The sequence below is a fragment of the Zootoca vivipara genome, chromosome Z (genome assembly GCF_963506605.1).
Source record: "Zootoca vivipara chromosome Z, rZooViv1.1, whole genome shotgun sequence".
In the NCBI taxonomy this organism is placed as follows: domain Eukaryota; kingdom Metazoa; phylum Chordata; class Lepidosauria; order Squamata; family Lacertidae; genus Zootoca; species Zootoca vivipara.
In genome coordinates this window covers 5,863,561-5,935,649 of record NC_083294.1, presented here as the reverse complement: position 1 = coordinate 5,935,649, position 72,089 = coordinate 5,863,561, and the positions used below count along the sequence as shown (strand labels likewise).

At 44.6% G+C, this 72,089-nt stretch overlaps 1 protein-coding gene across 1 annotated transcript; it reads left to right on the top strand.

Annotated features, from left to right (window-relative positions):
• Window positions 1-19,183: 19,183 nt before the first annotated feature.
• Window positions 19,184-28,493, top strand: TLR4 (toll like receptor 4). Its single transcript, XM_035112378.2, has 3 exons — window positions 19,184-19,409; window positions 21,629-21,795; window positions 24,475-28,493. The coding sequence occupies exons 1-3, from the start codon at window positions 19,305-19,307 to the stop codon at window positions 26,687-26,689; spliced, it is 2,487 nt and encodes an 828-aa protein (XP_034968269.1). The 5' UTR covers window positions 19,184-19,304; the 3' UTR covers window positions 26,690-28,493.
• The last annotated feature ends 43,596 nt before the right edge of the window (window positions 28,494-72,089 follow it).

Below are 72,089 nucleotides of genomic sequence, written 5' to 3'. Positions count from 1 at the left end.
TTTTAAAAAGGGTAGTGGTGAGAGAAAGAGAGACAAGAGGAGGGGCGATATACCTAACACATAAAATGGGGTGGGGCATGGAGAAAAAGCCTTTCTAAAAATAAAACTGGATCCCAGAATGAAGAACTGGAGTAAAAAAAAATGTTTAAAAAAATGAAAAAAGAAATATTTTACTATGCAGGAAGGAGCTGGCATTTTATGGTTGTTGTTGTTGTTGTTTAGTCATTTAGTCGTGTCCGACTCTTCGTGACCCCATGGACCAGAGCACGCCAGGCACTCCTGTCTTCCACTGCCTCCCGCAGTTTGGTCAGACTCATGTTCGTAGCTTCGAGAACACTGTCCCACCATCTCGTCCTCTGTCATCCCCTTCTCCTTGTGCCCTCCATCTTTCACCAACATCAGGGTCTTTTCCAAGGATTCTTCTCTTCTCATGAGGTGGCCAAAGTATTGGAGCCTCAGCTTCAGGATCTGTCCTTCCAGTGAGCATTTTATGGTAGGCATTTTATGGTAGGAATTCCTAAATAGTCTTGTCAGCATCTTGATTTTTAAAAGCAAAAATTACCTTTGGTTTTCACCTCCCCCACCCCCCATTTTGGGAAGAGTATCTTCTTGGAAAATAATGAGGTTTTTGCTACTGCCTTCACCTGGACTTCCCAAACTTTTTGGGGCTACTGTCCTTTGGTTCCCTAAACTCATCCTCAAAGCCCCCTACCCTACCCTACCCTACCCTACCCTACCCTACCCTACCCTACCCAGACTGGTGCCTCGAAGTGACTGTGGCCCTCAGGCTGAAATGGTTCTTCACCACTGATATAACTGGAGATGCAAGGGATTATAGATTCATAGAACAGAATTATAGGGCTGGAGTGAGTGCCCCCAAGGGTCATCTAGTCCAACCCCCTGCAATGCAGGAATCTCAGCTAAAGCACCCATGACAGATGGCTACCCAACCTCTGCTTAAAAACCTCCAAGGAAGGAGAGTCCACCACCTCTTGTAGGGAGTCTGTTCCACTGCCAAACAGCTCTTACTGTCAGAAAGTTCTTCCTGATATTTAGTCAGAATCTCTTTTCTTTTGGGTCCTAGCCTCTGGAGCAGGAGAAAACAAGCTTGTTCCATCTTCCATGTGACAGCCCTTTAGATGTTGGAACACGACTATTATATCTCCTCAGCCTCCTCTTTACCAGGCTAAACACCTCTAACTCCCTTGATCATATTGGTTGTGTTTTACTCTGCATATATTACAGATTATCAATAGCCTTCCTAAATTGTGGTGCCAGTTGCCGACTTTGGGCTCTTAAATTTCAGCAGCACCCTGTGCGATGCTAGAATTCTGTGTCCTCCCTTTTCTCATGTTCTGTCCTACAGCATTGTGGTACCCAGTGTCTGCTACCCATAACCTCTTCTGGTGATGCCCAGAACTGGACACAGTACTCCAGGATGTGTGTGACCTATGCAGAATAGAGCAGGACTATAACTTCCCTTGATTGGGACATTGCACTTCTGCAGATGCAGCCTAGAATAGTATTCACTTTTTTTTTTTTGCTACTGCATCACACTGTTAAGCTTGTGGTATACTAACACCCTAGATCATTTTAACATGTACTACTAGCAATACAAGTGTCCCATGAAGGGTGGTGGTCTGGGTATCTACCTGCCAAGCAGGTGCTCTAGCACTGAGCCATGGGCCTCTCCATAGTGACAGAACTTAGAAAAGAAGGGAGCATTCCAGTGAAATTGGGATAGTTGGAACTCATGAATGATCACCATGCCCCACCAAACCCATTCATCCTGTGCATGACCAAACCAGCTATTGGCTCAGAACATTCCTTGAGCCAAACTGCCTGGTGTGAGCTTAGGGACTGTAAAGATGCTTGTTAACGCCACTAAGTTTTCTGTTGCCTAGAATCCCTAGGCCTTGCCTGAAACATGTCCCAGCCTCTGACGGTGAGTTTCCACCTGCCAAGCTTGATGAAATCCTCTTTCTTGCTCTCGGGGAATAATTAAACGATCACCTTCAGATGGGTAAGATGAGACCCTGCTTTCCAACCTTTTACCTTCAAGAGAGGAACGGATTATCCTAATGTTCTGAGCCTTGCTAGCTTGAGCCTTGGCACTATCCCCATATAATTAAGACTGTCAGTCAAGCCACACTACCTAAGCACTATATATTTCGAAGCTCAATAGGATGGCAGCACAAAGGATTGCACTGCATTGCAAAGAGAGATGCCATAGAATCAGAGAATTGTAGAGTTGGAAGGGACCCTGAGAGTGATCTAGTCCAACCCCCTGCAATGCAAAAATGCATTACTTTCCCCCATTGTTTCATCTTCATCTCTTATCTCTTATTCAGCTCAGGATCAGCCAGTGGGAGAAAACATCCTGTTCCACTGAGGGTTATGGATAGAGATGTAGGAGAAAACTGATTCGATGTAAAGGCAAATCTACCTAATTCACAAATTCCAAAACAACTAAAATGAATTAAAATGCAGCCATCTTTTAAACTGATTTGACGTCCCCCCCTTCTTCTTCTTCTTTGCCGATCACTCGTAGCCGAGTAAGATTGTCTTCCATAAACACGGTTTTAACAATGGGTCCGTAAGTGACTGTGGAGGCCAATTCTGGATCCCCATGCCCTTCCACAGTGGGGACATTGGTTTCCAGGTGGGAGTTGATTATGGTGTGGATTTGCCAAGTCTGCCTTCCTCTTAGCGCATTTTTCCCTTGTGTTCTGAGATCGAGTTTCTTCATAGCCCATGACACCTTTGGTAAAGGCTGTTCTCCAACTGGCGCACTCGCAGACCAGGGTTTCCCAGTTGTCAGTGTTTATACTACTTTTTTTTTATTTGCCTTGAGACAGTCTTTAAACCTCTTTTGTTGACCACTAGCATTACACTTTCCATTTTTAAGTTCAGAATAGAGTAGTTGCTTTGGAAGATCATCAGGCATCTGCACAACATGACCAGTCCAACGAAGTTGACGTTGAAGAATCATTGCTTCAACACTGGTGATCTTTGCATTTTCCAGTACACTGATATTAGTTCGCCTGTCTTCCCAAGTGATGTGTAAAAATTTTCGGAGACACCGTTGACGGAATCTTTCGAGGAGTTGGAGATGGTGTTTATAAGTGGTCCATGTTTCACAGGCATATAGTAAGGTTAGTAGTACAATAGCTTTGTAAACAAGCATTTTGGTTTCCCTGTGAATGTCTCAGTCCTCAAACACTCTGCATTTCAATCGGGAGAAAGCCGACGTCCCCCCACCCCAAATCAAATACATAGCTTTCTGTGTACTGTCAACATTGAACATAAGCACACATGGTCCTCCAGGCAAAATCATTCCTCTACAACCAAGCCATTTGCCGATTGAACATTCTGTGGCCTTTTGCAGGGTGGGTGATTATTGGTTTGTCTTTGTTTTTGTTTTATAATGTATTTTGTGTTCTCAATTTGAAAGGCTATTTACAAATTCAAGAATAAATAAATATTTTTTTGAAATAAACGAATTATAAGTCCTTTGAAATTTGAGCTACAGTTCTCGAGACAGGTAACGTACAAAAATGCAGATACTGGGGTGTTTATATAAATGCTTATTTGTGTGTGAATATATTAATAAAAGTTCATTATACGGGGGAAAAATGCTTTGCAAAAAATGTGTATGTTACCCAGAATTGCAAACAGAAATGTGTCTATTGGGGTAAATTTGCAGTAAAATGTGGACAAACATTCACGAGGACTCTTTTATTTTTAATGGAAACTGATGTGGCAATGCTGAGAACTGAATTAAAGATTGGAAAAATGAGAAACAGGGAGAAGCTGAAACGGGCAGATTTTCCCATCTTGATGGGAACTCATTATGGGATTTCTTATGGGAAATGGTATCTGGGCCAGCTGTGGAGGAGCGTCTTAGTTTCTTAAACTTTTGTGCATGGTTTCTAAGCGCAGTACAATGTCATCTCACGAGCATTTAACTCATGCAATTTTAATCAAGCTCCTTGGTCGTAGAACATTCCTGAATCAGAGGCTTAGTTTAGGAAACCTGAAGGGCAGAAGGACAAAATTTGCTCCCTTTTGGAAAACCAAACTATAGTTTTGGCACCACTGGATACTTTTTGTAGCCAAAAGCAAGCAAGCAAACAAACATACATATTATGAGCTAACCAAGATGTGCATGTAAATGCCCCACAAGCAAATCAGGATGAATGCTCATTGCTCCATAAGCACCCTATAAACAAATAGGAATGACCACTCAATAGATGCTGCATATACGCCATACATTGAAAACACCCCTCCAAAGAATCATGAAAAATCCACAACACTCAGCACCCTTAACAAACTATAGTTCCCAGTATTTTGGAGGGGGGAGTTGTTTTTTAATTATGCTTTAAAAATATGGAGTGCACAAAGCCTTAAGTCTAAACAATGTTTAATTTTTGTGCAAGTAAATAAGGATGAATGCTAAATAAGCAGGTTGTCCAGAGGAGCCCAAAGTTATTATCCTTTAAATTGGCCACCAGGGGGCTCTCCTGATCTGAGACAAAAAAATATTCTCTTATGCTTGTAACAGATTATAGAATTTCCAGGGTGAACGGCAGTGGGTTTCCTTTAACAAACAGACAAAATCCGTATCATTGCGGGTATTTGCAGAAAATTTAACTCTGTGTAATTCACTTAGTTCCCTTTAACAAAAACATCCCCAAAGCATGCAGAAATGTGGTTTCAGGAAGGCCCAACAGATTTGTGCATTTCATACCTAGTTTGCACCTTTAATTAAATTCAGGAGGGAGTAGTCATGTTAGTCTGTCACAGCAAAAGCAGCAAACAGTTTTGTGGAACCTTAAAAGACATTCAGATTTATTGTGGCAGAAATGTTTGAAGGCTAGACCCTATTGATCAGACGCATCAGTTGGAGACCCACTCATGGCCAAATGCTGTCTTTGAATTGATGTGCAAGTTTGAGTCTTTTCATTTAGGACTCCATCAAAAGTAAGGCTTCTCTTACACTACATCTATTAAATTAGCCTACCAAAACTAGGAATATTGCATTTCAAGCAGTTATTGTTATTGCAAGTAGTCAGAGGAAGGGGTTGTGGCCCATTTTGTATGCAGAAGGTCCCATCATTAGTCTTTGGCACCTCCAGGTGGAACTGGAAGATTGCTCAACCAGAAAGCCTGGTTTTAAAATGTTTTATTTTTCAATTTTTTTGAATTTTTTTTACTATCACACAAATTACAATTACATTTTCCAATAAAAAATACACAATTTGATCCCCCCCCCTTCTGTGGTTTCTTGTGTTTTAATTTTCATTACTGCATCTCCCACTTAATTCAATTTATTAATTGTTCCCTATGTTTTCCATGGGATGCGGGTGGTGCTGTGGGTTAAACCACAGGGCTTAGGGCTTCCGATCAGAAGGTTGGCGGTTTGAATTCCTGCTACGGGATGAGCTCCCATTGCTCGGTCCCTGCTCCTGCCAACCTAGCAGTTCGAAAACATGTCAAAGTGCAAATGGATAAATAGCTTTGGAGGGAAGGTAAACGGCGTTTCCACGTGCTACTCTGGTTCGCCAGAAGCAGCTTAGTCATGCTGGCCACATGACCTGGAAGCTGTACGCCGGCTCCCAACCGAGTAAAGCGAGACAAGTGCCGCAACCCCAGAGTTGTCCACGACTGGACCTAATGGTCAGGGGTCCCTTTTCCTTTATCTTTACCTTAATAAATATATTTAACTGCTTGTTTTACATTAATCCTACTAATGAACTTAGTTGTTTACAATAATTTTTTGAATAATCCACGAATCTTTCCCATTCTTTGTTAAAAGTTTTTTCTTCTTGGTTTCTTATTCTTACAGTAAGCTTTGCTATTTCAGCATAGTCCATCAGTTATGAGGTCCAGCGCCAAGTTATCAGTACTGAGGTCCAGCGCCAAGGGCCTTCTGGTGGTTCCCTCACTGCGAGAAGCCAAGTTACAGGGAACCAGGCAGAGGGCCTTCTTGGTAGTGGTGCCCACCCTTACCTTCCAAGTTCCGGACTGCAGAATCCGGGACAGGTAGCCATTTTACACCGGAAGTTGCGTCGATGTAACTTCCGGTGTTGCTTTGCCCTTCTATGGGCACCCAAAATGGCCGCCGCCAGCTTCAAAAGTCGCTTGTACGCATGTCAGGAAGTGTGCCGACACAACTTCCGGTGCCGCTCCGCCCATCTATGGGCACCAAAATGGCCGCCGCCAACACCGGAAGTCACGTCTATTCACTTCCGGACATGCGTAGATACGACTTTTGAAGCTGGCGGCGGCCATTTTTGGTGCCCATAGAAGGGCAAATCGGAAAGAAAAAAAATGGCCGCCGGCAGGAGAAAATAATGGAGAAAAACGGGAGACGAAGTGATACGGGGGACCACCGGGAAAAGGTAAGTAAAAAAGGGGTTTTCCCGGGGAAAACGGGAGACTTGGCAGCTATGTGCCCACCCTGTGGAATGCCCTCCCATCAGAGGTCAAAGAGATAAACAACTACCTGAAATTTAGAAAACATCTGAAGGCAGCCCTGTTCTGGGAAGTTTTTAATCTGTGACATTTTATTGTATTTTAATCTTTGCTGGAAGCCACCCAGAGTGGCTGGGGAGACCCAGTCGGATGGGTGGGGTACAAATAACAAATTATGATTATGATTATATCTGCCAGTCCTCCTTGGTAGGAACTGTATCTTCTTTCCATCTCTGGGCATAAATCACTTGAGCGGCTGATATGGTGTCCATGAACAGTTTTTTAAAAGAAAAATCTTTGGGTATCTGTGAATTGAATATCCCTAAAAGGAAAGCTTCTGGTTTTTTATTAAGAGCTATCTTCAACATTTTCCTCAACTCATTATATATCATTTCCCAGAAAGCTTTTGCTCCCTTACAAGACTACCAAATGTGATAAGAACCAAGTTCCCTGTAACTTGGCTTCTCGCAGTGAGGGAACTGCCAGAAGGCCCTCTTTCTCTTTACATTTCCAACATACCTCCGATTTAGACTTATACATTTTTGCTAATTTACTAACAGTCAAATACCATTTGCACATCATTTTCATATAATTTTCTTTCCATGTATAGCATACTGTACATTTCAAATCTACATTTCAAATCTATACATTTCAAATCTATACATTTCAATGTATAGCATACTGTACATTTCAAATCTCTCCCATGCAGCCAGTTCAATGTTATGGCTTATATCCCTTGCCCAGTGCTACTCTATGAATATGGAGGTAGGTGAACCAGTGGTCTGACCTAGTACAGGCAGATCCCTGTGTCTTGTAAATATTTGACACAGGTGGGACCTCTTTCTTTTCATGGGCTCCTGGTCCTGCTGTTTAGCTCTTTTCCCCAATAAAATATCCATAGTGTTGGGCTGAACTTTTGGAATCTCAGATACATGAGATCATGTTCTTTTGCATTCTGGGGGTGTGAATTAGGGGTTGCAAAGCTCACTGGTACCCTCGCAGCTCCATCCTCCTGAGAAGCGCCTTATGTTTCCATAATGTCCTGGAACAATGTTACATCACATTGTTCCAAGGGGCAGTCTGGAATTAAAATATAAACATCCATATTTAAAACACACAATGAAACATTCCCACCTAGACATTAAAATATAAACATCCATCAATAAAATACGCAATAAAAGACTCATTGCAGGCAGAGTGCAACCACTCCTGCCCTGTGACCAAGCAGTTTTCCTGCCAACATCTTCCTGGATGTGTCAGGTACGAAAAAGGAAGCAGCGATTGCATGCAGAGACTGAGGGCTGTGGTTTCCTGATTCCAGTGACTAGAAAATGACATAGCATTTCTGAGATGTTTCGTTCAGAAGAGCCCTAAGAATGATAAGAAATGTGGCTCTCCAAGCCTCTCTAAAAGGCCCTTGGAATTTACGATGGAGGCACCCCTTACTAGCCCTGTTTTGCACTCACTTCTCTGTGTGTGTTTTTGCTTGGCTGGCCTGTGTTCCAATCTTTGCTTAATTGTTTCGTGTCCAGAATGGAATTCAATCCAGCGAATATAATTGGCATTTGCTGTTTCTCTTGGTTTGCAAATGATGTATGATTAAGCCATGCCATCTTTGCATTCAAATGAATGGGGTAGAACAATGTAACAAAAAGATAATTTGCATTAATTAATTCCATGAATTGCCTGGTGTTTTTTTTAACACAGCGGAAGGCGAAACAAATAATGTCATTTTTGTCAAAATACAAACTGCAGTGGAATGGAAACTGCTGTGGCTACGGTGGTGGCCGTTCTTTACGGGGCCGGGTAGGAATTTGCCCACTGGGCTAATTGGCACTGACCCGGTGGTTTTGCCTATCTCATAGCAATTCGTCACAACTGGTTGAGCCTTGTTTTGGACGGTGGGGGGGGGGGGAGGCAGGGCCGAAGGCACTTCCCCAGACAGCGGTTCCTGCAGGGATCACCCTATTTGATGGAAGTCTTAGCTAACCCTGCCTGGATTGACCACATGTCACTTCCGGCAGGCCGACCGGAAGTATTTGGATTGCCCCATGCACAAGCCAAACATCTTTCATCTGTATTCAATAAACTTGTGGCCTGTTTTTACCCAAAACCCAGTCTCTTATTTGGTCTCTTATTTATATGGGTTGGGTATGTGAAGTCCCCATAGCTGCCAAGTTATCCCTTTTTTTAAGGGATTTTCCCTTATGCTGAATAGGCTTCCTCACGAGAAAAGGGAAAACTTGGCAGCTATGGAAGTCCCATGCCTGGTCCTGCAAAGAGGAGACTGAGAGGAGATATGATAGGCATCTTCCAATATCTCAAGGACTGTCACGTGGGTGACAGAACAAGCTTGTTTTCTCCTGCTTTGGAGAGTAGGACCTGAACCAATGGCTTCAAGTTACAAGAAAGGAGATTCCGACTAAACATCAGGAAGGACTTTCTGACGGTAAGAGGTATTTGACAGTGGAATAGACTCCCACAAGTGGTGGCGGAGCCTCCCTCATTGGAGGTTGTTCAGCAGAAGTGTCATGTATGATCTAGTTGAGATTCTTGCATTGCAAAGGTTTGGACTAGATGACCCTCGGGGTCCATTCCAATTCTGCAATTCTATGATTCCATAATATTTGGTGCTAGCCTATGAATGCTTACAATACAATGGATCTGTTCATCTCAAATGTAGGGATGCTTGAGGAGTTTGAGTTCTGTGTGAATTCTGAAGCAAACTGTCCTGAGCTGCACTTCTTGGATTAATGTGCAGATCCAAATGCAATTATTCTGTGATTTCCCATTTCTTCTAGTGTTGCAATACCATTCTAGATCCATTTCAGTCCAACTTTCACCCTGGTCATAGGACTGAGACGGCTCTGGTCGCCTTAACAGATGATCTCCGTAGACAGCTGGATCGAGGTGGGTCGGGACTGCTGATTCTTTTAGATCTGTCAGCAGCCTTCAATACGGTCAATCACGAACTTTTAGACCACCGCCTTGCAGAGGTGGGGATTGAGGGCACAGTCCAACAATGGCTGTGCTCCTTTATCTCAGGTCGGGGACAGAGGGTGGCGCTAGGGAGGGAGTTGTCACTGCGGCACTCCTTGGTGTGTGGAGTCCCGCAAAGCGCAATTCTTTCCCCGATGTTTTTTAATATCTTTATGCGCCCCCTTGCCCAGAGTTTTGGGCTGGGTTGTCATCAATATGCTGATGACACCCAGATCTATCTGTTGATGGATGTCTGCCCTGCCTCGGCCCCGGACACACTGACCAAGTGTTTGGAAGCTGTGGATGGATGGCTACGTGGGCGCCGGTTGAAGCTAAATCCTTCGAAGACAGAGGTCCTCTGGCTGGGTCGGGACGACATGGGGTTGGGGGCCAACTCCCATCTCTTGCAGGGGCTCAATTAGGGCCAGCGCCTTCTGTCAAGAGTTTGGATGTAACCTTCGACACCTCCCTTTCCATAGAGGCGCAGGTTGCAACCACAGCTAAAGTGGCATTTTCCCATCTTGCCGTATCAAGTTGGTCCCTTACCTCTCTCGCCCTAATCTGGCCACATTGATCCATGCGACGGTCACCTCCAGGCTTGATTATTGTAACTCGCTCTACGTTCAAGCTGCCCTTGAAGCTGACCCAGAAACTCCAGCGGGTGCAGAATGCCACGGCGAGGCTCCTTATGGGGTCCCGGCCGTGGGATCACATCCATCCAGTGCTTTACCAGCTGCACTGGCTCCCGGTGGAGTACAGGATCAGGTTTAAGGCGCTGGTTTTGACCTTTAAAGCCCTATGCGGCTTGGGACCCTCGTACCTATGGGACCGCCTCTCCTGGTATGCCCCGCAGAGGACCTTAAGGTCCACAAACAACAATATTTTGGAGACCCCGAGCCATAAGGTGGCTAGATTGGCCTCAACTAGGGCCAGGGCCTTTTCAGTATTGGCCCCAACTTGGTGGAACGCTCTTTCACAGGAGACCAGGGCCCTGTGGGATTTGTCATCTTTCCACAGGGCCTGCAAGACAGAGCTGTTCTGCCTGGCCTTTGTGTTGGATTCAGTCTGACCCCTGTGTTTTCCTCCCTCATGGTTTGGATTTATGGACTAGACTACTTAAAATGAGGCTGCATTTTAAATTTTAATATTGTATTTTAATCTGTATTTTAATTAATTCTTTTCTTTTCTTTTATGTCTAATTGTAATTTTATTGGTGTTAGCTGCCCTGAGCCTGGTTTTGACTGGGGAGGGCGGGGTATAAATAATATAATAATAATAATAATAATAATAATAATAATAATAATAATTATTATTATTATTATTATTATTATTATTCTCCGGTCAAAATATGTTTCAGAAATGATGGCAAAGGGGCATTTTCGGATAAAATATATTTTGAGATGCAAACATTGCCTTGTAGCCATCTTAGTTATACCCAGAGTAGACCCAGTGAAATGAATGGACAAAGTACACCCGTTTTAAGATGGGGGAAGTCTACTGCAAGCAGGACTAATATTGGATATGACCCATTTGAAATACATACATAAATGCACATTGTGTGGTTAAGGAAACAATCCACACACCCCGTTTGTACTAGTCTGGATTTTTTTTGGGGGGGGGATTGGGAGGAAGTGTCCTTCTGCCCATCCCTGACAGACTCTCCTGTTCTATTCCTGTAGACTGATACCAGTATCACTCCTCCAGCAAGGATACCCATCAACATGTGATGGAATAGAAATGCTGCCTGGACAAAGGCATTCGCGGGTCAGAAAGGGAGTAGAGCTAAGTGGGGCTTGGAACTTTTGGATTCTGAGCTAGCCCCACTGCTTTAACATAATGGCACCAGGTCTGATTGGGCGCCTACCCCCCACCTTCTGCCCTTGTCTCTGTGTGTAGCAGGACTGTGAATGTGTTGGTGGTCTCTCTGCATTTGTAAGCCCCACTGGACAGTGGCAAAAAGTTTGGGTTGTGCCTGTATTATGCATTGTTAAATTTTGTAAGGAGGAACACGCACGCACGCAGGCACGTGCACACACACACACACACACACACACAGAGAGAGAGAGAATTTCAGCTGGAAATGGGACTGGACAGACTTATGACTCAACATGCGTGAAACTAAAATGCACGTGAAATAGACATATCCACCCATTCCAAATTGAAGGTGCCATAAGACTAGTGCTGCATATGCCCATGGATTTAAAGTACATGACTTTCCCACAAAGAACCCTGGGAACTGTAGTTTACCCATCACAGAGTTACAGTTCCCAGCACCCCCCCCAACAAACTACACTTCCCAGGATTCTTTGGGGGAAGTCATATGCTATAGATCTATGGTGCGTATGCAGCCTAGGTTGTGCTTATGAATTTATTGTGTGCAGACATGGTTAGGCTGGAGACAATGCTGCGTAAAAATGTTGACCATTCATCAATAAATGTACATAGTGCTTTGATGGTCAATAATGCTTTGATGGTGTTTCCTGCTTGGCAGGGGGTTGGACTAGATGGCCCTTGTGGTCTCTTCCAACTCTATGATTCTATGATTCTATAAATAATTCAGCAGTCCAGTGAGAACAGTTATCATCATTAGTTATCCTAGGTTTATCCGTTTATCCATCCATCCATCCATCCATCCATCCATCCATCCATCCATCCATCCATCCATCTATAAAACATGCAAAGCATTCACAGCTCTCTTCTCTCATCCCCACATGAACTCTAGTTAGTAGGTCATTATTATTCCCAAAAGGCATCTAACCACACTTCCTCCTCTCATTCATCCTCTCAATGGGATTGTGAAACCAGCCCTTATTAATCCCAAGTAGCAGATCCGTGACTGAGGTCAACAACTTTGAATTCGTGGTTCATCAGCTCTCTATAAATACACTGCCCACAAGCTGCCCGAAAACACATCCTGTTGCTGCTGTTATTTTTGAGTCAAGTGTGAATTTATTTACGGGGGAGGTCTCTGGGTCTGAACACACAAATAAGCTGAATTCCAGCAAAATGTCATAGGAAGAATTCACCATTGATCTCTTCGGGGACTTCTGATAGGGTGAACAAGGCAGACAAATACTCAGAACAAGGGTAGAGAAGCTGTGGGTCCTCAGATGCTGCTGAGCTAAAGCCCCCATCACACCTGAGCATTGGTTATAGGGCTGATAGGAATTGTAGTTCAGCAACATCTGAAGGGCCACAAGCACCAAAGCCCTGATTTAGACCTATGTCTCACTGAGATGGTTAAAGGTTAAGACAGAGGTTAAGGCTGCCAGTTAGGATGGGGTGGGGGAAAAATGCCAATGAAACAATTCAGTGTAAGGACCTTATAGCTTTATTAGCAGCAAGCTCTTTTCCTGCTGCTCCAGAGGGTAGGACCCAGACCACTGGATTCAAATTACAAGAAAGGAGTTTCAGACTGAACATTAGGAAGAACTTTCTGATGGTAAGAGTTATTCGACAGTGGAACAAACTATGTTAGAAAGTGATGGTCTCTCCTTCTTTGGAGATTTTAAAACAGAGGTTGGTTAGCTATCCATCGGGGATTCCTTAGCTGTGATTCCTGCATTGCATCATCATGACCATGATGCTATGCTCTGCCTCCACATGCTGCCCTCCATGGTTCCTTTTGTTCTACCGTCTGCCTACACAATTGTAGGCAGGAATGCTTCTGAACATCAGTTACTGGAAACCACAGGAGGGGAGAGGGCTTTGTGCTTGAAGAATCCTGTTTGCTGGTTTCTACTGTGAGAATGGAATGCTGGGCTAGATGGGTGATTGGCTCTATCCAGCTGGCTCTTCCAACACTACAACTATATGATTCTATGAATTTTTAGAAATCCATCCTGCCAATGGGTAATTAATTACCAATAATCATAGTTCACACTTTAATTAGAACAAATGCATGTGCGTTTAATTAAATACTTCCAAGGATAGTCATGCAAACCTGCATTACTACAAAATAAAGTCCACAAAATCTGATGATGTTGATTCCAGTCCCAAGAGCTTATGTCATCGGAGAGTCAGCCCCTTAGAATCCAAAGGAAAATAACAGACATTCACACCTGCCTTATGGCAGCCCTGCAGGTTATGGTGAATGTGCATTGCAAGTTTGCAAGGTCCCTCCAGGGTCATGAGACTGGCTGCCTCCTATTCAAATATTTCCAATATGTTCTAACACTTTCTAAAGTGGCGCAAAGTCACCACGAGCCACTCTGTAAGTGCTAAGTGTATGCTGAGACCCTGGAGAGTTAGCAGAAACTTCCCTGTTAACCGAACCTTTCCAGTTGTTTTGATGTGCTGTCATCTTTTTAATGGAGGTGTTGTTGCTGTTGTTGATAAATGTCCATGTGGCTTTTAAATGTGTTTTCATTGTGTTGCTAAAGCCTCTTTTTTTGGGGGGGGGGGCTTTTAGGTTGAAACTAGGTATGACAACAATAATGCAATTTAAAAAAGGTAAATAGCTGGCACAACCTTCCCAAAATCCAGATCAAGACCCCTTCAAGAGATAGGAGCAATGCAACCAGTCTATGCCCCTTGGCTGTCTGGATCTACAAGAAGTAATAACTGTGATATTTGATTGAATATTAGATACAGATTTTTATTATGTCCTGTCCCAATATTAATTGCATTTCACCTCTTGGATAGAATGCATCAACAAATGATTCCTGTGAGCCTGCATTTTGTAACCCTCACGATTTCGTCCTATGTCTTGTAGACACTGCAAAGCCTTCTAGCCTTATCTGACCCTAGAAGGATAATTGATGTTTTGCTAAAGAGGTAAATGTTGAGTTAGCACAGGCATATGCAGACTCCGGCTCTCCAGATGTTTGGGACTACAGTTTCCATCATCCCTAGCTAACAGGGCCAGTGGTCAGGGATGATGGGAATTGTAGTCCCAAATATCTGGAGGGCTGGAGTTTGCCTATGCCTGAGTAAGCATCTGGGTGAGAACTAGCAATTCTCATTGAAGCTATCCAAGGCGCAGAAAGAGGACATTGGAGAGGAATTTATGACCCTCTTCCCTTCTCACTGAAGGTCTGGTTGCCAAGACAACTATCAGATAAGTTGCAAGTTGAGACCAAATAAATAAGGTAAATTATCAGTATGGAGCCATGCATGTTTACATCACATAACCTGTAGCCCATGGGTGTCAAACACAAGGCCCGGGGGCCTAATCCGGCCCGCCAGACCTCGTCATGTGGCCCACGTAGCCGCCGCCGACAATAGCAACTCACAGTAGTTCTGGAGCCTGCGATTGGCCGAGGGTCAAAACCAGGGGCGGGGCTGCAGGCGGAGGCCGGGGCGCTGGAGCCGCACTGACGGCCTTGGCCAGGGAATTTCAATTTCGAATGAGGCTGAGGGAGGCGGTGGCACAGCGGCCAGACGGGGAAGTGAGATGCAGGAGGAGGAGGAAGCCCGCCGAGGAGGTAGGAAAGCCCTACAGGCACCGCCGGCAAAATTGGTGCCGGGACGGAGCAGCGCTGGATTTTTTTTTGGCGGGCTTTGCTGTTGTCTCCGAGAGTGAGTGAGGCGGCACTGGGGAGCCGCCGCCCGCCGCTTCCCTTCCTCTCCTCGGCTGCATCCGGGAGGTGGGCGAGCGAGCGGGCGAAAGGGACGCGGAGTGAGCCTGAGGGGGAAGTAGGCGAAGCGCAACAGTCGCTCTCTTGATGGAGCCGGGTTTCTCTTCCCTCTTCCCCCATTTTCTCCTCATAGACACTCGGGAGGGTGCCTGGCTCTTGCTCTGCCCCCCACCCCCGTGCCGCCCTTTGGCTTCTCAGTTCCGGCAAAGCTGCTCCCCGGGGGACGGCCGGGAGGGAGGCGGCGACGACAGCACGGGTTCCTGCTCTTCCCGCTCTGCCGCCGCCGCCTCCTCTCAGCCCCTCGTGATGTAGGGCTCCAGATGGAGTCGCCTTGCGGTTTGAATAGGTGGGAGGGGAATTTTTTTTTTGGGGGGGGAGGTTTTCAAGCCTCCTCTGCCTGCAGTCCTGGTAGGGAGAGGCGGTGGCGAAGACGACAAAAGCGCCGGTGGGGGGAAGAGCAGCTCTGAGGCGAAGATGCACGTCCGCTAGGGCTGCCGCCGCCTTCCTCCTCGGGAAATCCGCTGCCCTCCCTCAGCGCGAGGGGAAGGGACTCTGGCGCTGAGGAGGGAGGATGCAAAAGCAAAGCAGGGAGTTGGCGCTGCACCGCATGTTCCTGCCCCTCTCCAAAGCATGGGGTGGGTTGCAGCGTGTGGCATCCTGCCTAGCAGGGTTTGGGTGTGCGCAGGGCGGGAGAGGGAAGCCCTCTTTCCATCTGCAGGTTTTTAATCCCAGCAGTGGCTTTCTCCTTCCTGCCGAAGGTTTAGTTGAGCCCCCCCCCCGGAAGCCGTCGATCCCCACCTTTTGTTCAAATTTCCCTCGTTTACATCCCCTCCCACACATGCGCCACGACGCAGGAATGTGATCCGCGTGGGGGCGGGAATGAGCTTACATTATTACAAAAAACAGTAATAATTGAATGCAGTGACAATAATTTATGATAATAAAGAGTGGACACATAGTCCTACAGACACAACCGGCCCTTTGAGGGTGACCAAACTGCTGATGCGGCCCCCGATGAATTTGAGTTTGACACCCCTGCTGTAGCCTTTCTTGATGTATGTAGAAAGATAAAAAAAATGCTTTATGACTCTTTGTGTGCTGTGTTTGAAACTGCTACTGGTATATAAGCTTTGTTCTGATGTGCCTCATGGCAGTCCTTTCTAACTGAGGGTTCACTGAATAACTGGTTGGCTGTCCTATTGCAATAGCTTTAATAAACTGAGTTCCTACAGGGGACGCTAGCTTGCTATTCTTTGGTCTCTTGTTTACTTAAAGGTTTTCCTTCTCCTGGGCAAAGACCAGTAAATTCTTACCTAACACTTTTCCCTAGTGCCCATTACTTGCACTGGTGTAGTGGAAGTGGGATGTGGGGTTGTCTGCTGGAAGGCTAGTGTAATCTTTCTCTTGCAAATGTATGAGGCAACAGCACGGCAAGAAAGATCTGGGACTGACATGTTAAGGAGGTCTGCAAAGATCTTACACCAGCAGTACTCATAGGTATGGGGATGCCATGAAGGTAGCTTGGAAGTTTCAGCTGCAGCCCAGGTTTGAGCAAAGATGGGCCACAGAGAACAGGTCCAAATCAAATTATTAGTTAAGAATAAATAGTAGTAGACATTCCATCAGGCTGCAGAACTGAGGAACATAAGGGAAACAGGGCTGTTCCATCAGCTCTTCTGACAAACCAGCTGCCTTTGGCTCTCTCTCAACTGTCACCTATCTGCAGTTAATTCATCAAGCTGGAGTGTAGATGGAGGGAAAGGAAGCAGGGTTATTCCATTGGTTCTCCAAAGAGAGCAGCTGCCTTTGGTTTGCTCTCACCAGTCACCAAGCAGCAGCCTTTCAATCAAGCTTTCTGAACTGCTTCCATCGCTACTGGATGTTATAAGAACTTAGTAACTTTGCCTGCCCTCTTTGAGCATGCAAGCAATGTCAAAATTGAGGAGACGGAGCAACAGCCACCACTTGCCTTGCACCCTCCCTCTGGGAATGTTTGAACACAATGTTTTTATATGCTCTTTCTGTTTTTAACAGTTCTAGGTTTGCATTTGTACCTATATTTAGGATTGTTTTCATTTGAGCATTCTGCTGTCAGCTGCCCAGAGTGTTCTTTTTTAAAAAGAAAGAAAGAAAGAAAGAAAGAAAGAAAGAAAGGTGCCTTTATTTCTGCTCATATGGAGTAGAGAAAGTTGGCCTATTAAGGGGTAGCCCCTTATTTGTGGAATTCAGTTCCATGTGAGAATGGGCAAGCTCCATTCCTGCACATTTTAAAGTGGGTTTTTAATGCCCCACTTTCTCCTTTGCTGCTTTTGTGGTTTGATCGCAACTAGACTGCAAAAATTATATTACTGTTTTGTTTTACATAGATAGATAGATAGATAGATAGATGATAGATAGATAGATGGGATGGAGATTGATACTGTAGATAGATAGGGCTGGCCCACCCATGAGACAAAGTGAGGTGATCACCTCAAGTGTCGGCATCCACTGGGACACCAGATCCGGCCTGCAATGAATGCATTGCCCACCTCTTGGTGAATAGAAGGTGCTGTTGGTCTCCGTCAACCATTATGGAGGAAATGGTGGGGGCTGCCCTCTGGGGTCTGCACCCACTTGGTGTCATTCAGAGCAGCTTCCCCATCCCTGGTGACTGCCTTTGATTCCCACTTCAACTGTTGGGTGAAGTTAATTTGATATTCACTCTTGTTTCCAATGAAGATCTTAATTTTTCCTATGTTCCTGATGTTCATCTCTTCTTACCTGGTGGGGGCGGGAATCACCATTTTGTGGTTCACCTCAGGTGTCTTGGGCTGGCCTTGCTGTTGTTGCTTCTGCTCCTGCAGCAGCTGTTGCTGCTGTTGTTACTCTAAATTGTGTTTTTGTTTATCTCGGTGCTTGAAATTTTAATTTTAATAAGGAGTTAGTTCCAGTTTCAGTTTGCCCCCTCCAAAAAGGATTTAGTTCTTGATCAAACTTTTGCTCTCCAAAAAAGGACCAAACTCAACTAGATCTATGAATAAATGATGTTATACAAATTTAATAAACAACAACATCAAATTTTGTTCCAGTTAAATTCACAATTCATTCCCGTGGTTCTTATCATCTTCTCCCCAGCCTTCAAAATTTTACGAGCTGCTCTTCTAAAGTTTAAAATACACTTAAGAAGACTAACAAAAATGTCAAAACACAGAGACAGTCTAATGTGAAAAGTGGTTTCATTTTTCTAACAATTATGATCTTTAAGCTTAAACAGCAACATCACTTTTCAGATTGGTAAAATTGCTGACTGTTATGGCCACAGTCAAACACAGAGCTAAGTATGATGAATGCCCTATACATACATTATTGAACTAAAAGTGAAATTAATACCCCCCCCAAAAAAAGTTTCATTACAAAATTCATGTTTATTTCACCCACTTCAGGTGTAATTCAAATATTTTTTTAATCAATTCAGTGAGTTAGTTAATTGAATTAGCTCCTTTCGAGCACTATTTATATCTATATAATTGATCTCATATATACGTGTGTGTGTGTGTGTGTGTTACACACACACACACACACTGTTCTGTAGAGGTTTTATTGTCTTGTAAATCTCTTGAGAAGCAATCTACAAATCACATAATATATTTGAATAATATGATGAGTGTATTGTATGTTGCATTCTTGTTCGTGTATGTTTGTAATTATGTGGAATTAAAAATGTAATTTGTTAAATAATACATCACATAAATTTATTAAAGAATACATCAAAAGAAAGGGAAGGAAGAAATACAGTACATAATGAAAGAACATAAGAACTGCTGGATCAGGACCACGAGTGAGCTAGTCCAGCATCCTGTTCTGACAGTGGCCAAGCTTGTGGGCAAACAGCATTCGAACACAAGAGCTCACTCCTTTCCTGTAATTTCCGGCAACTGGTATTCAGAAGCACTGCCCACAGCTATGGACAGAACTCCATAGAATGTGTAGCTTAACCCACTGCCTAATCGGCTGAGGGGAAATCACATGCTGAAACGCAACTTCCTCTTAGCATTCTGTGGTCATCATGCCTTTCTAACTTCATTTACCAGCAAGAAACACGAACCCTGCCTAAACACGAACCCAAGCTGTTCTGTTTTCAATTTCACTTCCTTCTTCCAGTGCGTCTCTCTAGACACAGCTCTCTGCCCTTCATGGCTCTTACTAGGCCTCGTGTGGCGATGCAACTCTCCTTTTGTTAATGTTGTTTTTTTCTCTTCAAACTTTGTGTTTCGTTCCTGCCACTGGAAGATGCCCAGGAATGGTTGCCTCTGTCCTTCACTGATCATCACATTCTCTTTGTCTCTGTTTTTCCAGTCCCAGATGATAATCAGAAGCCTCAACCCCTGCTTGGAGGTAGGTGTGCTTTTGGAATATGAGCTGATGTTTCCTCTGGACAGTGCCAGCCATTAGGCAGAGTAATGTCCATTGTCCTAGTGTTCTTACTGCGATTAGAGGAGAGATAAGCACTTGTAGGATTTTCAGCCTCAGCTGTCGGAACAACACAGCTGCGCTTAGATGCTCTAGGCCAGTGTTTCTCAACCACTGTTCCGTGGCACACTAGTGTGCCGCGAGATGTTGCCTGGTGTGCCGTGGGAGAATTACTTTATATATAGTCAATATAGGCACAGAGTTAATTTTTTTAACATTTTCTAATGGTGGTGTGCCTCGTGATTTTTTTCATGAAACAAGTGTGCCTTTGCCCAAAAAAGGTTGAGAAACACTGCTCTAGGCACCATGACTTTGGGTGTGCACATACAAAGGTGTAATTTACTAGTTTGCCTTTGTGAAATAGGGGTGTAGGAAGCTGGCTTGTACTGACTCAGACCACTCTGATCAATCTAACTCAGTAATTTCCACATTGACTGGCAGGAAGTCTCCAGGATTTCAGAGGAGGAATCTTGCCCAGTCCTACCTGGAGATGCGAAGGATTGAATTTAGGACTTTCTGCATTGCTTGGGGCTTGGACTAGATGACCCTTTGAGTTCTTTCTAACTCTGTATTTCTATGATTCCATGAATGCAAAGCAGCTATTTTGCCACTGAGCCTTCCTCTGGAGCTTTTTCTCTCCCCCTGCCGATATCTCTGAATCTATTGACTCAGAGTGCTGGGTTTTTTCCTTTTGTAAACCAAAGTTGTTGGAAACAGGAGTGTGTGTGTTAATGCAAATATCAAAGCCTTCTTGTACCCAGTTTCTCCTAGTGCCCATCAGTGAGTATTCTAAGGGGCCAAAGAAAGCACAGATTCATTCTGGTTGTAGTGAAATAGCAAGGCTGTGCATACACACCAAACATTTAAAGTACATGCCAAGCAGGGGTGCTGGGTATGGGGCTTCAGCCCCCTCAATATTTTGAGGCAGGGGGCAGAACACCCCCCCAATACTGAGGGGGATGCCATCCCCTGTCACCCTTGGGTGAGCACAAGGTGGAGGTGGAGGGTGATTTATGCCCTCCACACACACCTGCCTCAATCACCAGAGCGTCCTGACAGGCACCCACACGTCCCAGCAGGTATGGCCTGATGGGAGGCTTTGCCTTGTGCGTGTGACATCATGCATACACAACAGCTCCCCCATGTGGGGCCCAGCTCAGCATGCCTGATGTAAAGCACATGCCTTCCCCCGCAGAACACTAGTTTGTTAAGGGTGGTAGGAATTGTAGCTCTGTGAAGTCTAAACTATATTTCCCACACTTTCCCAGGGGAAGTCATGTGCTTTAAATGTGTTTAAATCTATGGTGTGTTTGTAGCCTTTAACAAGGCTCCTGTCCCAGTGCTTTACTGCCTTGCCCTTCCCACTCTCCCTTCTGGTTAAGTCAGTCAGTCAGTCAATCAATCAATCAATCAATCAATCAATCAATCAAAACCTTTATTGGCATCATTTTCAAACATTTAAAATACATAGTCCAGTACAATCATGTCACCAACTTATCAGTACAGTCACTTGCCAAAAGGGGGAGAAGGCCAGCAATCTATTTCACCTCTGTGGGTCTCTAATGGGGGCAGGATCCTGTAGTGTACTTCGGCGGCAAAAGATCAAATAGAGGAACTTAGCTACAGTCTTTGTACGCTCCTGGTCTCTCCCCTGTAATAGGAAGAGTATAACCTCTATCTCCGGTTTCCATTTTGGAATATATAGTTGGTCCAGATACTGCTGGCGGATATCGTCATACATTTTTGCATTTAAGGACCATACGGGCTGAAGTTTCAACCAGATGGGCGTCGCATGGGCAGATCCTGTCTCCTTCTGCCGTCCCTGCGAACCTACCCCAGCGGAGGTTAGAGGGCTTAGCGTTGAACCTAGCTAGCGAGAAAGCCCTTCTTTCCTGTGGGTTAAACAGAAATTGTAAATAGCTGGAATTACATTCCTGCACCCAAGAGAGTTGGACATAAAGAGGGGAACATGTTTTTCTCGCAGCTAAGTCACTATGGTTAAGTCACTATGATGGCTGTGACAGAAGGTAAATTAAGTCTTGTCCCACTGAGCTCTGTTGTGCAAATTGTTGCTTGGTCACCCCTAACAATGTGTAGCATCTTTGTAAACACAGTTTTATAGAAATGACCTGTTCTTGTTTCAGGTGATCCCAGGTATCACTTACAATTGCATGGAGCTCAACCTCAGTGTTATCCCACCTGATATTCCAAATTCCGCCCAGAGCCTGGATCTAAGCTTCAACCCACTGGAAATCCTGACCTCAAATTATTTCTCACCACTCTTCGCACTGAAGTTTCTGGACCTCACTAGGTAAAGTAGTGTATTTTTATAGCTGAGACCACTGGCCCAATTGGCTTCATGTCATGTTGATTTGCTTCATTGAGATGCAAAGGTGGTGCAAATGTTAATAGTTGGTGCAAACACTACAGCATCTGCTACGTAATGCTACTGGGGTGGGGGTCTCCAGGCATGTCTGTATGGTTCTTGGGACCCTCCCCATGACCCTGCTTTCCACCCTCTACAAGTTTTTTTTTTTTTGTATAGCTGCAATGTGTGCTTAAGTTTTGATAATGCTTCTTGCTTGCTTGCTTGGATGGAGGCAAGAGGCATGTGCCACTTGTGCAGAAGGTAAAATTTACATTCTTTTGCTCTCCCCACTTCTGCATCCACCACTTAATCCACCAGTTGAAGGTTGCCGAGAAAAGAATATGGCCCTCAGTCGGAAAAACACACACCCTGTTCTAATGAAAGGATGTGAAACTTCAAGAGTGCCAGATACTGTTGGGCTATGTCTTCCATCATCTTTGATTATTGGCCATGATGGGAGTTGGAGTCCAGCTACATGTAGAAGCCATGGCTCCCCCAATCCCAATGGTTTGAATTGGTATATGTTCTGAGTTATACTGGGTCCATGCCATTTAGGATTTTAAAGTTCAAGATCAGTTAGTGGGACCAAATAATAATAATAATAATAATAATAATAATAATAATAATAATATAATAAACCACAGAGCCAAGGGCTTGCCGATCAGAAGGTTGGCGGTTCGAATCCCCGCGACGGAGTGAGCTCCCGTTGTTTGGTCCCAGCTCCTGCCAACCTAGCAGTTTGAAAGCACATCAAAGTGCAAGTAGATCAATAGGTACCGCTACAGCGGGAAGGTTAATGGCGTTTCCGTGCGCTGCTCTGGTTCGCCAGAAGCGGCTTAGTCATGCTGGCCACATGACCTGGAAGCTGTCTGTGGACAAATGCCAGCTCCCTTGGCCTATAAAGCGAGATGAGCACCGCAACCCCAGAGTCATCTGCGACTGGACTTAACTGTCAGGGGTACCTTTACCTTTACCTTTACCTACCCTGCCCATCTGACTGGGCTCCTCCCTACAGTTAGTTGGGGTGTATGTGAGCAGGATAATCAAGGGCTTGCCTTATCTTTGGGGTGAGGATAAATTCCACTAATTTCTGGTGCATGTGGAAGTATATTATCCTGGTAGTGGCACAGGAATTTAACCTCCTCCAAAATCCAGTATTTGCTGCTCCTACAAGCTGTGGCTAATTTTCAATCATCAGCTCAAAGAAAAATGTATATGTGAATGATTTTGGTGATTTCAATATTATACAGTATGTAGTTATTTGGGCCAATACTTACGTTTGATATTTTCATATTGTTATGTGTACTGTCATTACAGTGCATTGTGATGTCATCTTGATGGATTTTGATTTCTCTATGATTTGCTGTCTTATTTATGTATTTTGTTTAAATTAATCATTTCCCTTAAAATCTGGAATTATTATTAGTATTGTATTCGATTTAGAGAGTATTTTTTAAAATTGCATTCCTTGTATGGGTTCATTTCACTGCTGTGGTAAACCACTTAGATTTATGTTGAAATATGAAGTAATTCATTAATTATTTGAAAAGAGGCAAAAGTTTAAGACAGAAACTTCTGCTCAAATTTTTTTCTGGTAAATCAGTGCCCCCCCCCGCCCAATTTCAAATATTTTAACTCTCACTTTGACATAGAGAAGATTGCCAAATGATACTCTCATTTTTTTAAAAGCCTGTGAATGAGACTGTGAAAGTGGAAGGTCATCCTTTGCCCACACCACCATAGCAGTATGCACATGTGCTTGTGTGTTTGACTAAGGGGTCACCAGTGTGGCACTTGTAGGCACAATAATACTTGTAGGCACAATGGCAACTTTGAGATGTTCCCCTGGCACCTGGGAATCATAGAATTGTAGACCTGGTAGGGATCCCAAGGCTCACCTAACTTGAACCCATTGTTTCATGTCCTACCCTTCAGAGCAGGAGGAAACAAGCTTGCTCCATCTTCCTTGGGACAGCTCTTTAGATATTTGAAGATGGCTATCATAAATCATCTCAGTCTTCTACTTCATAAGGCTCGGTTTCCAGACCCTTGATCATCTTGGTTGCCCTCCTCTGCACACGTTCCAGCTTGTCAATATCCTTCTTAAATTGTGGCACCCAAAACTGTACACAGTATTCCAGATTGTTCTGACCAAGGCAGAACAGAGTGGGACTATGATGTCAGCTGATCTGGACATTATACTTCTGTTGATGCAGAATATTTTACACCCCCACCTCCAGTCACTGCCTCCTTGGTCATGAGTAGTCACAGGGATTACCCTTATCTCCCTTGAAAAGTACAAAGAAATGAATTTGGAAGAGTGACATAATTTCCCAGTTCCTCTTTCAGTTTTTCAAGGTTCAGATTAATTCTGATGGATCTGACTTTTAACCAGATACCTTGGAATAGTGAAGAGAAGAGAGAGAGAGTGTGTGTGTGTACACATGCACACACAAATTGCCTCTGTTTGTGGAAGGGTGAGAGATGGAACCAGAGGGAATGACAGCCTCAGCATTTCCCAAAAAGTCCAAATGTGCCCATGAGCTTAAAGAGGTTGATGGCTGCATGGAGCCCATGAGCAGTCCCCTGTTTTCAGATTCTCTTCTCTTTTTTCAACAATAGATGCAACATCCAGAATATAGAAGACAATGCGTTTGTTGGTCTCTGTAACCTTTCTGTCTTGATCCTGACTGCCAATCCTCTCCATTTCCTGGGTGCAAGAGCTTTTCATGATTTGACATCCTTGCAAAGACTGGTAGCTGTACAAACTGAACTATACTCCCTGGACAACCTGCCCATTGGACAAATGACATCTCTCCAAGAACTGAATCTGGGAAACAACTACATTGATTCATTGAAGCTTCCTGGATATTTTTCCCGCCTACTATTTCTAAAGTTTTTGAGCCTCCAAGCAAACAAGATATCTTCCATTTCGGTAGGAGATTTGGATGCATTGTCAAGCCAGAACCTCACACTTGTGCTATCTAGGAATGACATAAAACATATTGAGGTAAATGCCATTGCAGGACTTCACCTTCAGAAACTATCTTTGAGAGGCTGCTTTGAGAGTAGCACCATTATGCAAGCAAGCCTCCAGAATCTGACTGGCTTACATACTAACAGTTTAGTGTTAGGAGAATATAGGAACATTAAGAAGTTGCAGACTTTCACTAAAGGTATCTTGGATGCCCTATGTCATATGCACTTGCAGGAGATAACTCTATTCTGCATTAATGGTGATGTTGATAATACAGATGACCTCTCTCTTTGCTTGAACAACTTCTCCACTATACGACTGGTAGATACCTACATAAAAGATGTGTCAAATTTTCCAGAAAACTCAAGCATACGCCATCTTGAATTCAAGAACGGCAGATTTAGACAGGTGCCTTCAGTGAGGTTGTCTTCCTTGAAGGAGTTAAGATCACTCCGCATCACCCGCACCCAACAGCTTGTTGGATTTAAGGAGGACTTTCAGGGACTGCAGAAGCTCGAGACCCTGGATCTCAGTCAGAATGAGCTTGCTGCTGACCTTTGCTGGCTCTGCCTCAGAAAAGGGGTTCCAAATTTGAAGTATTTGAATCTTAGCTTCAATGTTAGAATCGGTTTACAGGCTGAGTGCTATGGCCTCCCCAAACTGGAAATGATGGATTTACAACACACCACACTCAATGGAGCAGGAGAGGTCCCTGTTTTTCTGTGCCTTCCAAATCTCATCTACCTTGATATTTCCCACACCCGCACAAATATTCAGTCAGACTGTACATTTTGTGGGTTGAAAAGTCTGCAAGTGCTGAAAATGGCTGGCAACACCTTTGAAAACAATAAGTTGGTTAACACCTTAAAGAACCTCAGCAGTCTACAAATCTTGGACATTTCCAATTGTCGGCTGCAATACCTCTCCCTTAACAGCCTAGCCAGACTCCATGAGCTCCGCGAACTGAACATCAGTCACAACAAGCTCCTGGGCCTCCATCCAGAGGCCTATGTCCACCTCCAAGCCCTCAGTATCCTGGATTTCCATAGCAACCAGTTGTCTGTTTTAACAGAGAAGGATCTGCAGAATTTGCCCAGCAGCCTGAAGAATCTGGACCTCTCTCAGAATCTTTTTGATTGCTCCTGTGAGAACTTGCATTTCTTGCAGTGGGCCAAAGAGAACAGGAACTTCCTCCGGCATGCTGAAAACATGATCTGCCACAGTCCCAAGCACTTAAGAGATGTCTGTCTGATGAATTTTGACCTAGCTTCTTGCCACATCAGTACAGCCACAGTGGCCATCTCAACGACCATTTCTGTGGTTCTAGTCTTATCTTTGATTCTGGTTTATAAGTACTATTTTCACCTGTATTATTTGGCAGTGTTGCTCAGTGGACGCCGTCGCTATGCTGAGGACAACGTCTACGATGCCTTTGTCATTTACTCCAGCAGAGACCAGGAGTGGGTGACACGGGAGCTGGAGGAAACTCTAGAAATGGGAGTGCCTAGCTTCCACCTCTGCTTCTTCTATAGAGATTTCATCCCTGGAGTGCCTGTCATCACCAACATTATCAAACAAGGCTTCCAGAGCAGCCGGAAAGTCATCACGGTTGTCTCCAGTCACTTCCTGGAGAGCCGATGGTGTAACTTTGAGCTCGAGGTAGCTCAATCTTGGCAGCTGCTGGACAGCAAAGCCAGTATGATCTGGGTTGTCCTAGATGGGACAGACAAAGCAGTTCTGCATCGCAAGTTGGGGCTGTTCCGCTACTTGCGGAGGAACACCTATTTGGTGTGGAAGGACTCTGAGCTGAACCGACATGTATTCCTGAGACAGCTACGGTCAGCCTTGCTTGATGGCTAAGCATGGACAAGGAAGAACTGAAGCTAATGTTAGTAGGTTAATGTTAGCAGACTAGGGCCATATGTCAATTTTTCTGATGCCGTGAGCCTGCCACCAAGTCGGGGCTGACGCTTTGCTGGCTGAGGCAAAGGACAAGATGGTACCCTCCGCCAAGGCACATGAAGAAAGCACCTGGTTAGGTAGTGGAATTGTACTCCAATACTGGTGAAAGGACAGTGACTTCCACTGCAGTTGAGGGCCGCAGGAAAACATAAAGTGTACAAGGGAGGCCACTCCCATCTCTATCCACTCTCAGCCCTTCAGTATCTGCCATCTGAGGCAGATGCTTCACTCTGCCTCATTGTAGGGCCCTCCCTGCACCAAGCGAAGGCAATGTTTGAGAACAAATGTTGTGAAGGATTACTTTATTGAGCCCTGAAGAATTTCCATCTGGGAAGCAATGTGATGCACTACAAATGTCCTTATTTACCGGGGGCAGTCTCTATTCCTTGACTCTGTTGAATCTATGTTTCTTTCCCTCCCCATTTCTTTGCCTTTGGGAATGCCATTTATAAGTTTTCGGTGGGGGCTAGTCCATTTGGGCAGATGGAGCATGGTCCCACCAACCTCAGTGAGCCCTCAACTTGACCCCACCTGCCACCTTTCTGGTTTACAACCTGTCCAGGGGGTAGCACTGCCTGCCAGCCTCCTCCTCCTCAGTCTCTGTGTTATCGCACTTGTAGAGCTCAGCAGGGAGGAGGATGGGGACAAAAATTAGAATTAGATGGCTCTGCCTGTCATTTGCTCTGGCTTTATCTAGAGCTGCTTTCTGCTCCACCAATCCAGTGGGCACTACCTCCTACTGTTGCTTATCCTCCATGGCTCATAATCCCTAGTATGTGTGTGTGTGGAGGGGAATGGCTCCCCACTTCTAGCATGGATATAAAAACATGAACATGAACTTTTAGTGGGAAGCTACTGTTTTGCACACCCAGCTGCTGAGGTATATTTTTGAACTGTTGATACCATATTATCACTCACTCCTCCATAGTATATCTATTCTGACGAACGAACACACTTTCAGCTTATAAATTCACGGGATGCTGAGTATACCAATGTGCACAAGGCAGAGTAGAGCCTTCAGCAATGTGTATAATGATATTTCAGGGTGCTGGCATGGTAATAGGGATGCTACCAAGGTGCCACTATTTTGATCAGCAAAATTCTGGAGGATGTGCAGGGTAAGTGGGTGGGGGACAGGGGGATGTTCTGGTTGGATGACCCTAATAAAAGGATTTAGCCTTTGCCCTTGGGGAAATTATCTGTGTATGTGGTGCGGAATCTTTAAGAGAGGGAAGAGGAACAATGGTGCCTTCACTCTGCCTCCCATCAGCCCCAGCCAGCATGGCTAGTGGTCAAGTATGATGGGAATTGTAGTGCAGCAGCATCTGGAGGTCCAGAGGTTCCCTATCCCTGCCCATAAGGATAGCATTTCAGAAGCTACATCCACTGGCCCATCCCTCACCTGTATTGAAGATCCGTTATTGGTTAAAGCTTATTTTCTTCCCGGTTGGGTTGGCACCCTTAACCTGTGTGCCTTCTCCATCTGAGGGCTCTGACCTTTCCTCTGCCCTGGTTCCTGCCTCATGGGCGGTGCCAAACCCCATAACTGCCTCCCTCTTCTGGATCAGTCCGTGACTTGCTGAAGATGAAACAAAAATGAGTTGAGCTGTGTAATACTAACACAAATAAATGGGAAGCAAAGAGAGAGTAAGACAGGCTCCTTTATTTATTCAAGGTTCTATATTGTCCATGCCTAGTAAAAGGAAGAGGGAATAAGATTTTTTGGGGGGGTGGGGGTGGGGTGGGGGTATGTAGCCATAGGCCTGGAGCAGAAGTGGTCCCCCTCCCTTCCAACAATATAGCTGTCACACTCCTGTTTCATGGGAGCTAACCAATGGTTCTGTATTCACGTGCTTTGTGGAAATAGAGTTGCTTCCTGAGACATTGTACAGGAAATAAGCAAGAAACAAAAATATATGACTGTCCCCAAGGGCAGTGTTTATTTGTTCCTTTTTAGCATACAAGTTTTTTTAAAAAAGAAGTGTTTTACTGTGTTTTTGCTTTTTTAACTTATTGTTGATTTTAAATAGTTTTGAATGTTTTAAATAGTTGTTTGTAACTGATATTCTTTTTATAAACAACTTTGAGGTTTTATTATAATATAATATATAATACAATCCAGTGCTGTATTAATCTGTGAAATAAATAAATAAATAACATAATGAATTAGAAAAGGAGAATGCCTCTTCTAAAATGTAGAATTCTTCCAAAATGACTGTTGCCACCCACAGCCTTCCTCCCTTTAATAAGTATTATTATTATTATTCAGTGGAATAATCCAATGAATTAACCAGCTCAACACCTTGGCCCTCATCATCTGGTATTTAGTGCTGTGGCATCCATGGTCTGTTTCTGGGGTGCTCTGAGGATATGTTGCTGGTGTAAATGGGTCTTTGGCTGAGCTTCTTTTCTGCTTAAAGTGAAGTAAACAAGGACATTGCTCAAGGTCCTTATGGCTGAGGAAAGAAGAGAAAGCTTAGGACAATGTCAATATTAGCCTGGATTTCAGAAGCTACAGCTTTAAATTAAGGAACAAAAGGTAGGGGAGAATCGGTTTGCTCCCGAAAATGACTGCACAGGCATCTTTCTCCCCCTCCCTCCCTCTCCTCTCTCTGTGGGTCCTTGACAAACAATTCACAGTGTAAATATACTTCTGCCTCAAATCACACTGTCCGAAGATTCTTCTTTTTTTTAAATTATCATTATCATAATGGGGTTCTGAAAACCTGAGAGCAGCTGGGAGAATGATAATAAGAGTTTACGATGGATGTGTTGTTTATAGGGTAAGTGTTTGCTGAATACAGAACCAGGCTACAGTGAGTCGCTTGGGATCATATTGTGTAATGGAATACACAACGAAAGGCAGATCAGCACATTCAGAAGACCAAGCTGGAGGGTTGGGGGTAAGGACAGGGGAATGATTGTTTGTTTCATTTGTTATAGATCTCCATTTCATAAAAAATACAGCAAGATGTTATGCAGCACACAAAATTACAGTAAGATAAAACCATCAATAAAACATCCAAAAAACCAAAAGAAAACAACCATCAGTAAATACAAGTTTGTAAAAAGAAACTCACATCTCAAAGGCCTGTCTGGAATAATGCTGCTTTTAAATTTTAGGGAACATCTAAAAGAAGGCAGGAATGATGCTGAACCTCTACTGGCAGGGAGATCCACAAGGCAGGGCCTGCCACTGTAGAGCAGGCATCCCCAAACTGCGGCCCTCCAGATGTTTTGGCCTACAATTCCCATGATCCCTAGCGAACAGGACCAGTGGTCGGGGAAGATGGGAATTGTAGTCCAAAACATCTGGAGGGCCGAAGTTTGGGGATGCCTGCTGTAGAGGCTCAATTCCTAGTAAAGGCCAACCAAACCTCTGCCATATTGGACAATAAGTAGTTGACAAACTTAATCTGAGCAAACAGTGTGATGCAGGATCAAAATAGGCTAGTTTCAGTTCTAGGCTGCATCAACAGAAGTTTAGCATCCATATCAAAGGAAATAATAGTTCCATGCTATTCTGCCTTTGTCTGGGCACCACAGTTTAAGAAGCATATTGACAAACTGGAACATGTACAGATGGGAGTGACCAAGAGGATAAAGGGTCTGGAAACCAAGCCTTATAAGGAATATTTATGAGGAAAGAGAAGATTGAGAGGGTAACATGATAGCCATCTTCAAATATCTGCAGGGCTTTCCTGTGGGTGATGGATCAAAGCTTGCTTTCTGCTGCTCAAGAGGGAAGGACCCAAAGCAATAGATTCAAATTACAATAAAGGATATTCTAACTAAAGCAGAGGCTCCCAAACTAAAGCAGAGGCCTACCGCCCCCTTTTCAGAAAAAAAAAAAAATTACTCAGTGCCCCCTGGAAATCCACCTTATTTAAGCAAACAAACAGAATAATGCAGTGAAAAATTGACACTCTTTTATGTTTCTATACTTGTACCTATGTCCTACAACACAGCAAAGAAAGATGTTGTAAATAAGACACATCAGTAAGAGTCACTACACAACAGATGTAACATGTACATATGGTTTTTCAAAACTGGGCAAGGAGGTGGCCTAGGCCCCCTTATTTTTATTTAGCAGCACCCCCCCCCAATTGTACCCAAGGCTACTACAGTACCCCTGGACTCTTCCAGTGCCCTCCAGGGGGTGGTATCACCCACTTTCGGAAACACTCAGCTAAACAATAGGGAGACATTTATGACAGTAAGAACTGTTTGACAGTGGAATGGACTGCCTCAGAAGGTGGTAGGCTCTCCATTGGAGGTTTTTAAAGAGAAGTTGGGTGGTTCCTTCATTGCAGGCAGTTGGACTACATGACCTTTGGGGTTCCTTCTAACTCTACCATTTTATGATTCTAAGTGCCCCACCAGAGGCTCTCGGGGACTGAGGTTGTGCAAAAGGGATCAGGTAGTCCTTAAAGTACTTTAGGCTTAAATTGTTTTGGCTTTTTGCAGATTAACACCTACGTGGCTTGGCAGCAAATTGACAACACATGCATGACTGAATGCTCCACAAATCAAAAAACTTCTGCCAATGAGAAGCTACAAAGCTAGGGAGATTGGTTCTTTTTGAGGGACAGATCAATCCATTAGTTTTGGTTCCTCTCAATTTCTAATTTTTCAGATCCTAAATTCAGTGCTCCATGTTCTGTACTTTTTTTTTTAAATGCCTGTATGAAAATATGTCAGCAAGGATTCTACCTGTCATTAAACAACCTGTCTGGAGGTGAAAACTGCTTGTCAGACATTGCCTCTCCCCTCCTGACCAATACAGTGGTACCTCTGGTTAAGAACTTAATTCGTTTTGGAGGTCCGCTCTTAACCTGAAACTGTTCTTAACCTGAGGTACCACTTCAGCTAATGGGGCCTCCCGCTGCCGCCGCCACCACACAATTTCTGTTCTCATCCTGAAGCAAAGTTCTTAACCCGGGGTACTATTTCTGGGTTAGCGGAGTCTGTAACCTGAAGCATCTGTAACCTGAAGCGGCTGTAACCTGAGGTACCACTGTACATTGATTCCCTGGGTTCTGTCTAAGTGTCTCTGTGCATGGGTACTTCCACAGATCACTTGCAATTAGCCCCCTTGCCGAAGCCTAGGCAGGCAGAGTAAATGTCCAGTTAAGTGCAAGTCTACCACAACCCCAGAGTCGTCCGCGACTGGACCTAATGGTCAGGGGTCCCTTTACCTTTACCTTTACTCTTTTCTTTGAGGGTGGGAAATACATGTTTCAGGATCCACCTTCTTCTTTCTGCTGTAGATTGTGTTAACTGATTTTGATATTATGTTTTTCAATTGCATTGGGCATCGGCTTGGATGGCTTCAAAAGACAGATTCATGGAGGATGAAACTAGCATAATGTCTATGTTCTGCCTCCAATGTCAGGGGCACCATAGGCAGAGGAAGAGGGGGGTGGGGGGAGCGCACTGCCCCCGGCACCATGATCGCAGTGGTGTGCCAACGCGGCTGGCTCCCCCATGCTGGGCACCATGCCCTCGCAGGCAGCATGCCACGCCCCTGTGGGTGGTGTGTCATGCCCCCGGGATGCACACCAGCCATGCCCCCATCTACTTTCCACCCCCAGTGCCGGAACATGAAGCTCCGCCACTGAGGGGCACTATTTCTCTGAATACCAGTTGCTGGGACTCACAAGTGGTCAGGGAGCTGTTGGGTCCTGCTGGTCGGTTTCCCACAGAAATCTGGTTGGTGAAAACAGGATGCTGGAATAAAAGGGGCATTGGCGTAATCCTGCAGACTCGTCTTATGCTATCACTCCCCTTGGGATTTCATGGTGAAAGATTGGAAACAAAAATTAAATAATACTAATAACAATAATAGCAGCCCTTTACATGTTGAGATCTTGACCACATTTGTTTTGTAGTAAAAGCTTACTATGAAATTTATGAACCTTTCCCCCCTAAGAAAAGCAATATGTAAATATTTTAAACTAGCAGGGAGGGCCCAGCACTTCCTGGGAATTTTAGAAACAAACAAACAACAAAAATAAATCTGATTTTATAAATGGTTAGTGTAATTTGTGAATTTCAACCTGTCACACCAAGGATTGGGTGAAGTCATGCCAAAGTCACATTTTGGTGTGCCATCTTGATTCAAAACATCAACCTAAGAACTCACCCACCCCCAAACACCTAAGAACTCACCCACCCCCAAACACCATTTCCCAAAATACATAGTAGATAAAATAAGTTTTGCTGGGACTCATTGACCCAGAGAAAAGGATGCAGGTGGTTGTGGGTGAGATATAGATAGCCTTTGCTGTGCTAGCTAACTATGCAGGGGTAAACCTTTTCAGCTGTTGAGAAGCAAGCCATGGTTTTTCTCCATCAGTTATGAAAGAGAAGGTTCCTTTCTTTATTTCAAATATTCTTTAAGCCCTTTGGAATGATTGGCCCTGAATGTAGGAGATTAGACATAATTCCCCTGTCAATGCTTGCTTCTGACTAGCTGACAACTTATGCCTTCAGAGATCCCCTAAACTCATGGCTGAATATATTAGACAGAGGACAAGGGATGGGTACCAATTAGGATGGGAGATTTTCTAGCAGGTGGATTTTCTAGCAGCTGGATATTCAGTTCAATGTAATCACATGGAACAGTGGCCAATGTGTATTTCCCCCTTCCTTGTCAACCTGAAATGGCAACAGTGAAGGACAGGATTGGCTTTAAGGAGCAACTGGATAGCATATTATTATACTATCTGGCAACTGATGCCCCATGGAGCATGACCCGATCTAACCTCCATTCTGGCAGTTTGAATATATTCAGCCCTGCTAACACCAGTTTTGTCTCAATGCTGTGTTGTCCTGGAATGGGGAACATGTAACCATCTATATTGCTGGACAACACCATGACCAATGGGACGATAGGAGGTGTAGTCCAAAACATCTGGAAGGCCACAGGCTCCCCACCCCTGGACTATAAGGGGTGGGGGTGGGGGTCAGAAACCGTGTCTTGTAACTCAGTGGTACAGTACAAGGTTTGGCTGAAAAGTCCTAGGTTAAATACTCATAGGATCATGGAACTGTAGAGTTGGAAGGGACCCCAATGGCCAACTAGTCCAACCCCCTGCAATGCAAGAATTTCAACTACAGCATCCATGACAAATGGCCATCCAACCTTTGCTTCAAAACTTCCAAGGAAGGGGAGTCCACCACCTCCTGAGGGAGACCATTCCACTCTTGAACAGTTCTTACTGTAATATGTTTCTTACTTCCTGATGTTTAGTCAGAACCTCCTTTCTTGTAACTTGAAGCCATTGGTTTGAGTCCTACTCTCCAGAGTAGGAGAAAACAAGCTTACTTCATTTTCCTTGGGACAGCCCTTGAGATATTTGAAGATGGCTACCATATCTCCTCTCAGTCTCCTCTTTTCCAGGCTAAACATACCCAACTGCCTCAGCCATTCCTCATAAGGTTTGGTTTCCAGACCCTTGATCATATTTGTTGCCCTCCTCTTCACACAATCCAGCTTTGCAATATCCTTTTTAAACTGAGGTGCCCAGAACTGGACACAGTATTCCAGTTGTGTCCTAGATCAGGGTCTACTTAAAGGGCCAGGTGCCAGCAAAGGAGCTGGTGAGGCCTGGCAGCCCACCACACCTGGCCATCTCATTTCAGATGGTAAAGGAATGGGTCACCAGTGTCATTTCCTGATCACCTAGAAGCGACAGGTCCCCCTTTCCAGGGGAAAACTGTGGGGCAAATGTAGTCCATGCCTAGAGTGCACAGGACAAACAGAAAACCAATTGGACCTGTGCTTTCTAGGCATGGGACAAGCGGAAGTATGGACAAGCTGTTGCATCAAATAAGCATTATGCGAGACTTCCCAGTGCTTTTCACCATCCTATGCCTTACTGAAACAAGTCCAAGGTCACATCCAGTGCTTTTTTCTGGAGGTACGCAGGGGTACGCATACCCCTAAACATTTTCTGAATCTTGGTACTTTTCTCCATTTACTGTATTTATTTTTTCCTGATTTGAACTATAAAATGGTGACTTTCTTGAGTCAAAATGAGAGTACCCCTAAACTTTTTTTGAAAGCACTGGTCACATCTATACCATAGTTTTTAAAACACTCTTATACAACTTCCATAGTCACAGCTCCCCCCAAAGAATCCTGGGAACTGTACTGGCAAGGGTGCTGGGAATTTTTACTCTGTGACAAACAGAGCAACTCCTAGGATTCTTTGGAGGAAAGCTTTAAGAATGCTTTAAATGTACGGTGTAGATGTGACCCAATTCTGGACAGGGAAGTGAGTGTGTTGTACAAGAGCTCCAAACAAACTTTAATTGTGCAACCTGAATTTGTTGGAATGTGCTTGAACATAGCAATGGTCTGAAAGCACCCCAGAATACTGGGGTAGGGACTCCACTATTGGTCTTCTCATTGCTTTTGGGTTCTGTAGTAGCACCCAGACAGTCTGATAAAATATATTTTTGTCACATTCATCTGCTGACACGATAACTTAAAAAAGAGAAAGAGAAACTTCTTCACTGTATGGATACCAAACACAATGATATAATTGGTCCCCAGATCCTACAGGGTAAATTATCTTGGGACAGAAGCCACCAAACTCCAGTCAAAAGAAAGGCAGCATTTAAAAAATAAATAAATCTCCTCTCCAAATTGTGATGTTAACACTGGCAGGCTTTTAGTTGAGGGTGGGTTTTAAAAAAATAATAAAATAAAATCTGGAGAGCTTATGTTGCTGACCCAGTTTTTGTAAATACACACACTCAGCGCCACAATCCCCATCTTTAATAAGTCTGTGGCATCGAAAGCAGGTTTTGATGTAAAGTGAAGCTGGCAGGGGAGTTGAGCAACCTCTGTGCTTCTTCTTTAGCTGTGCCAAGATTGCACTCAAGGTGGCTTCAACCTTCAAGTAAGACTTGTCGTTATTTTTATCCACATCTATATGTATCTAGAGATCCACAGAGTCTATGCTAATAGTAGCAATCTCAATTCTCCAGTTCTCTGATCGTTATGTAGCCCAAATACTACCATTGACACACAAGAGAGAGGAACCACCATGCTTTGCAGAAGTAAAATAATCCCAAACCCTTAGGAGATACTTCCACCCATCCACCCCAAATAATAGTTTAATAGGTAAGAATGAGTGAATTTGTCCAGTCCAGTTTCTAATTGTTTTCAGTCTTAATTTAACTCTCCATATTTCTGCAGTTATTTGAATAATTATTTTTAAGTGAAAAATTTTCAGCATTTTAGTGCTAATTTCCTCTAAAATGTACAATTTGGTATGCACAGGCAGCCTGCATTGATTTCATTCATTCATTTTATTTATATGCTGCCTTACCACAAAAAAGCATGTTCAAAGGATTCATTTCAAATAGCAAATATAATAACATAACCCCCCCCCCAACACATTCCAATACTATACCGGTAAAGATAAGAAGATTACTTAAAAACATGCAACATCCAATAGCAAAAATTACCAGGGAACTTCAGTTTCACCATAGTCCTAGAAACACCCAGGGGCAGAGGAAGGGGGGCGGTGGGGGCATTCTGCCCTGGGTGTCACCACTGAGGGGGTGACAAAATGCCAGGCGGCACTCACCCCACAGTGCCCACAGGCACCGTGCAGACCCAAATGGTCCGTCCGCCTCCTCCCCCTCAGCTGTAGGGTGGCTGAGTGGGAGGAGGCAGGCAGATGGGCTGGACAAAATGGAAGATGTTTGCAAAAAGTCCAATATAAGTGTAACAACAGTAGAAGAATAGAATCATAGAACTGTAGAGGAGCACAGCCAGAGAACCCCTGACATCCAGCCTTTGTCTGAAAACCTCCAACGAAGGAGAGTCTACTACCTTCTGAGGTAGTCCGCTCCATTGTTAAGCAATCCATTGGTTCAGGTCCTACCCTCTGAGGCAGCAGGAAATAAGCTTGCTCTATTATAATGATTATAATTATAATAACTGTTATTTTAAAAAATGCACACACATTCTAACTTCTCCCAAATAACTTTTGCAGGTAGTCTCTTACTGTTTCCCTAGCAACTCCAACCATTCATTTATGGACTGCAATAAAGCCTGTGTTTGTGTGAACTTATTTATGTGCTTATTGATTTCCCACCTCTTCAAATGGTTTTTTGGTTAGGGGCAGAGTGGGAAGCAGCAAAAGGTAAAAAAGAAAAAACTTCATCTCTGGAGATATAGAGATTTTTTAGGCAATTATTTGCATTCATTCATTCATTTGTTCATTCATTCATTCGTTTGTTTGGTTAAACTGTAGTATTTTTGTGGTTTAATAGAAATCGTCTCTGCAATATTTAGGTGAGTGGTCTGTTCACCCTAGTGCTGGCATCTACATGACCTAAGGCATGGCGTGGAAGACAGGGCCAGCAACACCTGAGCAGGGATAGAGGAATATGCCAGTGTTGATTACTCTCAGCTTCCCATTTTTCTCCCAATTTTAAATTCAGTCCACATTTCCTCAGCAATTTTCAAGGAAAAACCTCATGAAAATTCATCAGCATTTTCGTTTGAATTTCTCTGAAAATACACATTTCTGTATACTATTTTGCCAAGTACACGTCTTCCCCTAATATGTATGTTAACTTCACTAATGTACACATCTTGTGTACATTTTTGTACACGTTGATTCATGAAATGTTTCATAAAATGCATATAAATGCAAATTCCAAAGGATAGCTTTGTTCCGATTCATGTAACTGGTTTGAAAAGTGTGACTCTGCATGCCTTGGGAAGATGGGCAGATGAGAAAAATAGTGAGTGGTGGGGAGTCACCAGTCCACTGGAATGGATCCAGGAAAAGGTGATAAAAATGATTTAAGGGGTTGACCTATGTGGAAGGATTAAAGGAACTAATTATACACCACTCAGATAAAGAATGACTAAGGAGGTGGTTTAATAATCTCCTATAAATACTTGGAGGGTGTTAGCATGAAAGATGGAGGCAGAATTATTTAGGGTAGTTCATTGAAGAGTTTGTTTGAGTTAAAGGGGTGGTAGGGATCAGCAAATAACACTTAATCCAGTCATTAGGCCAATCAGCTCAATGATAAACAAGATGGGAGAAGGCTGAGCGATGGTGCAGGACTAAAATGCAGGCACAACTAGAGATCGGGGGGGGGGGATTAGTCCATTTTGCCTTTTTGCAAAATTTAAAAGCTCACAACACAATAAAAAAAGTTTAAAATCACATATACATTAAAAAGCAGTTCTAGTTGTTCATTTACTTGTCAGAAGGGAACCCTTCTGACCTAGGGATGACTATCTGTCAGTATATTATACCAGTGTTTCTCAATTGATATATTCCAAGGGGTCTCAGGTATTTATAATTTATAAAAATTATATAAAAATAATTTATAAAAATTATAAATAAGACACGTTCTATTTACAAACAAAATAGCTACCTTTCTACTGGTAGGACAGAGGGGCCACAGGAAGCAAAAAAGGTCAGAAGAGGGCCACAGTCAGAAAAAGGTTGAGAAACACTGGATTATATTACTCCTAGGTGCCAGTCATTATATGTCGTATTTTAATTGCTGCTGCACAAAATTAGGCCACCTTGTATATTATACAGTACTGGGATTATTATCTAGGAGCAGCAGAGTGGCAAGAAACTGTTTAGAACTCCCAGTTTATTTCTGGAATATAGGCAAAATAAGGTCAGAGCATAAATCTCTGTAAACCAAGCACATGTTCTACAATTTCAATTTGGCCAGAGTCACAGGGACAGCATCTCTCCAAATAGGGGATTTTTCTATAGTGACCTTCAAGAACAGCAGAGGGGAGAGCACGGTATCGAGCCAGGGTGAATGCCTTATGATGTTTAGGCAGATCCAGATTGCTTAAATACTCCATAGAAGTTGAAAGGTACCTACTATAATCACTGACAATAAAGGAGAGGGACCTATCCAGATCCCTTTGGCTTTCTGTGTCTGTGATATGCTGTTTGATGGCTGATTTAGCCTGCTCAAAGCTCATTCTGAGCAGATGCTCAAAGGAAAAAGCCCAGAGCTAGAATTTTGCTCATAACTGCTTGATACCATGCAGATTCGAATTCATCCTTGAGAACAAGGGGAGGAAACTCAGTAGGAAAAAAAAAAACAATAAACTTAGTCAATAGTTGAGGATAAACTTCCATACTCTGGCCTCTATACTCAAGAGACCTGCCTCCAGCCCCAAGATGGCATTGATGGCACCTTTTGGGACCTAACTTTAGATTGTATGCACTCCAGTGATGTCAAATTTGGAAAGAAACCTAGCTGGGCACCATATAAGTTGGGCTATAGACTTTACTTCAAATAATTTCAACGCTGCCGGTATATAATAGCCTTCTTTGGATCTAAACAATTTTTGTATAGCCAAAGAGCTCCTCTGAGCCTTGGTAGTAACATAGTCCCCATTCACTTTCCTGCTTCCTGAGGCATTAAAGACCATACCCAGGTATTTAAAGCAGGAGACCCTTTCTACTTTATGTTCCTCTATAGTCCAGCAATGTTCCCTAGGTTTTTTTTGGCAAATGCCATGATTTTAGTTTTCTAGTAACTGACCCTGGTCTTCTTTGCAGAAAATATATAAGGCTCTCAACACTCTTTTAAGGCCAATGAGAGCTCTTGACAGAATGGCGGCATCTTCTGCATAGAGGAAGACAGCAATGTTTGGGGGTGGGGTGGAAATTAGTACAGTGTTACCTCTACTTATGAATGTTCCTACTTACGAATGGAGCTCTGTCTGCCATCTTGGATGCGGTTTAGATAAGATTTTTTCTACTTACGAATTTTTAGATAGGGTTGCTTCGACTTACGAATTTTTTCTCCCAATGCATTCCTATGGGATTTGACTTACAATTTTTTTCGACTTACGAATGTGCGTTCGGAATGCATTAAATTCATAAGTAGAGGTACCACTGTATTGTGAAGATCCACCATAGAGTTGATGTAGAAATTAATCAAAATGGTGCCACCTTTGGATTTGAAGCTGTTTGTACACATGCAAGTGTTGCTATGTGGCTTTGATAAGTTTGTGACAAACAATGTGGAAAGATTTGCGATTGCTGCCCCCAAACTGAGAAGAATGTTAATCAAAGATAATGTGGTGGTGAAGTGATATGATCATCAATGAAATATAGAAACTTGTGTGTTTTGATTAGGATTTCTCTATATACTGTATATACAGTCGTACCTTGGCTCCTGAACAAATTGGGAATTGAACGTTCCGACTTCTGAATGATCGAAGTTGAATGTTTTGGAAGTTGAACGGACTTCCAGAACAGATTCTGTTGACTTCTGAGGTGCAACTGTATGTATAAATTGGCTAACACTGTCTTTTAATGGTGTATATGGGTGCATTCTGTACAGTATGTATAGGATGTATACCGGGTATTTCTTTGTAGTGATAGCTGAAATGACCATGATGGTTGCAACAACAAATAAACCTTGAAGATAAACATGCAAGTATTGCTGTTGTTGTTTTCAAAAAAAAATTGTATGTGTTTTTATTTATGAAATGATACTGTGAAGCTGATATTTTTCTTCTCAAACTAATATGTAATCCAGCTCCTATTTAAAATTCACACTTCACTTAATTTTGTGTTGTAGTTCTCCAGATTATTTCTTTTTACAATTGCCTAGAAAAACACATGTATTCAAGGAAAGTGCATGCAAATATGTTTATATAAGGCAAAATTGCATACAAAATGCATATGTTAGGAGAATCATGCATGAAAAGGCCTATGAATTTTCCTGTGGGCAGTGCACCTTTTCAAAAGCCACAAAATGGTGCAGAAATGGGGAACTTGGAAAAATTAGTAATAGAGAGACATCAAAACACAGAATTGTCCATTCTTAGGCATAGGAGAATTGAGAACTTGAAGGGACACCTCAAACATGAAATTTAAACTGGTCTGAAGTTGATGTGATTGCCACATATTTGTCCCTCTACCTCTCCTCCCCCAAACACTCAGACAGCGCATCTCTGCTTTGATTCACAAGTGGAGAGAAAGCACCATTGCACTCAGGTTCTGCTTGGGGTGTTGCATGTGGGCATCTGGCTGACCACCATGAGAACCAGATGTTGGACTAGGTGCACCTTTGGATTGCTCCAGTGGGGATCTTATGTTCCTAACAAATCCTAACAATGAGAATTTGGTTAAATGTAATTCTCTCTTCCATTTCCCACCCCCCTCAATTGTATTGCCTCATCTCATGAAAGAAATAAAGGAAACTTGTTGTGTGGTTCAGTTCCAAGAGCTTATGAAGGACAAATTCAACAACCATGAGAGATAATCTTCTGAGTGTGTGACACAAACCCACTCACCTACAATCATATGGCGAATCGGCATTAGAAATTGCCTCGGGATCCACTCCAATCTTCAGCAGCAAAATTCTCAATAATAAAAAAATAAGACTAGAAATAGTGGGTTTTTTTAAGGAAATAAATAAATGGGAAATGGAATGTTTTAAAGATCTGATAAGAATTGTCTGCCCGCCCTTCCTGGCATTGATGTGCAAATAGCAGCTGGGACTTGGAGTCAGCTCCACATTGCGTTGGTTTTTCCGGAACATCACATAATCATAAGAGGAGCTGAAGGAAACTCTGTAGGGAGGGTAGCATTTACACACCTCATTGCGTAACCACCCTATACCAGCAAATTACATTTGAGATGGGCTTTCAAGCCACCAGTCGCTTTCACAACAGGACTTTGAAAAACTCAATCTCCCTTGGCTCTCTGGTGCCTTAGTGCCTTTTAGAAAATTGGTTATAAAATACATTTCTTTCTTTCTTTCTTTCTTTCTTTCTTTCTTTCTTTCTTTCTTTCTTTCATGACAAATGGGGGGGGCAATCCTAAAAGCCTAAAGGCTATTTTATCATCTGTTCTATTTACAAAAAGTATCTCTGGAGCTGATGTCAGTGCCTTGGGCTGCTGGGAGCAGAGGAAGATTGAAGGCTGATGCTTAAAAAGCTGTAGCATTGGCTGGTTTTGTACTGTGTGGCTTTAAAAAGCAGAAGAAGCCAGTTTGGAGCATGTCAGCTAAATTTCCATTGGGGCTCAAAGCAAAACAGAGACCAAAGGAAGAGTTTGACAGCTCTTCTGGAGGGAAGGAGAATGGGGTCTGTATGATGGAGTTGAACCCAAAATGGAAGTTACAGCTATGGAGTTCTTGCATTGTGAGTGAAGTAACTGTGTGTGTGTGTGTATGTCTCAATCCACTTTCTCCACACTATGCACCACAAACCTCTGTTCTGCCCCTCCTTAGGCTGCACCCCTAACCCCATTTACCTAAGGATAAGCTCCGTTGAATTCAGTAGGACTTACTTCTTCTGAGTTGGCATGGTTAGGATGGCATTGTTTGTCATCTTGTTTCTAATCTCAAAAAGCCTCAAGTGCCCTCCCCAGGTCTATTTGGCAACCAAAACTCTCTCCAGCCACCCGCCCTCATCAGGCCGTGCCCATCTCCAGCCCAGCTTTGTACCCTCCTTGAATGCCTTAACTTGGCTGGAATGTGTCCTTGCACTCCAACAATGCCTCTTATTTGCCTGGATGGAGGGTAGAGTGTGTAGAAACATCTACATGTGAGTGTGTAGAAACTAGCCTACTGTACATAAGTAAAAATTCACATTTGTTGCTCTGCCTACTTTTACTTCTGGCCCCACCCTGGCATGTGGCCCCCAGAAGGTTGTCCATAATGGAATGTGGCCCCAGGGCTGAAAGGAAAGATGCTCTAACGGTTAACCTCTTGATCATTTGGGCTACTCTTTTCTCCCCCACTTACCATTAGCTGCCCTGGGTATGGCAGTGCCTCTCAGTGTTATCTCTTTTTTTAAATAGTGATGCCTTTTTCTTTACCAGTGTCTTGAGTTAAAATTCTTTTTCTTTGTTGTAATGCCAACTCCCCCCCCCCTTTCAACCTTATCTGGATTCTCCAGGTGGTCCGTGGAACTGTGCCATGTGCTGAGGGAAGCATTTTCTTTCTTCCTTAGCTGTTAAATGAAGGCAACATTCTAGGCCTGTGCTACTATTCTCATTAATGGGAAGGGAACATTAACAAGGGGAACATATGTGCAAGCCTTTTCAGATTAGGTGGTGGCGTTGATTCTCTGCTTTTGACCCAGCATTGGTTAGTGGGCCTAAAGTGGTTGCTAAAAGCCGAAAGGGATGGTAGGTTGGTGGCACACATGTCTGCCAATCACTTTTCTTTTAAAAAATGCTGTTACAAATAAATCTGGGAAATATGCTATATGGACACACTAAAATGAAGGTTTTTAGTACAAGCTAGGTATGGCACTGTGGTCTAAACCACAGAGCCTAGGGCTTGCCGATCAGCAAGTCAGCGGTTCGAATCTCTGTGATGGGGTGAGCTCCCGTTGTTCGGTCCCAGCTCCTGCCCACCTAGCAGTTCGAAAGCACGTCAAAGTGCAAGTAGATAAATAGGTACTGCTCCGGCAGGAAGGTAAACAGCGTTTCCGTGTGCTGCTCTGGTTCACCAGAAGCGGCTTAGTCATGCTGGCCACATGACCTGGAAAGGTGTCTGTGGACAAACACCAGCTCCCTCAGCCTGAAGAGCGAGATGAGCGCCATAACCCCAGAGTCGTCTGCTACCGGACCTAATGGACAAGGGTACCTTTACCTTTACCTAGGTCAAGGCTCAGATTTGTGGGGCATCAGGTTGTCCTGCCCTGGATCTAATTGGGGACCATCACTCTGCCATGCTCTGGATACACTTTTGAGTAAGTTCAGAGGCAAGGTTAATTATTAATTAGGGTTTTAAAATCTTAAATAAACATATAGACATGTGGGAGCAGGGAGAAACACAGAAATGTGCACAAATCATTACCTTTACCTACCCTGCCCATCTGACTGGGCTCCTCCTTACAGTTGGTTGGGGTGCATGTGAGAAGGCAACCAAGGGCTTTCCTTGTCTTTGGGGTGAGGGTAAATTCCACTAATTTTTGGTGCGTGTGGAAATATATCATCCTGGTAGTGGCACAGGAATTCTAGCCTGCATCAACAGAAGTATACTGTCCAGATCAAGGGAAACCATAGTTCCATTCTATTCTGCCTTGGTCAAGCTACACCAAGAGTGCCATGTCCACTTACCCTCTGATTCTGTGAATTTCTGTTTCTGTGTGGTGTGATGGATTTTCAGAGCACAATTTGATTTGGGGTCATTTCCAAATGTTCTCCTCCTGTTCTGAGACCTTTTTGTTTATGTGACCATTCAGCAACCTTCCTGACATCTAGGGTTATTCACCTTTTCTGAGAGGGTATGGTTGGTTGGAACATTCTGTATTATTCCTTCCCTAAATAAACCATGGGAAGAGTGGAAGAGTTGCAAGCTACTTGTCTGAAGACACTGGCCTTCCCGATCTCTATTTTGTTAGTAGGCTATAATGAAAAAAAATATTTTCAGACTAAGGATTATTATCCTCCTTCCAGAAATGTGGTTAATCATTAAAACATATTTATTGCAGTGGATTCTAAAATAGAGATTAATATATTCAAGTCTTAAAGCAAAAGATTGGGAAACATGAGAAATGGCTGGGTCCATGGACCTCATACGGTATATTAACACCACATGGCCTTGACCTCCAGGCATCACTCAGATACAGCAAATCCCACATTTCTGAATATTCCACCCTTTGATGCCCACCAGAGCAGCTGATGAAGATGGACGCCAAAATTGTTTGCTTTAGGACTCTAAAAATTAGAATCATAGATATGTAGAATTGGAAAGAACCCAACATAACATAACAATTATGTTATTTTAGCCACTGTGATATGAGTGTGAACGTGTATCAGCCCCGTTGTCCATAAAGATACTCAAAATGCTAGCTTTTTAGAGATCAGAATGTTATTAGATGCCTGCTTAGCTGATGCACCACACTTTTTTGGCTGTATGGGTTTCAATAACTAATCTAGACTCTCACACACAACACCCCGTCCCCAGTTCTTCTTCCCTTGCTCCTGCTGTGAATAATTCAGCTGGAAAGTCTTCATATTATCTTTGTTGTGTTATAGACTACCACACTGGTAGGAATGGGTGCATCTCTTAGACTCAATTTCTCATTTTTCAGTTTTTACCTCTGCTCTCAATCTTAAATTCAGCTCACCTCATTTCTACATCAATTTGCATTAGGAAATATAAGTGAAAAACCTACATGAAACTTTGTAGATATCTCTCCGCATTCCCCCCCCAAGCAATTCTCTGTAATCTGAGGTATTTTTGTACATGATTCTCACTTATATACACTTTTTGTGCTCTTGGTTCCGAATAGATGCTGTTTGTCTACCTTTTTGACAGGAAGAGATTGTCAGGAGATAATTCTGCCTTCCAACTCAGCCCTCCTGATGTGCGTAGGTGATCTTTTAAAATGCATAAAAATCAGGAGGACTGTAAAAATGACACAAAACACCTTCTCACCTCCCCTTTTTGGGCAGCGCTGGGCCTCCAGGGCACCCGAGCTCCAGAGTGCCCACCAGCTAGGGGGTGCCCAGGATGGAACGCTGCAGCTCGGGCACCCTGCAGGCCCAGCGCTGACCGGGGCGATCCATCCAGCCCACACCCCTATAGCTACACCACTGAGTGGGGTAGTAAAAATAGTAAAATTGTTTGTATCTGGATTCTGTAAGGCAGTCTGACTCCCATCACCCATCATCTATTTTCCAAGAAAAGAAATGGAGGTACAGTCATTATTTTCAATGCAACTAGTTTGCCCATAATGGAGAGTCTTCATTTATTCCAATGTATTATATCCATATTTAGAGCTTTCCAAACTGTACTATAATTAAACTGATACAACTTGTTTGTTCAAATTTTGGGTAATTTGCATGCCCAAATATCTAAAACTTTTCCTAGCTATTGGAATCTTCAACATTGCTGTAAAAGCCTGTTGTATATGAATGGGATTGTGTATGAAAAAGCATTACCTCTGCTTTCTTAGAAGTTTCTTACAATCCTGAGACCCTGGAGAACTGTTCCAACTCTGTACCTTGCACTTTGCCTGCTGTGATAGGGTCAGAGGTTTCCCTGGAAACTCTTCGTAAGCTGCTTTGGACATGTGCAACGTCATTGTTCTACAAAATGCAATGTAGATGGACAGTAGTACTGAAAATACATATGTGATTTTGAAGGAGCCTCAAACTTTATTGGCACATCTAGTGAAAGACCAAGTCCCACTGAAGGCCATTGAATGGGCCTTAGTCATGGCTTATCTAAGCCCCATGGGGGGTACTGGGACCTTGACTAACTGGGGTGGCTTTTTAAGGGAATCTGCCTTTCTCCCTTTTCTCTTGCTGTCTATCACAGCATGCACTTGCATGTATGTTACTGACTCTAAATTGGCCAAAGATTTCATCCATTCCCCAGCTTTAAATCCTTAACTTCCCAGCTGGTTTCTCTGTCTGCTTCATGGGACAATAAAGCAGAACAGGTGAACACCTAGATGGCACAATTTCCTACCTGCCATGCTGATAGGAATGCTGACACAAAAACCAGAATTATCTAATCTGAGAGCATGCCTTGCACTGCTTACTGAACGACGTCCGGTAAGAAGTGGGCAATGGAATAGCGATGATGCAGAGTTGTTTCTTGCTGCCTCTACGGTAACCCAGCAGAATGTGAGAAAGGGGCTAGGAGAATATTAGAATCAGAATCAGATGATGTCACATTGGAAGGTGGAAGAGCAGCTCAGGGGCAAGAAAAGGGTGATCAGTTCACCCTTCCTGGTTCCTGTACGGTTCCTGCCTTTGTAACTTATCCCCACAATATCAAAATAAGCTCCAATAGACAAGAGGGGAAGACTCAAGAGCAGCAGGTGCAGATCTTAGAGCACTCCGAGCAGGCTTTGGAAGGTACAGCACATCAAATGATTCCTGCCCCTCCCCAGAGGAGGAGGAGACGAGTGGTGGTGATAGGTGACTCCCTACTGAGGGGAAGAGAGGCAGCAGTGTGCAGAGGAAACAGGATGTCCTGTTTCCAGGTGTGCTGTCTTCCAGGTGCAAAGATTGACGATGTGGCGGAGAAGTTGGCAAGTGTTATCAAGCCCACTGAGCACTACCCCTTCCTTCAGATCATGGGCGTAGGCAGGGGGGCAGGAGGGGGCAGCTGCCCCCCCTAGAAGCAAAAAATTATTGTATTTTACAGACCATAACCAGCACTTTTCCCCTCCCAAAACTGAAGTGGAAAGGGCTTTGCTTTAGCGAGAGCAGCTCTCCACTTGCTGGGGGGGGGGGCACAGCTGTAACAAAAACTTATCAAATAAATAAAGCAAAGTGGCTACCGGTACTTAAGCAGTTAAGACAATGGAGCAGAAAATCCCTTCAGGCAAGGTTTGATAGCTGACCAATTCACCCTATTGTTCTTCAGTGGTAGTTGTTAATGAGCATTCAGGGATCGCATTAAGAGTTCTATTGGCGATTTAATGAGGGTGCATTGACTAAGGTGGCTCTGCAAGGCTAAAAGGAAATGAATAAGAAAGCGGGGGGCTGTAGCTTTTGATAGACACAGTGATGTTTATAAAAAGCAGAGGTGTTCCACTCTGCCCCTCCTCCTGCATCTGTATACTGTAAATCAGGGGTGGCCACCTCCCAAGAGACTCTGATCTACTCACAGAGTTAAAAACTGGGAGTGATCTACCCCCTTTTGGGGGGTTCAGGTCAAAGCTGTTGAGTTTTTTTAAGGAAGGGAAGCCCTGTTTTTTTGAGTTTAGGTCAAACTTGTTGAGCTTCTTTTAGGAGGAAGGGAGGCCCATTTTTGTTTAGGGCTTCAGGTCATAGTTCAGCTTTTTTTAGGGAGGAGGAAAATTTTGGGTGAGCTTTTTTTAGGAGTGCCAGTGATCTAGCAGTGATCTACCACAGACATCCAGTGATCTGGATGTACCAGTATCTTCCTCTTGCTGCAGAGTTCCAGCATCACAGCATCACGTCACCCAGAGGCACCCACAAATGTGAGTTATCCCTCTCTCTATTTCTTCCTTCCTTCCCTCCCTCTTCCGTCCTTAATACTGGGGGGGGGGGCCAGATAAGCCCCACATAGAAAGCCCATCAACATGGGGGGGATGACTCTTTTAAATACAGTATTTACCAGTAATTGGGGGGGGCGGCACCTAGGCCTCTAGGAGTTGGCTGCTATGCCTAGGACAATTCAAGAAAGCAGATTGATGCATATGCTATGGTAATATATCAATAGAATCATGGAATTGTAGTCGGAAGGGACCACAAGGGTCATCTAGTCCAACCCCCTGCAATGCAGGATCTTTTTCCCAAGGTGGGGCTTGAACCCACGACATGGTTGAAATATTATGCTGATATGCAGCAACGCCTCGGAGCTGTCGTGACTGCGGCCGTGCCTTCCCTCGCCCTCGTCCGCCCTGCCACCCCCTCTCGCCTGCCCGACCCTCCCGTCCTCTTACTGCAGAGTTCCAGCATCACAGCATCACCCAGAGGCACTCACAAATATGAGTTATCCCTCTCTCTATTTCTTCCTTCCTTCCCTCTTCCATCCTTAATAAAATACGGGGGGGGGGCAGAAAAGCCCCACATAGAAAGCCCATCAACATGGGGGGGGGGTGACTCTTTAAAATACAGTACAGTTGTACCTCGGGTTGTGAACACCTCGGGTTACGAACAACCCGGGTTACGAACTTCGCAAACCTGGAAGTATTTTTGCCCCGCGCGTGTGCGCAGAAGCGTCGCGCGCCTTTGCGCATGCGCAAAGCGGCAGTTCGGGCCCTTTTCGGGTTACGAACTTTTAGGGTTACGAGCTGCGACCCGAAACGGATTGCGTTCGTAACCCGAGGTACCACTGTATTTACCAGTAATTGGGGGGGGGGGAGATGCACCTAGGCCTCTAGGAGTTGGCTGCTATGCCTAGGAGTAGGACAATTCAAGAAAGCAGAATGATGCATATGCTATGGCTATATATCAATAGAATCATAGAATTGTAGTCGGAAGGGACCACAAGGGTCATCTAGTCCAACCCCCTGCAATGCAGGAATTTTTTCCTAAGGTGGGGCTTGAACCCACAACATGGTTGAAATATTATGCTGATATGCAGCAACGCCTTGGAGCCATCATGTCTGCGGCCGTGCTTTGCCTCGCCCTCGCCCACCCTGTCACCCCCTCTCGCCTGCCCGACCCTCCCGTCCTCTCCAGCCAAGCAGGGTAGCCGCCGATGCTGCCAGCCCCAGAAGCACAAGGTGGCCGCTGCCGCCGCCACCACGATGTCATCAGGCCAGCTGGCCCTGTAGCCCCGCCCACGTTCCCACTTCGGGGCCCCACCCCTGAACGACCATGGCTTGCCCCCCCCCCCCTAGTTTTGATCCTGGCTACGCCCCTGCTTCAGATTCATGTGGGTACAAATGATACTGCCACACAGAGCCTTTAACATACAGCAAGGGACTATGAGACTCTGGGCACGGAACTGAAGAGCCTTGGGGCACAGATAGTCTTTTCATCACTCCTTCCTGTTGAAGGTCATGGCCCAGGAAGAGAGAGGAGCTGTGTTGTGAGGCACACACTGCCATAGCTGTCAAACCCCCCCCCCCGTTTTTTTGCGGGAAACTCCCTTATTCCAAGCCACAGATGTCAACCTTCCCCTTTTTTGCTGGAAATTCCCTTATTCCAGCGCCGTTTCCCGCTGCTATCCTAGATTGTTAGATATACCGTAGACTGTCCCCAGGACAGGTGAGGCTGCTGATCCCTTATTTTCAAATCCGAAAGTGGACAGCTATGCTCACTGCGTGTCTTGAACCTCACTCGCCTATGCTATAAAGGCATCCAGGAGGACAAGGCAGTGTGGCATGACAAAAGCCACCTGAACAGAATTTGGTGCCTTGGCACCACTAGCCTCTATGGGTAAGATGGGCCTGTCCGCAGCCCAGCTGGTTTGAGGGGTGGTGGGGAGAGAGCGATAGATGGATTTAAACCATTTATCCGGACTCACAACTTCTAGCTGTGAGCACCAATAAACAGATGAAGTTCAGCTTCAGAGGTTTTGAAGTAATTCTTCTTTTATTTTAATAAACTAAACATATATACAGTAACTATAATATATAGACTGTGTGAGTTTCAGTCATCTAACATAAGTAAGAACACATCTTTTCCTCAGAACACACTCTCCAGAACTGACAGTTATTCCATCTCCCAGCAGCCCAAGCCAACATGGCCAATGGTCTGGGATTATGGTAGTTGTAGTTCAAAGATTCTGGAGGGCATGTGGTTTGGGAAGACCGGGCTAGAGTTTTGAGTAGAATAGGAAGAACCATGTTTTAACCTCCACCCAGTTACCGTGTTTCCCCTTTTTTAAGACACCGTCTTATAACTTTTTTTCCTCAAAAAAACACAAGGTGTCTTATTTTCAGGGGATGTCTTAATTTTTTATTAGGTTTTTATTTTATTTTATTACGGTACCTTCTGTTGCTCGTTGGTCTCATAAGGCAGACAGGAAGGGTGGAATTTGCAGAGACTGGCTCTCGGAATACAGGAAGGGAGGAAAGTGTAGTCGGTACCTTATGACAGGCCGCTGGCTCGGGGCGCTGCTTGGCGCTGCAGCAGCCGCCGGTTCCGGGCGCCGAGGCCATGCAGCCCACAACATTCCGGCGGGGCAGAAGGGGGCCAGCAGCGCTCCCGTCACCGTCCGTTCGGTGCCGAAGCCGCGGCCTGAACCTGTGCATGCGGGAACCGGGCAGGTCCCGCGCCGGGGTAGCTTGGTGCTTGGGGCGCGCCGTGAGCGGGTGTGTGAAGCGATGGCGCGAGGCTCCCCCAGCTCCAGCCTAGGCAGGGATTTTGCTAAGGCGAAGCCTTCAAGGAGCCAGGCTTGGGCGGCTGGCTGGCGGGGGCTTGATCGCACAGCGGCTGAGGAGGCAGGGCGGGAGTGGGGTGGAATCTGAAATGGCCCAGTCGTGGGTGGCAAGGCGGATTGGGAGCGGGGCGAGACGTTGCCGGCTAAGCTGCTGGGCTGCTCCGGCACAACATGGCTTTGAGGGAGGGGCGTGATGGCTTCTGCGGGGGTCAGCGGGGCCCTCGGCAGCTGCGCTTCTCACGCTTCCTCTGTGTGGAAGGTGGTGCTGCAGAGCCCAAGGCGGGAGCTGGGAGAGCCTCTCCGAAGAACTGTTCTCCCGCGCTTAAACAGAAAGAGCTCAGGCGGACCAAACCAAAGGTCCCTCCAGTCCAGCGCCTTGTTTTTAAAAGCGGCTAGAAAAAAAAGCCGTCCGTTGCTCCAGAGGCGCGGAAGGGGCAAGCAGCGCTCCCGCCGCCACCCATTGCCCCGGCGGCACGGAAGGCTCGCACGCCTCCCGTTGCCGCTCAGCCTTGGGCCATGCAGCCCACGACGCTCCAGAGGCGCGGAAGGGGCAAGCAGCGCTCCCGCCGCCACCCATTGCCCCGGCGGCACGGAAGGGCCCGCACGCCTCCCGTTGCCGCTCAGCCTTGGGCCATGCAGCCCACGACGCTCTAGAGGAGTGGAAGGGGCCAGCAGCGCTCCCGCCGCCGTCCGTTGCTCTGGTGGCACGGAAGGGCCAGCGGGCCTCCCGCCGCCGCTCAGCCTTGGGCCATGCAGCCCACAATGCTCCAGAGGCGCGGAAGGGGCCAGCAGCGCTCCCGACGCCGGGGGGGCTTCCCTGTCCGGGCGCTCAGCCCGAGTGGAAAAAAGTCCTGGGAAGAGTGGGGAGGCTCCCAGCGCGGCTCGCCTGGCAACGCGCTCAATTCATGCACCCCCTCCCACATGGTCTCAAACCTCTCCGAGGTATGTCTTATTTTCGGGGTATGTCTTACGTTTCGCACATGCCTAGAAATCCTGCCATGGCTTACTTAATGACTACGTATTAAAAAAGGGGAAACACGGTATGTAGCATCTCTGGATGTTCTTGAGCCAGTGGCTATTTCTCGGCTTAACAAACTCACAGGGTTTTGTAACGATAAAATGTGTGCATGTGTTGGTGCAGGGATGAGGCAGGAATCATTTATCCTGTCAAGAGCACTTTGGAGGAGAGGCGTTTCTTCTTCTTCTTTAAATGAAATAAATAAGCAAGAAAATGCAGTCTAATAGAATCAGCAAAAAAGAAGAGGAATGGTAGGAGGAAAAACAACCCACTTGGGTTTTAACTCAATCGATCAAAGGCCCATGTGGAATACAGATGGAAAGAGGCTCACAGGGGCCTTTGATTGTGTAAATCTGCCTTTATTGTATTTTTAAGGCAAGATTTGTATGACACAAGTGGGGAGAAAATGGTCCCCCCCTCTAAGTGCCTGGGATATGTCTCTTTAATAGCAAGGCTGGCAAAGGCATTTTGTACCACACACCAGCTACATGTCTCTAGTGGGGGGGCAGGGGGAGGAAAACTGAAGCCAGAGCCTTTCTTCGCCATTCCTCCACTCCATATCATTGCAGAAAGGAAACACACCTTGACTTTTATCGCAGGCCACAGGATCCAGGGCTACCCCTCTATGTCCCTGAAATACCATCAAGGGAATACCATATATTTGATTACAGGTAGGTAGCTGTGTTGGTCTGACGCAGTCAAAACAAAATAAAAAAAAGGTATGACAAACTGAGTTGGTCTCTAAGGTGCTACTAGAAGGATTTTGTTCTGACATATATTTGGTAACATACATTGACCAGTGAAAGAGAAGCATCAGGAACTTCACTCTTCTCTTGATGCCACCCAGAAAGAGCACTCTGGTGCAGCTACTAGCTGTGGTCCCTTCCATGTACTGAAGCCAACCAGCCTGGTAGTTGAATCTTAGATCAACACTGGTGATGGGAGCCGCATCCTCTGTCACACCTGAGTACAGCAGCCCACCTTAGAGGGTGCAGAATAGGCTGCCTGGCACATACTCTGGCTCGATAAAACCTCACTGGTTTTGCCCACTTCTCAACTTTTGCCATCTGAGGCAGTTGCATCCCTCTCCCTAATGATATGGCCAGGTCTGCTTTCAATCCCATCCTGCCTATTCCCTAAGATCTTACAGACAACAGATATCTCCTTGTCTGTACGCTCCAATTAACATCTGCTGAGCCAACTGACTTTAAACTATTCAAAATAAAAACAAAACTAGAACAGACCACATAGCTCAAAGGCAGGGAGCTTTTCTTGTCACCATCTTCACACAGAAGTCCCATAGATGTTATACAGATGTTCTTCTCTGTGTTCGGACTATGCTTGAAGCTATATTTGTCTGGAATTGTGCAAGAGCCTTGCCTGTGGACACAGCAAAAGTGGAACTCCCCTCCTCAAGAAGCATGTTCATCCCTTTCTCTGTCTTCTACGCCTAGCTACAAGATCTATTATTATTCAGATAAGTTTTCAGTTTGCTTTGTTAGGATTTTTAATGGCCAATCCTGCAATTTTAAAGTTGGTTTTTTAAATCTTATACTCTTTTCTCTTTTATTCAGTGCCAGATTAAACCCTGTGGAGGCCCCAGGCAGTGGAAATCTCACCCCCTCCCCCATCATGTGCTCTCCAGTGGGATAACACTGAACTAAGAAAACATGATTGTAATTTTTCTTTCAAGATCAAATCAATATTATTTTGATCTGTTGTTGCGGGGCCCCTAAAAGGCATGGGGCCCATAGGTTAGTGCTTACTCTGCCTACTTGATCATCTGGCACTGCTTTTATTGTTGTTTAAATTTGTTTTATGATACATTCCATTATTATTATTTTGTTTTCAAAGGATGTGAAACACCCTGAGTGCTGTTTCTACTGTGCAAGGGGAGGGTATAAACTTCAGTAAATAAATGGCTGCATTCTTTTCATAGAATTGTAGAAGATGGAAAGGATTTTGGAAGCTGTTTAGTTGAATCCACTGCTCAAGCAGGTCATGGCCTTTTGCTAGTACAATAAAGCTTATTTACTTACTTACACTGCTCAAGCAGGGATATAGCACTTATGTTTATGGCTATGTGGTTTGTATTGTTATGTGGCAGTTTCTCCCACACCCTCATTTGTGTTCTTCTTCTTTTGCAAAGGTTGAGCTTTGGTTATAAACAAATGCATTGGACTGACCGACCACTATTGAACACCACCTCTATGTCTGCCTCCCATTTTCTCTATTCCTTCCACTCTATCACTGCTTTGTGTGTTTAGACCTTTACACCTCCCCCTATAAATAAATTTTGGTTTGGTTTGTGGCAGAATTTAGGCCACAACTTTATTGATTACATCAGGTGAGTGGTTGCATAGACTCTGTTTTGACTAGCTCCTTGCACCTGGATAGGCAGAAAACCGGGTACAGACTATGTATTCCACCCAGATGTCCCCCGGGACTCAGGCACGGGCACAACCCCCTCTCAGGGGTTGACCAAATCATTTGATTCCCTGGATTCCTTTAACGGAATGCCCTTCACATAGGGATGGTGAGAGCGTTCTCCCATCCCAATCACCTGAACCAGTGCCTATCCGCCACACGAGCACACACAGAGGTCAGCCACAAATCATTCCCAATCACAGACAGATGAACCTCATCAAGCCTGTCAAGGGACGCATCACGGAAGGTAATGTCCGGGTGACGGATCGCCCAAGGCCAGAACCTTCTTGGCCACTCTTTGAGGGAGGACATGATTTCCAGTGATTATTCACTATTGCAGCCCTTGCCAAAGGACCTATAAAATTTGTCTCATGAAGGGGAAGGTACAGTATATTTGTGTGTGCATGAAAGTGAGAAAAACTTCAAAGAAGGAGGAGTAATATGGGCTGAGATTTAAAGCTGCTATCGGTTGCAGTTTCAGCTTTAAGAGTCTGTTGAAACAACATAATAAAATGTAATAGAAGATATACAGCTTACCTGCAAATAATAACTTGCCACATTCTCCAGTGTGGGGTGAACAGTGTGCATGAACTTTGGGGAGTAGGAACAAAATATACTTTACCATCTAGAGTGTTGAAATCATGCCATGGGGTGGTTATCCCAACGGTTCAGTTTAATGGTTTAGTTTGCAAGGCTTGTACAAGGCTGGGATCCATTCCCTTTCCTGTACATTCTCTGGCCTTGAGATGCTAGCTATTTATGACCTTGGCATTTAGGGTTTTAAAGACTCTGTTTTGTTCTGTTTGACTAGCAAACCTCTGAAGATTCACTGGAATCGATCGCTGTGCATTGGGCTTTTATATTTTTTTAAAAAAATGGCTGGGTGTTAACCACTCTGCTTGATCCCTCCAGCTAAATGGGGGAAGAAAGGAAGGATGTCAGTGGGTTTAAGCCCCACATTGGGCAAAAGATTCCAGCATTGCAGGGGGTTGGACAAGTTAACCCTCATTGTCCCTTCCAACTCTACAATTCTATGGCAGGTTCCCCATACCTGGGTTAGGGGTTGTTTCTGGGGTGAGGGTTTAGTTCTGGAGAGGCATTTTTTGCTGTTATGTTCTTGTGTTTTTATCAGTACACTTCGTTATGAATTATCAGTGCTCAGCTGTATTGTGTATTTATTGGCCACCATGTTGAATCCTCCACAAAGCTTTGGCCCTTGCATAATACTAGGACAAAGATAATTCTTTACTTTCAAAATACTTTCAGGGCTTTCCCTGACAAAGGGGTTCACCCAACTCTACTTCCTATTCTTGACTTAAACAAAGATTAACATTTTCTTTCTCAAATGCTTAGCAAGAGCAGCTAAGTCTCCGCTTGCTGGGGGGGGGGGGACACAGCAGTAACAAAAACACATCAAATAAATAAAGCAAAGTGGCTACCAGTAGTTAAGCAGTTAAGACAATGGAGCATATATCCCCAGGCAAGATTCGATAGCTGACCATTTCACCCTATTGTTCTTAAGTGGGAGTTGTTAATGAGCATTCAGGAGCATTAAGAGTTCTATTGGCGATTTAATGAGGGTGCAGACTCAGAGGATTCAATTTGACTAAGGTGGCTCTGCAAGGCTAAAAGGAAGTGAATAAGAAAGGGGGGGCTGTAGCTTTGACAGACACAGTGATGTTTATAAAAAGCATTGGTGTTCCAGTCTGCCCCTCCTCCTGCATCTGTATACTGTAAATCAGGGGTGGCCACCTCCCAAGAGACTCTGATCTACTCAGAGTTTAAAACTGGGGGTGATCTACCCCCTTTTGGGGGGTTCAGGTCAAAGCTGTTGAGTGTTTTTTAAAGGAAGGGAAGCCCTGTTTTTGGGGGTTTAGGTCAAACTTGTTGAGCTTCTTTTAGGAAGGAGGGAGGCCCATTTTTGTTTAGGGCTTCAGGTCATAGTTCAACTTTTTTGAGGGAGGAGGAAAATTTTGGGTGAGCTTTTTTTAGGGGTGCCAGTGACCTACCAGTGATCTACCAAGCAGAGAGAAAGCTGCTTACAAGGCTCCTGTACATGCAGAGTTCCAGCATCACAGCGTCACCCAGAGGCACCCACAAATATGAGTTATCCCTCTCTCTATTTCTTCCTTCCTTCCCTCCCTCTTCCATCCTTAATAAAATACGGGGGGAGGCAGATAAGCCCCACATAGAAAGCCCATCAACATGGGGGGATGACTCTTTCAAATACGGTATTTGCCAGTAATTGGGGGGGGGCACCTAGGCCTCTAGGAGTTGGATGCTATGCCTAGGAGTAGGACAATTCAAGAAAGCAGAATGATGCATATGGTATGGTAATATATCAATAGAATCATAGAATTGTAGTCGGAAGGGACCACAAGGGTCATCTAGTCCAACCCCCTGCAATGCAGGATTTTTTTCCTAAGGTGGGGCTTGAACCATGGTTGAAATATTATGCTGATATGCAGCAACGCCTCGGAGCCGTCGTGGCTGCAGCCGTGTCTTGCCTCGCCCTTGCCCACCCTGCCACGACCCTCTCGCCTGCCCGACCCTCCCGTCCTCTCCAGCCAAGCAGGGTAGCCGCCAACGCTACCAGCCCCAGAAGCACAAGGTGGCCGCTGCTGCCACCGCCACGATGTCACCAGGCCCGCTGGCCCTTTAGCCCCGCCCACTTCATGGCCCCTCCCCTTCCGTGCCTTGGCCCCGCCCCTGAACGACCATGGCTTGCCCCCCCCCCCCTAGGTTTGATCCTGGCTACGCCCCTGCTGAAGGCAGCCCTGTTCTGGGAAGTTTTTAATGTTTGGTGTTTTATCATGTTTTTAATATTCAATTGGGAGCTCCCCAGAGTAGCTGCGGAAACCCAGCCAGATGGACAGGGAAGAATAATAATAATAATAATAATAATAATAATAATAATAATAATGCACACCATAAGTCATAATCAAAGGAAAACCAAAGGATGCAGGGACATGCCAAAGGTCAAGAAGACAAAGAGAGTCCATTGACCAGTCCGGATACTTCGGAAGCAAATACATATCTGTACCCAGCCTAAGTAGTCAGTAGGAATGAGGAAGAAATTCAGTTCAGTAAACATTTCAATGTGCAAACCAAAACACAGCTGTCCTTAACAGTCTGCACTTATTTAAATTTTGCAGTGCAGTTTCCATCCAAACAAATGAAAGTATTAGAAAAAAGTTTATTAAAATGTACATATTCATGAAAACAATACAAAAATGCATTATATTAGGGGAAATTGATAACACAAATGTAAATATTGCTACAAAAATGTGTTCATTAGGAGACATTCATGCTGGTGATTTTTCATGATAAACTTTTAAAGAAACAAACAAACAAACTGCAAATTGCTGCAAAAAATGTGAAGAAGTGAATTTAAAATTGGAAAAATGAGAAAGCAGGGAGAACTGAAACGACAAATCCTTCAATTCCTAATGAATAGTCACACAAAATCCCATTCTGAGTCCTGAGAACTCTCATTAAACCTATGTCAAATAGTAATAAACTGACATGGATTACTGGTACTCTCAGTAGGCATCATTGTGATGGGCTTCACTTTTGAGTTTAGTAAGCCCAGCCATCAACATTACCACTGGTGGTTGTTATGAATAGCACAGTGACATCACTGGCCCTTATTGATTCCCGGACCTCCATGGCTTCTGTGGCTGTGAATTCTGGGCCCGTTTTTAGACCTGCAGTAGAGTCTTGGGGTTGTCTCTAATGTTAATCCTACTTAGTGCAGATGCAGTGAAATTAACAGGCATGACCAACTCAAGCACATTAATTTCAATGGGTCTACTTTGAGAAGACAACAACCCCTGATATCTCCCTACAGCAGAGCTTTCCATACTTTCCATGTTGGTGGCACACTTTTTAGACGTGCATCATTTTGCAACAATAATTCAGTTTTACTAACCCTTTCAAGCCCTGGGAGGAGCATGGGGAGCATTTGTGCAACACGCTTACACACTGCAGCTGACATACTAATGTGTCACGACACACCGCTTGGAAAGCTCTGTCCTATAGTGACCAGACTCCTCCCTAACACAACTGGGTGAACAACAGATTTCCAAGTACACCCAGAATTTGATGACCACTCTAATGAGCAGGCCAGCAGTTTTCCATCAACAGAATTGAGGTCTCTGTGACCTCTTTGGAAATATGTGATACCCTTTCCCACAATATTTCTCTCCTACTTTTACAATTGTTTCCTTCTTGCAATACAACTTCTATTGTGGTGACAACACTGTTGCACTCAGATCCACTGTAAGAACAGGATGTTCATTGGCTTAACAGGGTTCTTCTTATGCTCCTGGGAGGACAATCCAGCTATAATAATCCATGCCTTGACCTCTCTCACCAACAAAGAAACACGAGCAAACAACAGAGAACCTGCACAAACGACGCTGACGTCGAACCCCTACACATACCAAGAAAAACAGAAACATCGGCAATCCACCACACCCACCTCCCCATCCCACCCACCTCTTTCCCTCCCTTCCTCATAATGTCTCAACAAGTAAAATTGATGTGTAAAAATGATGCATGGAAGAGAAAAAAACGAATGAGACATTGCATTACCTTTGTAACCCAAGAAAATCTTTAATAAAAATAATTATAAAAAACAACAACAACATCCAGACTGGATCACTGCAGTGCAGGACTAACCCACCAAAGAGATCTACCGTACTAGTGTGCCCACTAGGCTCTTTAACCCCCATTGCATTAGATTATAAATTATAATGACTGTATGAGTTTCTCTGCACTCTCCCAAGATACCATTAATGTTGTTGTTGTTTAGTCGTTTAGTCGTGTCCGACTCTTCGTGACCCCATGGACCAGAGCACGCCAGGCACTCCTGTCTTCCACTGCCTCCCACAGTTTGGTCAAACAAATGTTCGTAGCTTCGAGAACACTGTCCAGCCATCTCGCCCTCTGTCGCCGCCTTCTCCTAGTGCCCTCAATCTTTCCCAACATCAGGGTCTTTTCCAGGGAGTCTTCTCTTCTCATGAGGTGGCCAAAGTCTTGAAGCCTCAGCTTCAGGATCTGTCCTTCCAGTGAGCACTCAGGGCTGATTTTCTTCAGAATGGAGAGGTTTGATCTTCTTGCAGTCCATGGGACTCTCAAGAGTCTCCTCCAGCACCATAATTCAAAAGCATCAATTCTTTGGCGATCAGCCTTCTTTATGGTATTAATGGCTACTAGCTACAATGACTATGTCCCAACTCCTCTGCCTCTGACTACCAGTTATTGGTAGGGAGAGAATTATTGCACTCAGGCTGCACACCTGCTTGCAGGTTTTCCACAGACATCTGGTTGACCATTGTGTAAACAGGATGCTGGATGAGGCAGGCCTTTGACCTGATCCAGCAGGGCTCTCCTTACATTTTTATGCATGCTTATTTTTAGGTCTATCCCTGACTGCCCCAATTCTCTACTGGGGTGTGGTGGTGATGGGGGGTGGGGTGGGAAGGAAGTGCTCATTTCTAATTATGTTGTAAAGTAATGGTCCATTTAGCACATTTACTCATCTTGACCTAAATCCCCCCCTCCCTCGGGAATCTATTGCATGTATTGAAGCTTCGGTTGGCAACTTTGCATTCAGATGGGGAAATCATTGCAATAGATTCCAAATGCAATTAAAAAGACTCCCCCTCCAACTACTGTGCTTGTAAATAAATAGCTGCATTTGCTCCCCTTTTTACTAATAGTTTGCAAATTCACAAGAATTCCATTACCCCTGCTGTAAATGGCTCTGCGACAGTTAGTTCTTTTTCTTTTCTTTTTTAAAGGGGTAGAATCTTGTAAGAGAGGGAGAGGAACAGCTGATGAGCTTAATACGTTTTTTCTGCTGAGGAGAAAAGCTGAAAAGGAATTCCTCAGAGACAGCAAATCCACCAGGGGATGCAAAGGGAATATAGATCTGGCCCAGCTAGTATTGAGCAGAATTGCTGAAGGCAATTATAACAGCCAGAGAGTAGAGCATGCTGGAAGCCCGGGAGTGCAGGGTGAGTAGGATGGAGAAAGATGGGTGGGAGAGCATTTGCCTCCAAGATGTTGCAGAATTACTTATATAACCAAGCTTCCCACTGGGCACAAATTGAGCAGCAGGAAAAATTTGTGCAGACAAAAGGAGGGTAGGGTAGTCTGAGAGGCAAAGGCACTGGCCAAAGGCGATTCAAACCCTGGTCTCCCAGTTCCTAATCCAATGGTCTAACCATTACACTACATTGGCTGGGGTAATAAACACACCCCAATGGCAAAATTCAATCTAAGTGGTGACTTGCAGAAATTTAGGGGCTTTGTACAGATGACAATTTGTAACAGTGTCCTAGGACTACCCCATAGATCAAAGGTTCCCAAACTTATTTGGCTTACTACCCCCTTTTCAGGAAAAAGATTACTTACTACCCCCCCCCAGGTAAAGGTAAAGGGTAAAGGGACCCCTGACCATTAGGTCCAGTCGTGACCGACTCTGGGGTTGCGCGCTCATCTCACATTATTGGCCGAGGGAGCCGGCATACAGATGCCCTACCACTGACCTATTAACTGTCCCCTTAGTTGGACATAGTTGGATACAACCATCACTAACTCTTCTCTTATGATATTGGAAAGTTCATTTTTAAATGGCACTAGATCCACTTAAACTAGTTTGGTTTGCATTCAATTCACAGTTCAATTCAAGTTCACCCCAAAATATTGGGCGCCCCCAAAAGGGCTCGGCTCCCATGAGTTGGCACCCCTGCACAGAAGTAAGATCAATCAGATTGGCACTGGACTGGCATGAAAGACTGAGCCTTCTCAGTGCTGGTCCCAAGTTTATGAAACACTTTGCCCGCTGTGGTACAACCGGCTCTTTCAAAACAAATTTTAAAATAAGCTTGCAAACTCCCACATCTGTTCCAGCTTGCTTTCAGCCTTCCCATTTTATGCTGCTGTTGAAATTATTTTCGGTTTGCTACGTTTTTAAATAGCTGTTTTGATTTTGATTTTAGAACTTCTGATGATTATTTTGCATTCGTAGCCTAGGCATTGAATGGGTGCCTCCAGACTTTTTTGTTGGCATCCGTCTGTCTCAAGAGTGTGTCTCCAGGGGGTGAAGTCAAGCAGCTCCAAAGTGACCTCTACAGGGCACTAGCTTGGGTAGTGTGTATGGAGCTCTTTGGCTGCCCAGACGAGAAGACCCACCTCCTGGCCATGATGATACGTTCCAAAGGAAAGCAGAGGAATGTGTTTGGCACCAGCTTGGCTGCAGGAGTTGCCAGAAGGAGGAATACAAGGTACCAGCCAACTGTCCTAGGAACTCTACTCCAGATTTGTGTGGGGCTTGCTCCTTAGCCCCTTTTTTGCCTGAATATATCCTGCAAGGGAGCAGAGGTTTAGGATCAGTTTTCCTTGTTGTAGATGGGCTACCTTCTCAGGTGGATGAACCCCATCTGCCCCTCACTTCTGGGGTGCCAACTTGAATAAAATATGGGGGGGGCAGGTAGGCCCCACCACACATAATCAATCACATGATGTGGCACATGAATAGAAAATGCCCATCAACCGGAGGGGGGGGGGTTGTCGGCTCCCTCAAATAGGGACTTTGGTGCCTAGGAGTTGGTAAAGCATGTGCACAAACTGCCTTCTTGACTGTTGGGCCCACTGTTGGCCTTGTCCACTCAATCTGCCAGATCCTGTTTTTGCTTGCAAGCTTTTCATGGCTAGGAATGTGACAGGAAATGCATTGGAAAATGTTCTTTCTCTTGTGGTCTGTCTAGCTCCACAATGCCTGCTCTGACTGGCAGCAACTCTCTAGGATTTCAGATTCAGCATCTTTCTTAGCCCTACCTGGAGATGCTAGGGATCCAGCATGGCACCTACTTCATGCTAAGAAGATGCTCCACCAATAGGATATTCAAATATATCAGTTTAGCACTTGGAACTGTGTCCATATATGGATGGGATGTCAGAGCAAAATTGGGGATCAGTAGTGCTGACAAATTGCATCAGAGCTCCCTCCCTGTCAGTCCCTTTGTCTTGTACAGCGAAGCACCCAGAAAGCATTAACTGAAGATTGTGTTATTGCAATTCGAAAAAGCAATAACCCAAAAGACATAGTTTGCAAGATTCCACTTGACTGGCCTCAGATTTGCTGAAGCTTTCTTTGCTTCTGTTCCCAAGTACTTCTTTGGCATATGGCATCACTGCTGAAAGGAAAGTGTGTGTGCATGTATCTCTGTGCATGTTTCCAGAGTGGAAACTGGCTAAAATCCAGAGTTGGATTTCCCCAGCGGTTGCTGAAAAAGCAGCAATGAGGACGGAGACTGGCAGCTTTTCAGATTGCAGCAAACAGCAGGGGGTGTCAGAGCTCCACTGTGAGGAGACAAGCAGAAAGCAGCAAGGCTAAAGTGCAAATGTATTTGGATAGACCTGTCGAAATCAGACGGACTGATAGATGCCTAAGTGTTTTTATTTTATTTCTGCTGAGGCGTGGTGGCTGCATATATAGGGTAAGGGACCTCCAGCCTTGTAGTCTGTGGGTTCATAAGAACCAGTGAAGGTTCATCCAGTAGAGTGAATGGGAAACAGGCCAGTCTTACCCATTGAGGCTAGTGGTGTGGGGCACCAGGGCGGCAAGTTCTGGAGGGCATCAGGCGAGGGTCCAGAGAACACCGAAAGAGCGTGTTGAGTGACACCTCTTCCCCACCAGAGGAGCTGCCCTCCAGCCGCTGCCCGCCTCTTCCAGCCCTAAAAAAAGGTCAACTCTGGGAAAGGGAGGGGGCACCGGAGGGATCTTTGCACCACAGCACCGGATATGCTTAAGATAGCCCTGATGGGGAATTTCCCCATCAACCTTGGTTTGCCCTCAACCAGTCCCCAACTGCCTGCCTGCCTGCTTTTTATAGATAGTCTGAGTGGTGGCACTCACTGTTAGCTTCCTCCTTCTTGGTATTAGTATTGTCCTTGTAGAACTCAGCAGGGAGGAGGATGGGGACAAGAGCACATCATTGGCTATGGTTGCACCTGCCATTCACTCTGTCCACAGTTGGTTTTCCCAATTATCACTCCCACCAGTACCACAGTATTCTCTATGCTTTGAAAATCTGACTAAGAGAGCTATACCAGTTGCATAGGCAGTCTTCAGATTTAGGGAGGAGAAAGTGTGGGCCATTAGTAGCTGGAGGAGAAAGTAGTATAGACAAGGAAGGGATTAAAGGCACCACAAGTTCACAATCCACATTGAGACGAGGCATGGACTTATTATGGAATTAGTGGATGAAAAGGCTCTGTTGCTCTAGTACAGAAACAGCTAAGACAGTGCCCTCCATATGTTGTTGGACTACAACCTCCATCATCTCTGACTATATGTCATTGGCTGGAGTCAGTACCGGTAGCAATTGGAGTTCAACAACATCTGTGTTGGTTATCCTTGCCCTAGCATAGCAAAACTTTTTTTTAAAATAGACTTTTTGCAAGCTAGGAAAGCAACGGGGAAACTCACTGAAAAGTGGGGAATGGTTGAATGATTAATTGGAAGGTGTGTAAATGCCCCACAAGCAAATCAGGATGAATGCTGATTGTCTTATAACTGCACTGTAAAGAAATCAAAACAAATTCTCAATAAATATTGGGCATAGTCTAATCTATGTGGAAGCTTTGTGCAAGCATATTAGGACAAAGCACAATAAAGAGGTCAGTGGGAGGAGCCCTTATTCTTATAATGGTAAATATATTATTTCATGTGCATTTTATACCTTTAATTTTCTGTGTGAGCTACCCTGGTTGGACTTAACCTGAAAGGCAGTTTAGAAATAATGAAGAGATAGAAGATAAATCTAACTTGCATTATTTCAGATACAAGGTTTTGAGTTGCAGCCAACTAAGTCCTACTCAATAGTAGATCCACTAAAATTAATGAAACAATCCTTTGGTTTTATTTTTGTTCTGTTGACTGTAATAAATTGATGACGACGACCACCACCACCCCATTATCTTGGTCAGCACCTTTTAAAATATATGATATTGTTTTGACATGTGCAATTATATGAACCATTTGTATGTGTGCCATTGCTTTAACTTTTTAAAAGGTAAAGGGACCCCTGACCATTAGGTCCAGTCATGACCGACTCTGGGGTTGCGCGCTCATCTCACATTATTGGCCGAGGGAGCCGGCGTACAGCTTCCAGGTCATGTGGCCAGCATGACTAAGCCGCTTCTGGCAAACCAGAGCAGCACATGGAAACGCCGTTTACCTTCCCGCTGTAGCGGTTCCTATTTATCTACTTGCATTTTGACGTGCTTTCGAACTGCTAGGTTGGCAGGAGCTGGGACCAAGCAACGGGAGCTCACCCCGTCACAGGGATTCGAACCGCCGACCTTCTGATCAGCAAGTCCTAGGCTCAGTGGTTTAACCCACAGCGCCACCTGGGTCCCCTTTAACTTTTTACATGTATGCAATTGTTTTGCATGTGGCTTTTATAGCACTCTGGAATTGCTTTGAACTGCTTTGTAGGAAGCAATTCACAAATGAAATTAATAATGAAGATGCCACTAGTGATGGTAACAACAACATACATATTTGGATTTTTTTTGGGGTGGGGTGGGGTGGGTATACCATCCAACCATGGGTTTTTAATATATAAGAAATGACACTTCTGGTTGCTAGTTTTTTTTTAATTGTATGTTTGTAAAGCTGGTCTCTGTGGTGGTTTGACTCCTGTGGTTTTGCTGTCAAGGCCAACGCTGTGGATAAATGAATCTTCCCTGAGCCTACCTTCCCCTCCCACCCCTAGGAAAAAAACGTTGGTTGATGAGCTGCACTTGTTGCAGGTGGGAGACTGGGAAGCTGGTAGCGCAATGATGCTGTGAGCGTTTTCTGGCGCGCGCAGAACTAACAACAACAACAACGGCGACAAAAAGTTCAATTTGGAAAGGTCACCCCTGGTCGTCAGCTTCAGGTGTGCGCTGCCACGTGTCAGATACAGAGCTGCCATTAGGCAAATGAGCCTGTCTGAGGGACTCCGATAAGGACGGGGAAAGGGACGCCTCAGCCTTCCTGGAAAGCGGCTCTTTGAAGGAGTCACGAGGCTCTGAGACTGCCGGCGGGAGATAGGAAGGCCCTTGAAAATCAAGCAAATGAAGGTCTGTTCCCTAATACCCTCCAGCTTAATTTTTTTACGATTATTATCAGGGAGGCTGCTTGGGCTGGTGGAAAAAAAAAAGCAATAATCGCTCACAGCAGGATGCAAATAACATAGAATTTCAGCGCATGAGGGGGAAACTTTTTACAGGCTGGACAACTTTCCTGCTAGACAATTTCTTTTTCTCTTTCACAGGAGATCATTGGTAACTTTTCCATCTGGGTCAGGAGAAAATACACCCAAATGTCCCCATTTGGGACATCTTTCTAATACCCAAGTGAGTCGTGTGTGTGTGTGTGTGTGTGTGTGTGTGTGTGTGTGTTAGCCAATCTGTTTTAGGAAGGGCACTCCACTCCCTCACTGCTCACTCCCTGTTTTCTGGAACCCGTTTCCAAAAAAACTACAGTACTGCCATCCTTTGGCCTATTAGGACTAGCAGGGAAGCTCAGGAGAGTCTCCCCACCCCTTGTCCCACTGCTGCACAACAGTCCTGAAGTCCGTGCTGGATTCAGGGTGGTGCAAAGAGGGCACAGAACCAAAGGGATGCACCATAGAGTCCTGTGAAGTTGCCTGTCTAGTGTCAAAGTTCCAAAGTGCAAAGGCTGCCACACTAAAAGATTGATTTCTTACAAGTGCAGAGCAAATAGTGTACTGCATAAAGTTAAAAATTAAAATTGCTGTTCCTCCCAATTTTACCTCTGGCTTCTGACCACTGGCATGTGACCCGAGGGCTGAAGAAGAAGGTTCTCTACCCCTGCTTTAAGCCTTTCTGGTGCTGCTTAATCCCACTCTCCTTTTTCAAGTGTAGGGGGTGGGGGGGAAGAGAGGGAGAAAGTGGAGGGGAACTGTGACGGTGCACTTCACACATTTTCCCCCAAGCCATTTCACAAACAGAAACAACCACTCACAGTCCTTTATTTTTAAAAAACTTTCTAGTCCTTAACACATTCAGTGTCGGCTAGAAAGTACGTGAGTACTGCATGAAGAAAATCAAGTTTCTAGTCCTTTAGGTTTTAAATGTAAGGCTTAAAAGTGTCTGAGCACTGGCAATATGAAGTCTCCTAAAAGAATACAGGAATCGGCATGGGTGGTATGCTTACCTGTGGTACCATAAGGTAAATATACATAGAGAATTTTTAAATCATTGTATAAGGAGATGTTTGTATGGAATGTGGACCAGGACCAAGGCTTACTTGAAAGGAAAACAACTTTATAGCAATCTCCTGTTGAAGGCTGTGCACTAAAGAAACTAAACACGCAGGGGAATTGGAGTACTTATAGAGACATATTGTGTTTTCTGGAAATGTATGTATAATGAAAAAGTTGACAGAAATCTGAGAATGGTTATCAGACTTGATGCCTGCTGGGGTGAGGGGAGTTGGAAGTTGAGAGCCAACTCTTTGAGGAACACAGGTTCCCCTCTCTCACCCTACAGGGTTGTTGTAAGGCAAGGTTGCAGGACTTGTGGCCCTTCAAATGTTGTTGGACTCCAACTCCCATGATCTCTGATCATTGGCTGTGATGGGCAAGGCTGATGGGATTTGGAGTCCAACAAAAAAGGGAGAGGCATGAGCTCCCTCATTCCTGTCTTAAAGCCTTGTATTGAACTAAGTCCTACTCAGGGCAGACCCATTTAAATTAATGGATATGTTAGTTGTGTCCATTAAAGTTAATGGGTCTACTCTGAGGGCTTATCTACACTTGCCTTTCCTCTGTGCTTTCCAGGTACAGTCTGCACTTTAAGACTCTTTGTCTAAGCTCCCTTTGCCCCAAAGCTTTCCCTGTGAAAATCCACTCTTTAAAGCTGAATTGTAGAGAACAGCAATCCACAGAAAACCCAAATTGCTATTTGTTGTGCTTCAGCTTTAAAGAGTGAGTTTTCATGGGGAATGTTCCAGGGCAAAAGAAAATGTACAATCTGGCATGGAGATTTAAAGTGTGGACCTGTGCTGTCAACTTTCGGATTTGAAAATAAGAGATCAGCAGCCTCACCTGTCCACTTTCAGATTTGAAAATAAGCGATCAGCAGCCTCACCTGTCCTGGGGACAGTCCACGGTATATCTAACAATCCAAGATAGCAGCGGGAAATGGCGCTGGAATAAGGGAATTTCCAGCAAAAAAAGGGAAAGTTGGCAGCTGTGGCTTAGATTAAGGGAGTTTCCCACAAAAAAGGGAGGGTTGGCAGCTATGGCCAGGAAAGAGGGGGGCAAAAGGTAAGTGTGGATAAGCCCTGAGTCAAACTAGCATTGAAAACACCCCATGGTGCAGTTTTTTTTTATGATGGTTACCCATTGATTGTCATGGTGATGATTTATTAGCTTTACTAATGGAAAGGACTCAAAGCAACTTACAATGAAGCCATCATTGTGCCAAAACATTGACACAGTGCACCACTGCCTAAATTTTATATATTGTTGAACACCACCCCAATCTCAAAGCAGTGCGAGATTCCAGGGGTTCCAGGCGTTTACCCAGGTTCAGTTTTCTTGGAATGAGGGACAGCAGTCTGCCAACCTTTGACTCCCAGCAACTTGTTTTCAGAGGCATAATGCCTCTGACAGTGGAGAGACAAAATAATCCTCTATTTTACTTTCAGCATTTCTACTTAACCAGTGCTGGTACAAATGTCCCTCTGCTTTTTGATGGAGCCCAGGAACTGCTATCTTTTTTTTTGCCCCCCCCCCTGCAGTGGGTGTGGTTAGGATTATATTTCCTTAAGGCTTTATGATGAGATCAGAATGTCTGTTCACAGCAAATGGAGGAATTATCTTTCTCCTTTTATCACCCCCCCCCCCCGGTAAACGTGTCTTCTTCAATCTCCTCTTTATTAACTTGTAGTCACCTGGTTCAGCAAACAAGGCAGCACTGGTGATTAATGGCCCCTGAAATATTATTGAGTTTGAAAGGCTGTTTGTTTGGAATTTATTTGGAGAGTGCCTAGACAGGTATCTAGATCTATCAATCTAGATAAACAAGAAATATAGTCCCACATCCTGGCATTTATTTCATAACATAATTGCATGGAACAGAGAATAAGAACTCGGGCATAACTAGGTGAGCGGAACAGGGGCATTTCTCAGAAGCAAGGAGAAGAATCCAGAGACAATGCTTTGCCTCCAAGATTGGAGGCAGTAATGCCTCTGAATACCAGTTTCTGAAAACTGCCAGAGTGGGAGAGCACTCTGGGGCTCAAGTCCAGGTCCCCCACAGTAACACTCTGCTTGGCCACTGTAAGAACAGGATGCGGAACTAAATGAGCCAATAGCCTGTTCTAGCTGGCTCTTCTTGTGTTCTTATGACAACCATCTCATTGATCAAAGCGGACATAGTTTGTCCCCATTTTATCTTCACAACAACTCTATGAGGTAGGTTAAGTGGGGAGATAGTGACTGGCCCAAGTTCACCCAATGAGCTTTATGGCTAAAGGTGGGTGGGATATGAACCTGGATCTCCCCAGCCCTCAACTAACATGATTACCATGGGATCACACTGGTTCTCCAGTTTTAAGAAGTATGGAATCAAGCATTCTAAGTTTAGGATGACTTTTAATTTGGCAAGCAGGATTTCCTAATGGCCTGAGTCTCATCTGCATCTTTATGTTTAGCTTGTTATTCCTTATGATATTTTAATGATGATGCATGGTTCTTTAGGTGCATAGTGTTACTATTCCATTGGCTTTTATGTTGCCCAGAGTGATGGAAGTATTAAAATTCAGTAAGTAAATAAAAGAAGGAGAAAGGGAGAGTATTGTTTATGCTGCCATATTTCTTCTGCTGTCATAATTTATCAGCTACGAATGGTAAACCAACTACAGCCTTTCTTGAACAGGGATAGCCTGGCCATGGTGATTTGTGGACTGGTAGCCCATAGAGCACATTGTGGTAATTAACTCTTTAGGTTACCAGTCCACCCTTAGGACTGTTCCAGAAGTTCAAGATGGGTCAAAGTTCTGCAATGTGCAAGAGGGGTGAAGGAGAGAGCCAGGCAACTATAAATTATCCTGCTGTACAAAGGTAAAACCTGCAGTTGTTGCTCTGACTTCTTTTCCTCTGGCCTCACCTACCCACCACCCTCCCCTGCTCTAAAGAAAATCTGGCGCTGCTTTGGGATGAACAATGCAAAATGGGTGAGACTTGACATCTAGCCACCCAGCCTAGAAAAACAGGTGAGTTAAATCCACACACACAACTCAGCAAAGAGTCTCGAAGGGAAAACACATTCTGCAATTTGGACTGCTCTTGCCCAGGATGAATAAATTTCACCATTACTCCAAAATATCTTTTTAGTTGCTTATAAAAACACCGAAATGAATGCCTCCTGCCTAATTGCTGCAATGGGCCCAAAGCAGCCATTTCTATTTGTGCTTTCATATTTCAATAAACTTTTTATTTATCTCCATTTAGGAGGGAATCTTCTTGCTCATGAAAATAAAAGAAGCATAATTTTCTGCGGTTTTATTTTATGCAGTCACGGCAGAAACCTGGCACTCTTCACCACCTTTCCTTCTCCAGTGCTATTCCAGATATGTTGTTAGAATCATATAATTGTAGAGTTGGAAGGGGTCTGAAAGGGTTATCTAGTCCAACCCCATGCAATGTGGGAATCTCAACTCAAGCATCTAAAACAGATGGCCATCCAACCTCTGCTCTTGACAAGTGTATATATTTACATAAAATCACCTGGGGACCCCCTCTACGTAAGAACAGGGCTGTCCACAGCCCCCCCCACCTCTGCTCCCTAGATCCACAGGGAACATGATGCAATAGGAGACCCCAGCAAAAATGAGTCCTCTGCTCACGATCTAAGGTCTGCTTCTCCAGAAACATCTCCTGTCTGATCCTGAAGGGAAAAAAAGAGAGAGCTGATCTTCAACCACTTCCACATGGAAGAACATACAGTAGGATCATAGCATTGTTTTTTTGGAATTAACCCCAGGGTCATCTAGTCCAACCCCCTGCAATGCAGGAATCTCAACTACAGAACCCATGACTGATGACCATCCAACCTCTGCTTAAAAACCTCCAAGGAAAGAGAGTCTACAACCTCTTGTGTGTGTCTGTTTCACTGTTGATTAGCTCTTCCTTTCAGAAAGCTCTCCCAAAGTTTAGTCAGAATCTCCTTTCTTGTAGCTTGAAGTCATAGGTTTGGGTCCTACCCTCCAAAACAGGAGAAAACAAGCTTCCTCCGTGTGACAGCCCTTGAGATATTTGAAGAAGGCTATCATATCTCCTTTCAATCTCCTCTTTTCCAAGCTAAACATACCCAATTCCCTTAACTGTTCCTCATAAGGCTTAGCTTCCAGAGCAAGAAATGAGAAATGGAGAAAAACAAAAAATGGCAGACTCACTCATCCTTATGAGGCACCCACAACTTTTGGCTCTGACCCCACCCACCACTGGCTCTGACCCCTGGTATATGGCCCCCAACAGATTTTCCCCAAGGAGATCCCACCCCCCCCGGACAGAGCCATGACTCTCTACCCTTGTTTTAAACATTCCCACAAGGAATGAACAATTTCCCTTCCATTTGCCTGGAAAAGGCTCAAGGCCTTTCATATCTTCCAGTATTGAAAAGGCTTAGCAGGGAGAGCTGTGTCTCCATGGGCATGGTCAGGATTTATTTGGGGGCGGGAAGCTTTATGTTGGGGGGGGGGCAGAACCGAGTTATCTGCAATGCAATTGGTCAGCTAAGTTTATTTACTTGATTTAAGGAGGCCATCCCCCTGCACCCTCTTGGCTATGCCTATGTGTGTCTCCACAGCAAATCGCAGCCCTGGACAGTATGAGCAGTGAGTATCCCTGAGTATGTGCAAAGTGCATTTCTTCCACCACATACAGTGGTCCCTCCGTATAAGTCCGCCCCATCCAGCGTCCATTTCGGCGGGTGTCCGCAGCAAACCTGGAAGTTCTGGAACGGGTTACTTCTGGGTTTGCCACTCACGCATGCGCAGAAGTGCAAACTGCCCTGCGTGTGTGCACAGAGTGGTCCTTTGAGGAGCATCCTTTTCGTTGAGCATCCAGAGCTCCAGAACGGATCCTGGACTCAAAACAAGGTACCACTGTACATTTGAGATTTTCCAATGGTGGTGATGGGGGAGATGGGGGTATTTTCAACCCATGTGATCCAGACTACAATATGTTACAAACAGAGATGAGGTGCGTCAAAGGGCGTAAGGACTGCACAGAATTAAGTACCCGTAGTTGCAGATGAGCAAGCGACTCACACCACGCAGAACAGGATATGCCAACAGGCACCTAGCTCAGCCACAACGGCTTCTGAGAGCCGATACCTTGGTATTTGCATCTGTGAAATGGGTATTCAAAGGCTAAGCCTTTGGGGCTGAGAACTGAGGTGTGCCCAAAAAGAAGCAAGCACAAACTCCCAGTGAGTCATCAAGCTGTTTTCCAAAAGGGAATCCAGTCATCCAAGGAACCAAAGCTTTATTAAAGTATGAGCAGGTATTCGTCGAGTCAGAATGAAGGCAAAAGAAGACATTTCCGAAGCATGGGAGGCTTGGGGCAGTGGGAGGAGCAGGCAGTAGAATAGGAGAGACCTTCATCCGTACAGCTGCAGGTGTCCCAGCAACTGCCACAATATGGAACCGTTCGGCTTTTGATGAATGTTGTCATTAGTGTTTGCGGCACTTACGGACCTCCATTTATCCCGAGAGACAGTGATGTATGTCTGGGGCAGCTGCCCAGGTGAAGGGAGAAGCGAGTGGAAAAGACAAGCTACCAACACAATTTCATCCAATGAATATGAATATATATATATATATATATATATATATATATATATATACACACACACACACACACACACACACACACACACACACACACACACACACAGCAACCTCAAACCCAAATAACAAGCCAGAGGAAAACAAATATTTCA

Coding starts and splice junctions, on each gene's coding strand:
- TLR4 (XM_035112378.2), top strand. CDS start 19,305: ATGCCCAGGAATGGTTGCCTCTGTCCTTCACTGATCATCACATTCTCT. Junction 19,410..21,628: donor GCCTCAACCCCTGCTTGGAG/GTAGGTGTGCTT, acceptor TTCTTGTTTCAG/GTGATCCCAGGTATCACTTA. Junction 21,796..24,474: donor AAGTTTCTGGACCTCACTAG/GTAAAGTAGTGT, acceptor TTTCAACAATAG/ATGCAACATCCAGAATATAG.